At 40.8% G+C, this 72089-nt stretch overlaps 3 pseudogenes; all 3 read left to right on the forward strand.

The window, feature by feature from the left end:
• Nucleotides 1-26014: 26014 nt before the first annotated feature.
• Nucleotides 26015-27234, forward strand: LOC101616908 (annotated as a pseudogene).
• A 6005-nt stretch (nucleotides 27235-33239) lies between these two features.
• On the forward strand, nucleotides 33240-48435 carry LOC101617192 (annotated as a pseudogene).
• A 7533-nt stretch (nucleotides 48436-55968) lies between these two features.
• LOC101617488 lies at nucleotides 55969-57432 on the forward strand (annotated as a pseudogene).
• Nucleotides 57433-72089: the final 14657 nt, after the last annotated feature.

The following is a 72089-nucleotide window of genomic DNA, read 5'->3' on the forward strand; positions in this document are numbered from 1 at the left end:
CTCCCCCGAGCCTCAGGCGGGGCTCCCTTATAAGCGCACTCACTCCGCCCAATCACCCCAGGCCATGCAACCTCTCCAGGCAAGCATCAGAAGCCAATGAGCAGTGGTGAGGGAGAGCTCCTCCAAATATGGACTTGTTTGTCCCAAGCATAGAACTTCTGTCAGGCGCCATCTTTAGGGCTTGGCCCAAGGGGCTCTCCACAAAAATCCCCACCTTCATTCTCAACATTATGTAGGGAACTGCTTGTAACAATTAAGCAAGTTCCTGCTTCGACAAGACTCCCAATTCAGTGTGGTTTTTCTCTGGTGACTAGGGAAGTTCTGAGTCGTCCGGCATTTACCCGCTTTCTCAACCCCTTGGGAGGAACCAGTGGGCCTGCTCCCTCCTCAGCACTACCTACCCACCAGGGAGGAACCCGGCCTCTGGTGCCTAATGTGGGGCTCCAGGAACCCAGCAGATTGGTACCCCGTGTGAGGCATTCTCATTGAGGAGGTCAATTGGTGTACATGTGCGGGTGAGCATACCCTCATAAGTTATGAGGCAGTCTTCATATTTAATGCGCTAAACTTTGCTTCTATAACTTGTACTTGCTTGTCAGCATCTCTTTATTCTCTTTCTCTTTCCTTTCACTTTTGGTCCACTAGCAAGCTACATCTGTAATTTTTGTATTTCTGAATGGGTCCTGGCAAGCTGCATCTGTGGCTTTTGTATTTCTAAATGGGTCTTATGTCCCTAGTGGACACACTGTGTGGTTTTTGACCTTCAGGCTTGTGCTTATCTCTCTCTCTGCTTTGGCCTGTCAAGGCAGGCAAGCTTTTTCTGCCTTTATGGAACTTCCTCTGAGTATGTAAGCTTCAGTAAATATCCCTTCTTCTATAACTGTACCTGGTTTGGAAGATTATCTCAGTGAACCAGAAGCTGTCTGGTACAGAACTTGGTACCAAGAAGTGAACTGAGATAAACTTGACCATGTGAATGTAAATCTTTTGGAACCTTTGTTTTGGAGGAATAGGCATGGACTTGGTACTTGCAACTGAAGGTGTATCCTGGAGTGGTAAGCCAAATTTTATGGACTATTCTGATGAGTATCTAAGAATGCTAATTGCAGACAGCATTGAACTTTTTTTTTTTAATTTAATTTATTAGTTTTCTTTTCAGTAAATACAGGCAGTTTGGTACCATTATTTAAGCTCATCTGTGATCTACCCCCTCCCAGTAGACCCTCCTTGTTAATGAAATGGGTCGTGCATTGTGGAGTTAGCCCCCAGTTATTGGTATGATAAATGTCTCTGCAAATCATGACCCAACATGTGACTCTGACATTTTTTCCATCCCCTCTTCCGCAAAATTTCCCTGAGCCATGTTGTGTTCATTTTTGGTCTGCTTCAGTGCTGAGGTGTTGGGGGCCTCTGAGGCTCTGGCTCTCTGATTTGGTAGGAGTTGATTTTTCTCTGTGTTGATTTCCTTCCCCTTTGTGCTGGTATCCGGTTCACAGGAAAACATCACCCTTGCTTATTTCGCCAGTTGTCCGTAGTTTCAGTTGGGCCCCTTTTGAGGTATGTTGGGGCAGCTCCCTTCTTAGAATCTGCATCTATCTGGAAAAGAGAAGCAGATTCTCCAACGGAGAGTAAGTTAGCACCCGGAAAATTGAGATAACACTTACTTTTTTGATAGACAGTATGATAGGTTTAGGCCCTCTTATACCCCATGATTGATGGTAGCTTGATATTGTAGAGTGGGCTTGTGTTTGGGTATAGTTCTGACTTGTTTCCCAGCTCCAGCTATGGGTCTAGTACCACTGAGTGGATCAGTTAGCCAAATCAAGACCAATTGATTCCTCACCATGGCTGTGTACCACTATTGCACTTGTGTGGGCATCACATCCGGTTATTTGTTGCTAATTAGGTTAAACAATGTGTTGCTTGGACAGATCTTGGTCATTTCCCCCAGTCGCCTATGTAGCGCCTTCTGGCACTAGACACGCTGATGGTCTGGGGACTGACTCTCTCCTGGCTTCCAGCCATGTCATTCCATTTTACGCGTCAGCTGCGTATGGAGTCTTCAGCAATAGGGTCTTACCACTGGCCTTTGGTGGGTCATCAAGTACTCTGACAGAAGTCTGTCATTATTTTGGGAAACCTTGTAGGTTTCTCTGATCAAAAGCTCATTGTGGATGGTAGCCCCAAGCTGGAAGTGGTGGTTACAGGTCAGTGTCCACTAAGAAATTGAAGAAAAAGATAACTAATATACAAGAGTTAGAGAGGAGAGAGATAGAGGGGAGAGGGGGAGAGGGAGGGAGGGAAGATGTAGGATATTTAGGTCAGTTTTGATCCTACCCTCTCCAGTGTCTTGTGGTTCAGGTGTTTCCTGTAAGGGTCTAGTGAAGGTTCAGCCATTTGGTCTCTCTTTTAGGAAGTAGAATTTTATGGTACCATTGCCGTTTGGGTCCGGATTACTGTTTTCCACCCTTTGATTCCCTCCCCGCCCTCCCATCCATCTTATTGTCTAGTCCATGAGGTGCTTGCTGGGTATGTAAGGCATCTTGGGCAGATTCAGGTTAGGTGTTGCAGATGAGTGAGACTATGTGTCGATTTTTTTTCTGTGATTGGGTAAGTTCACTGAGAATGATCTGTTCCAGGTTCAACCATTTTTCCTCAAATTTCTTTATGTCATTTTTTCTTACTGCTGTATAGAATTCCATTGTATAGATATACCACATCTTTGTTATCCATTCTTCTAATGATGGACATCTGGGTTGATTCCAGCTTTTAGCTATTACGAATTGAGCTGCTCCAAACATGGTTGAGCAAATCTCTCTGGCTTTTGGTTTGAAGGTTTTAGGGTACATGCCCAGTAATGGTATAACTGGGTCTGTTGGTATTTCTATAGCCAGCTTTTTCAGGAGTCTCCATATTGATTTCCAAAGTGGTTGTACCATCCTGCATTCCCACCAACAGTGAATGAGTGTCCCTGCTTCTCCACATCCTCGCCAGCATTTATTTTCATTTGACCTTTTGATGTTGGCTATCCTTATTGGGGTAAGGTGGAATCTCATAGTTGTTTTAATTTGCATTTCTCTGATGATTAGGGATGATGAACATTTTCTTAGGTGTGTGTTTGCCATTTGTATCTCTTCCTCTGTGAATTGCCTGTTTAACTCTGTGCCCCATTTTGTGAGTGGGGTATTCGTCTTCTTATTGTTTAGACTTTTGAGTTTTTTGTAAATTCTAGAGATAAGGCCTCTATCAGTTGGATAACCTGCAAATATTTTCTCCCATTCTGTGGGTCTTCTATTGGCTTTGCTTATTATATGCTTGTCTGTAAAGAAACTCTTCAGCTTCATATGATCCCAATGGTTGAGTGACTGTTTAAGAACTTGAGCCACTGGGGTTTTATTCAGGAAGTCTTTTTCCATTCCTATATCATGGACAGTACTTCCTAAATTTTCTTCCAGTAGTTTTCGAGTTTCTGGTCTTATGTTGAGGTCTTTGATCCATTTGGATTTGAGTGTTGTGCATGGTGAAATGTGTGGATCAAGTTTTAGTTTCCTGCATATGGTTATCCAGTTTGTCCAGCACCATTTGTTGAAGATGCTATCTTTTTTCCAGTCTATATTGTTTGGGCCTTTGTCGAATTTCAAGTAGCTATAGTTGCTTGGCCCAAAATCCGGGTCCTCAAGTCTATTCCATTGGTCTATACTCCTGTTTTTATGCCAGTACCATGCTGTTTTTATTACTATGGCTTTGTAATATAGTTTTATATCAGGTATGGTGATGCCACCAGAGGTATTTCTTTTGCTGAGGATATGTTTGGATATGCGAGGCCTTCTGCCTTTCCATATGAAATTTGAGATCATTTTTTTCTATCTCTGTGAAGAACACTGTAGGGATTTTAATTGGAATTTCATTAAATCTATATATTGCCTTTGGTAAGATTGTCATCTTCACAATGTTAATTCTGCCTATCCAGGAGCATGGGAGGTCTTTCCATCTTTTCAAGTCCTCCTCAATTTCTTTTTTGAGAGTTTTTATATTTTCGTTGTATAGATCTTTTACTTCCTTGGTTAACGTTATTCCAAGGTATTTTTTTTTTCTTTGCTATTAAAAATGGGACTATGTCCTTTATTTCTTTTTCTGTGTCTTTGTCATTTGCATACAAAAATGCTACCGATTTTTGTGCATTGATTTTGTATCCTGCTACTTTGCTATAGGAGTTAATCACCTTTAGGAGTGTTGGGATGGAGTCTCTCGGATCTCTTACATATACAATCATGTCATCAGCGAATAGAGCTAACTTAACTTCTTCCTTTCCAAATTGTATCCCTTTTATTTCCTTCTCCTGCCTTATTGCTTGGGCTAGGACTTCCAGAACTATATTGAAAAGCAGAGGTGAGAGAGGACATCCCTGTCTTGTTCCTGATCTCAATGGGAATTCCTCTAGTCTCTCTCCATTAAGTATTATTTGGGCCTTTGGAGCTTTGTATATTGCCTTTATTATGGTAAGATGTGAACCGGCCATGCTGATTCTCTCCAATGTTTTGATCATGAAGTGATGTTGTATCTTGTCAAAGGCCTTTTCTGCATCTATCGAAATGATCATGTGATTTTTATGTTTAAGCTTGTTTATGTGGTGTATTACATTGACAGATTTTCATATGTTGAACCACCCTTGTGTTCCTGGGATAAATCCCACTTGGTCAAGGTGGATAATGCTTTTGATGTGTTGTTGGATTCAGTTTGCGAGTATTTTGTTGAGGATCTTTGCGTCTATGTTCATTAGGGAAATAGGCCAATAGTTTTCTTTTCTTGTGGCATCTCTGCCTGGTTTTGGGATTAGGGTGATACTAGCTTCATAGAAAGAGTTGGGTAGCTTTCCCTGTTCTTCAATTGTGTGGCACAGTTTTAGGAAGATTGGTTTGAGTTCTTCCATGAAGGTTTGATAAAATTCAGCTGGGAATCCATCTGGTCCTGAACTCTTCTTTTTTGGGAGGTTTTTTTTATTACTTTTTCAATCTCCATGAGTGTGATGGGTTCATTGAGGTGGTTGATCTGCTCTGAGTTTAGCTTTGGTAGATGATATGCATCCAGGAATTTATCCATCTCCTCCACATTTTCCAGTTTTGTGGAGTAGAGGTTTTTGAAATAAGTCCTGATGATTCTGCCGATTTCACTGCTGTCTGTTGTGATCTCTCCTTTTTCATTTTGAATTTTGTTAATTTGGAGTCTCTCCTTTTTTTGCTTGATCAAATTGGCCAGAGGTTTGTCAATCTTGTTTATTTTTTCAAAGAACCAGCTCTTTGTTTTGTCAATTGCCTTAATTGTTTCCTTGTTCTCCAATTCATTAATTTCTGCTCTGATTTTAATTATTTCTTTCCTTCTGGAGCTCTTTGGGTTGGATTTTTCTTGTTTTTCCCATGCCTTTAGGTGGATGGTTAGGCTATTGATTCAGGATCTTTCTGTCTTTTTTATGAAGGCATTGAATGCTATGAATTTTCCCCTGAGGACTGCCTTCATTGTGTCCCATAAGTTTTGGTATGATGTGTTCTCATTGTCATTCAATTCTAGGAATTTTGCAATTTCATTTTTTATTTCATCCACTATCCATTTGTTGTTTAAGAGTGTGCTATTCAGTTTCCAGTTGCCGTTGGGGTTCTTGTTGGTTTTTTTGTTGTTGATTTCTAGGAATATAGCATTATGATCTGATATCATGCAGGGAATTATGTCAATTTTCCTAAATATGTGGAGGCTATCTTTGTGACCCAGTATATGGTCTATTTTAGAGGATGTTCCATGGGCTGCTGAGAAGAATGTGTAGTCTATGGATTTGGGATGGAAAGTTCTGTAGATGTCTGTTAGGTCTAAGTGCTCTATGGTTTTGTTGAGCTCTCTTACTTCCCTGTTGAGCTTCTGTTTGGATGATCTGTCTATTACTGATAATGGTGTGTTAAAGTCCCCAGCTATGATGGTGTTGGTGGTTATTTCTGTTTTATTGTCAAGTAGGTTTTGTTTTATGAACTGTGGTGCCCCTGTGTTTGGTGCATACAGATTTATGATTGTCATATCCTCTTGATGGATTGTTCCCTTTATAAGTAGGAAGTAGCCTTCTTTGTCTTTTTTGATTGTTTATGGTTTGAAGTCAACTTTATCTGATATTAATATAGCTACACCTGCTTGTTTCTTATTCCCATTTGCCTGGAATATTGTTTTCCACCCTTTCACACTGAGGAGGTTTCTGTCTTTAGTCATAAGGTGGGTTTCTTGAAGGCAGCAGATTGAGGGGTCTAATTTTTTGATCCACCCTGTTAGCCTGTGTCTCTTGATGGGTGAATTAAGGCCATTAATGTTTAGGGTGATGACTGTGAGATTTGATTTGATCCCTGTCATGTTGTGATGGTAGAGGTGTGTTGGCATTTCCATGGAATTTAATTTTGTTTTTGTTTTTGTTTTTTGTTTTTCAAGGTAGGGTCTCACTCTGGTCCAGGCTGACCTGGAATTAACTCTGTCATCTCAGGGTGGCCTTGAACTCATGGCAATCCTCCTACCTCTGCCTCCTGAGTGCTGGTATTAAAGGCATGAGCCACCACGCCCGGCTTAATTTTTTTTTTTTTCTATCTACTCTGGGTTTGGTTGCTGTGATCTGCTTCTTGTAGGCATTTGTGTTTGGTTATTTATTTCTTCTCTGTGGAGAATTTCCTGGAGTACTTTCTGTAGGTTTGGTTTTGTGTTCATATAATTGTAAAGCTGAGTTTTGTCATGGAAAGTTTTCCTTTCACCATCTATTATAAGGGAGACTTTTGCTGGGTAGAGTAGTTTGGGTTGCAAGCCACAGTTTCTTAGAGTTTGGAGAGTTTCATTCCAGGCCCTTCTAGCTTTCAGGGTTTCCATTGAGAAGTCTGAAGTAATTCTGATGGGGTTTCCTTTGAAAGTGGTGTGCTGTTTTTCCCTAGCTGCTTTTAGGATTTTTTCCTTGGTGTCAATGTTTAGAGTCTTAATGATAATATGTCTTGGGGAGTTTCTCCTTTGTTCTAGTCGGTTAGGAGTTCTGTTTGCTTCTTGAATCTTGATGGGCCTTTCTTTTAAGAGACAGGGGAAGTTTTCTTCAATTATTGTGTTAAATAAATTCTTCATGCCTTTGGTCTGAAATTCTTCTCCTTCTGGTATTCCAATGATTCTGATATTAGGACGTTTAAGTGTATCCCACAATTCTCTCATGTTCTGTTCACAGGAACTTTTGAACTTACTGAAATTTTTGGACTCTCAAACTGTTTCTTCCATCCTGTCTTCCAGATCAGAATTTCTATCTTCCACTTCACTGACTCTATTCTTGAGAGCCTCTAGGGAGTTTTGGACTTGTTCAATTAAGTTTGCATTTTCTACTACTTTCCTATGTATCACTTCCATCGCTTTGTCCAGCTCCCTTTTTGTCTCATTTTCTGATTTTCTTGATGATTCTTGGAAATCATCCTTGCATTTCTTTATATTTTCATTTAGTGTGGCCAGCTGATTTTTAAGGTCCTCTTTTTTTTCACTCTCCCTCAACTCTCTTAGCTCTCTTTGAATTCCTTCCAGTGTCTTATCATATTGCTCTAGCTTAGTGATGGTAGCATCCATACGATTTTCTATCCTTTGTAGCTTTCCTGTCAGTTCTAGGTCAGGGTTGCATTGTTCATTGCTTCCACTTGATGTTCTGATCCTAAACACTCTTCCATGTTTTGGTTAGTTGTGATCCTTGTTGGACTGGGTGATCTGTCTGGATTTTCTTCCATTTTATTTTTCATGTTATTTCTTTTGCACTGTGGTCTACCCATGTCAGTGCATGGGCAGGTAGGTGGGTGGAGCAGCCTGTGATCTAGCTTAATGCGAATCCAAGGCAGCCTGGGGCAGTTGCAAGCAGCCTGGGTTTTTGCTCACTCTTGCCAAAGCCGCCTATCTATAGCCTGACAGGGGCACCAAAGTTGCCTGAATTCTCACCCAGTAATGCACCTAAGCTGCCTGCCTTTGAGCTTGAAAGGGGACTGAGGTAGCAAGCCCTGAAGGTGCCCAGACTCTGGCTGGGTACACTGGGGTCTGTAAACAGTCTGTGCTCTCCTGCCTCAAGGAAGTGGGGGATGGGTGGCCATGTACAGTTAGGGGATGGCACCTACGCTGGCGCTAGTGACTCAGTGTGGACTTGTGTGGCTCTTGCTGTGGGAGTGGACCCGCTGCATGTGCAATTGTAGTGCAGAGGCAGATGATGTGGGTATGGAATCAGGACACAGCAGAGGCTGACCGGCGGCAAGTGATGTGAGCACAGCAGCAGGGGATCTGGCAGCCACCTATTCATGGGAGGGGTGGCCCCCACAGGCCTGCGAACCGAGCACCACGTGGCTGGTCTACTTGCAGGATCAGAGAACAAGGGTGAGGTAGGAGGTCTCAGCTTCAGTGCCGCAGGCTGGCAGGCGTGACTGGTGGGTGCCCGATCAGAGCACAGCCACGCAGGACGTGCAGAGGGTGCATGGGCGGGTGGGCGGACGGGGGGCGCGGGGTGCGACGGGGTGTATAGAGTGAGTGGGGCACGTGGTGGGGGGTCGCGGGGCGCGCCGGGGCACCGGGCAATCAGGGTGGGGCGTGTGGGAAGCGGCAGGGCTCAGGGGGCGCGGGGTGGAGTGCCCTGGAGGGGCAGGGGGCGTGGGGAACTCTGGTCAGTCTGGGGCGGCGAGGGGCACGCCATGGGCGCAGGGGGGGCATGAGTGCAGGGGGGGTGTGCGGGGCGCAGGGGGGGGCGCAGGGCGCCTGGGGGGCGCGGGGGTGGTGTGGGGCACGCGGGGGGCGCACGGGGTGCCCAGGGCAGGGGAGCGTGCGGGAGGCGCGGGAGGCGCGGGATGCGTGGGACGCGGCAGTGCGTGGGGGGCTAGGGGCGCGGGGCGCGGGGGGGGGTGCGCGGGGGGCACGGGGCGCCGCGGGGCGCTCAGGGCGCGCCTGCTGCATGTGGATAGGGAGCGTGGGGCGCGTGGGGGGAGGGGTGCACGGGGCGGGATGGGCGGGGGGTGCGCGGGTGTGGGGCATGGGGGTTGTGGGGCGCGTGGGGCCAGTGGGACGCACGGGCCCGCCGGGGTGCATGGGGCTTTGTGCGTGCGGGGCAGCTGGGGCCCTGAGCGCCGGACTGCACCCGATGTGGCGAGTCGTGGTGGGTCGTGGTGGGCGGGGTGGCGGGGCGTGGGTCACAGGGGGGTGTGCTTCCCTCTTTTACCCCAATCTGTGCCCTCCCTCTTGCGAAAAGTTTCTAATTTCCCTTGAATACTTGCCTTGTTTTTCCTTGTTGTCTGTAGTGCAGCTAGGCGGTTGCCATCTTGACCGGAAGTCTTGAACTTTGAGGCTTGGTTTTTGAGCTTTCTGAGGGAAAGGAAAGACTTCAGAGGACTTTGTTGGAACTGGGCTACTGGCATAAGGGCTGGCTGCATCCTGCTGCCCAGGCCCAGAGAGTTTAATCAAGGTTAAATTTATAATGGACTGACGTGCATATGTAGGAAAGAATTTTCAGGCGAAACCTAAATGCCTTGACTAAAGTTAGAGATTTTTCAACTGTTTACAGACTCTTAAGGATACTCTAAAAGTTTTATATAGGGACATAGTCTTAATCTAAACTCATCTTACGTTAGACACAGGTGATGCTTATGCTAGGTGGGTCACAAAGTCATAAGTACAGATGTAATTGGAGGTTTAACCAGGTTAAACATAGACAAGAGCCTATCACCTTATGTTTTGCAAATGGGTAAATTTTCTATGTAAAAACAAACAACTTAAGAATAGGATATGAAATATCAGGATGTTTATCTCTCTGCTCTGTAATTTCATTTTGCTCTTGCTTTCCATCCTATGCTACTTATATTCATGGAAAGCTGGACTCTTAAAAAAAAAAAAAAAAAAAAGAAGACAAAACCCCCTTTATCTCAGACCCCATACAAATTTAAGCCATGTGTCCCCCAGACTCTGACTAGACACAAAAAAGCCAATTGTCTCTGACAAAGAAAAAGGAGTACAGCATATAACTGTGGTTCTCTTTAGTTCTTCTCCTAAAGTCACATCTGTTAGATAAAATTTCTCAGTAGGCAAAATGTTAAATAGGTCAACTGAGTCAAAGTATTTGATCAGGTTACAAACTCCTTACATAAGACAAGCATCAGACTTATCTAATGTGCATATCAGGGTAAGGGCCCCTTCACTGAAATATTTAATTGGATTAAATCTAATGTTTATCTGATGTCAAGGTTTTAATCAGTGAAGAAACTGAGTTTTATGATAAGACCTCACTCATTAACAGGTCACTGATGATAATTTGTTATAATTTAAGGGTTATAAAACTGGCTTTAAGACTCAGTAAAGTAAATTAGATTCCTCTTTTCATCAAGGTTTTAACTATTCTTAAGATAAAGGCTCACATAGAAGTGGTTATTTTCCAATGGTGAAGTACTCATACCTAAAGACATTGTAACTTTAAAAATAGCTTCTGTCTTGTTTATGCTAATTCTATTGAATGGTCATAACTAGGTTTAATCACTTAGGTTTAAGTGATTTAATTTCAGTAATGGTAACTTTCATCTTCCTGGGATATGTTAGGATAGCTTGCTTAAGCTTTATCAAATTTAAGTCATGGGTAAAACATAAAATTGTTTTATGTTAATAAAAGTTTCTGTGGTACATAAAATCAATAGCTATCAAGATTAAGCCAAAATCATGGGTTGTCAAACAATGTTTCTTCTTTCAAAAAGATTTATCAAGGGTTATATTAAAATTTAGCTAGCTGTTTTGGCTTTAAAAAATTATTAAACTCTATGGTTCTGTTTTCATTTTTCTCTGGGTAATTTGTATCAACACAGGTATCTAAACTAATCAGAGATGTTTTCAAACACAGGTGCTAAGAATTTCTAGGTTAAATAAGTTAGTCTATAAATCAATTGGTACTGTTTTCAAGACCGGTGACAGGTTCTGCCTGTGATTATAAATGTTAAATATTTAAAATGTGAAGCCGGGCGTGGTGGCGCACGCCTTTAATCCCAGCACTCGGGAGGCAGAGGTAGGAGGATCGCTGAGAGTTCAAGGCCACCCTGAGACTACATAGTGAATTCCAGGTCAGCCTGAGCCAGAGTGAGACCCTAACTCGAAAAACCAAATATATATATATATATATATATATATATATATATATATATATATTTAAAATGTGAGATATTTATAAGTATTAGGTATTTAAAATATGAGATATGTTTGCTTTCTATACCTCATATATAAGGCTTATACTACCATAGAACAACTAAAATTTTAAAGATAAGATAATCAGACTCTCAAGTCTCACAAAAACAAAAGGGGGAATCCTGACCCCCACATGAAAAACTAAAAAAGGCATTATTTACCCTAAATATTTTAAATTTTTCTAAAGAAGATAAACAGTTATCCCCTTTTCAAAAACATTGGTCCTCATCCATTACGTACAGTTCTATCTGGGTAAGATGGAGGGACCCATTGACTAGGCCCTGGCTCTGGTTTTGCCTCTGATCTGGGCCTCCCCAGCTGCTTGCAGTACAGTTGCCCATACAACCTTAAACCATTCCCTCCATTGTGGAAGATTGCTGGCCTTGCTCCCAATCTGGGCCTCCTCAGCTGCTTGCAGTAGTTGCCCATACAGCCTTAAACAATTCCCTCCATTGCAGAGGATTGCTGGCTTTTCCGCCAATCTGGGCCTCCCTGGCTACTTGCAGTACAGTTGCCCATACGACCTTAAAAATTAGCTCAGCCACCTTCCCCATCCCTGTCCAGCTTTTCCCAGTGTTTCCTCTGGAACTTGCAATTGGGCTCCACCCCTAACAATTCCAGTATAGATGTGGGATACATTTATCCTTCCTTCTGTACTTTTAACACAACTGAGCCCAATGCTCAATGATGCCCACCTTCTGGAATGGTTTATGTTTGTGGAGGCGGGATGGCCTATAACTTTCTGCCCACCAATTGGATGGGCCTTTGTGCCCCAGCCACCTTAATCCCAGATGTAGATATCATTCCTGGAAGCTAGATTCCCTGGCTGAGGTAGTCCTACAAAACAGGAGGGGACTAGACCTACCAATGGCCAAAAAGGGAGGCATATGCTTGTTTTTACAGGAAAAATGCTGCTTTTATGCCAATAAATTGGGAATCATCCAGGACAAGTTTAAGAGGCTCCAGGAAGACTTGGAGAGGAGGCAGCAGGACCTCAAGGACAACCCACTGCAGATGGGCTTACATGACTTCTTACCCTACCTTCTCCCTGTACTTGGTCCCCTTCTTCTCCTTCCCCTTCTCCTTTTCCTTCTCCTCATTGTCAGGCCTTGTGTAATGAACAAAATTACACAATTCATTCGCCAGTGGCTAGAGGCAATAAAACTCCATCAGGTTGAGATACATTGCCACAGGCTGGCAACTGAGGAATTAAGTTCCTCAGATGACCCACTACCACCTCCTCTGCCCTCCATGTGACCAATGATGGGTAAGATCAGACTGACTGAGACAACCTAAGACAGGCCATGGAGTGGGTTGTCAGCAAGCTAAACACCTGGTATCCAGTAACGGGTAAGATCCCCAGAAGGGGACAACCTAAGATGGGCTTTGGTGACTAATGTTCTTACAAAAACAAAAGGGGGAGATGTTGCACTTTGAGAGGCCTGGGAATGAGGCCTAGTGGAACTTCCTGAGCCTAGCTAAAGTTTGGTGATCTGCCTTGAGCCAGCTACACCTAATGGCTTCTGGCCTGCTACTTCCGCGTAGGAGTTGGAATTCCCACGTGCGCTTGGGACCAATCATCTCAAAGGTCATGGCTTACTCTTGGCCCTTGCCTCTCCCCCTGTTCTAAAATCCCTGCCTTTATTCTCAACATTATATAGGCAACTGCTAGTAACAATTAAGCAAGTTCCTGCTTCAAGAAGACTCCCAACTCAGTGTGGTTATTCTCTGGTGACTAGGAGAGGTTCTGAGTCATTCGATGTTTACCCCCTTTCTCAATCCCTTGGGAAGAACCAGTGGGCCTGGTCCCTCCTCAGCACTACTTACCCACTGGGGAGGAGCCCGGCACTGTCCTCCTTCCCATTTTTATTGGGGGGTATGTCTTGTAAAATACTAGTCAGAATGAGAATTTTTGTGGAAATGATTAATGTTTTAACTTTTGTGTAATTCTCTCCTCACCCATCCAAGGACCTCCCTCCCCAATATTCTGCCCTCCCCAAACTTCTCAGGTAAGTCTACCTCTTCTCTCTCCCTATTTCTTCTCTCTACTGGTCTCATTCTGGTTTCATACCCATATTCCTGGTATTACTATCATTTTCATTCATCTCTAATTGATGGAAGTTAAGAACCACACATGAGAGAGAGACTACATGCCACATTTGTCTTTCTGTGCCTGAGTGACCTTGCTTAGAATGATTGTTTCCAACTCCATCCATTTTCTGGCAAATTTCATTATTTCATTTTTCCTTACTGTTGAGCAGAATTCCATTGTGTATATGTACATATTTAGTATGCATTCATCAGTTGATGGACATTTTGTGATTCCAATTCCCAACCTTTGTGAATAGAGCAGCAACAAACATGGCTGAGCAAGCATCTCTATAGTAAAGAGTGTCTTTAGGATATATGCCCAGAAATGGTATAGTTGGATCAAATTGTAGATATATTTTATCTTTTCCAGGAGCATCCATACTGATTTCCATAGTGGTTCTATAAGCTTGGTCTCCCACCAACAGTGGATATGGGTTCTTTCTCCATAGCTTGCCAGCATATGTTCTTGTTCAATTTTTGATGAATGTGATCCTTACTCGAATGAGATGAAATCTCAGAGTTGTTTTGATTTGCATTTCTCTGATGACTAAAGATGTTGAACATCTCCTTAAGTGTGTAATGGCTATTTGTATTTCTTCCTTTGAGAATTCTCTGTTCAAATTTAGTTTTTGAGTTCTTTGTAGCTTTTAGATATTAGAGCTTTGTTGATGTTATAGCTGGTGAAGATTTTCTCCCATTCTGTGGGTTGTCTATTGACTCTATTGATGGTTTACTTATGTGTACATTACTTTTAGTTTCAAGAGGTCCCAGTGGTTGAGTGTTGATCTAATTTCTATGCTACTGGCATCTTATTCAGCAAGTCTTTTGTGTGTGTGTATGTGTACTGAAAATGAGATAGCATCATTTATGGATTTTTTTAATGTGTTTATCTTTTGCATATAGGGAGGCTTTTGATTTTGTATATTGATTTTTTTTTTATTCTGCCACCTTATTGCAAGAATTTATCACTATTTAAAGTTTTTTGGTGGAGTCTTTTGGATCACATATCATAATCATGTCATCTTCAAATAGGGCTAACTTTGAGCTCTTCCTTACCAATTTGTATCCTTTATCTTATTTATCTTGTCTTATTGATTGAGCTAAGACTACAAGTACTATGCTGAAAAGCAATAGCAAGATTAGGCACACCTGTATTATTCCAGACCTTAATAGAACTGCTTCAAGCTTTTTCCCCATTTAATGTTATCTGGGCCTTAAGTGTTGTGTAAATAGTCTTTACTATTTATTTATATGCCTACTCTGTTCAGTGTTTTAATCATTAAGGGATGTTGTATTTTGTTGAAGTCCTTCTCTGCGTCTATTGAAATAATAATGTGATTCTTGGGTTTAAGTTTATTTATGTGGTGGAGTACATTAATCATTTTCCTTATGTGGAAACCATCCCTTCATCCATGGGATGAAACCTACTTGATCAAGGTGGATGATGTGTTTGATGTGTTCTTGAATTCTGTTTATGAGGATTTTATTGAGAATTTTTGCATCTAAGTACATTAGGGATATTGGTCTATAATTTTCTATTTTTGTTGGGTCTCTGTCTGGTTTAGGTATTAGAGTAATACTGGCTTCATAGAAGTTTGGGAGTATTCCTTATTTTTCAGTTGTGTAAAATAATTTGAGAAGAAGTGGTTTTAGTTTTTCTTTATTAAGTAGAAACTTTGTATAGACATATATGATGGTACCATAATTTTCCACCTCCCTGCCCCCACTCCACTGAGGGTCCTCCTTAATGAGATTGCTGCTATTCACCATGCAGTTGTAGGTTATGCATTGGGTGAGAAGAAGTCTGTCATTGTGTGAAAGGCTATGTCTCTGGGTATTCCTTCCTACACTGTGGCTCTTACATTCTTTCCACCTCCTCTTCCACAAACATCCCTGAGCCTTTGTGGGTGTACTTTAAGTCTACTTTAGTTTTGAGTTCTCAATAGCTTCTGTATTTCTACTTTGGTGCATTTTGAGTATCCTCAATGTCAGTCTTCATCCCCCTAACCCAGGATTTCAGGCTTGCTATGGAAGCAGCATACTTGTTCATCTCACCAGTTCTTCTGTCATTTCACCTGGGCCCTAGCTGTTGTCTGAGTGGTGGTTCATCTCTTGCCAGGGAGTCAGCTATCTATTCTTGTGTTGTTGGTAGATTGTGGTTGTCTTTGGTTCTCACTGCTTTCTGAAAAACAAAAATAAATTCTCCAATGTAGAGTGAGATCAGGGGATAAGTATTGTTAATTTAGAGATATTTTGATGAATGTAGCTTCAGTTTTTCATTGGAGTCCATTATCTTGGTCTCCATGGGATTCTGACTTGCTTCCTAGTTCCAATTATGGTATCCTTTCCACTGATTGAATCTCATAGCCAAAGATTCATTGGTTACCCACCTAGGTATGTGCAAATGCACAGGTGTATGCATCTTGTCAGGTTGATTGTTTTAATACACCAGTATCCCCTGCTTGTTCATGACATTGTTGGCCATTTCCCCCCAGCAGCCCATGTTGTGTTTTTCTGCACTATACAGGCTCACCATCTGGTAACTGACTTCCTTTCAGTTTCAGCTGGATCTCTCCATATTCTGCATTGGCATTATCTTCACCAATAGGGTCTTATGTTTTACCTTAGGTGGTTAGTCAAGTGCTTTGACAGAGGGCTGTCTTGTTTTAGGGGCCTCATAGGTTTCTTTGAATAATGGCTAAATGTGGATTGTAACCATTTCCTGGTTGTAGACATTATAAGCCAGAGCCAAATGTTTTTGGGTTAGACTTCATCCCACCCTCTCCAGGGCCCTTCTTTCTAGACAATCCCTCCATGCATCTATTGAGGGTTATATCATTTAATCCACTATTCAAGAGGAAGGTTTCTATGGTGACCATTCATTTTGGATTTAGTTTTGTGTATATCTTTTCCCCACCCTGTCATTTCCCTCCCCCAAAACCCATCCATCCCTCTTATCTGGCCTTTGAGTTGCTTGTTGGGTTTGACAGCAATTCATGCTATTCCAGTTTAGGAAACACAGATGAAGGAGACCATACAGTGTTTGCTTTTCTGTGATTGGGTGAATTCTCTTAATATGATCTGTTCCAAGTCTGTCCATTTTCTTACAAATTTCATTGTATCATTTTTCCTTACTGCTAAGTAGAATTCCATTGTGTATATGAACCACATCTTTTTTTTCCCATCATCAAATGATGGACATATGGGTTGATTCCATTTCTTAGCAATTATGAATTGAGCAACTACAAACATGGTTGAGCAAATATCTCTGCAGTGAAGAGTAGAGCTTTTGGGGTAGATGCCCAGTAAAGGAATGGCTGGGTCAGTTGGTAGTTCTATGTTCATCTTTTTCTAAGGAGTCTCCGTATTGGTTTCCATAGTAGTTGTACAAGTTTGCACTCCTACCAGCAGTGAATAAAAGTTCCTCTTTCCCCACATATTTGCAAACATATACTGTCATTTGAGTTTTTAATGTTTGTCATCTTTTCTGGAGTAAAGTGAAATCCCATAATTGGTTCAATGTACAGTTCCTTGATGGGTAAGGATGTTGAACATTTTTGTATGTATTAGCCATTTGCACTTATTCATTTGAGAATTCTCTATTCAGTTGTCTGCCCCCACTTTTTAAGTAGACTATTTGATTTTTTATTGCTTACTTTTTGGAGTTCTTTGCAGATTATAAATATTAGACCTCTGTCTGTGGCATAGCTGATGAAAATTTTTTCCCATTCTGTGAGCAGTCTTTTGGTTCTGTTTATGATATGTTTGTTCAAAAGCTTTTTAGCTCCATGAGACCCCCGTGTGTGTGTGTGTGTGTGTGTGTGTGTGTGTGTGTTAATTTCCTGGGCTACTGGTGTACTGTTCAGGAATTCTTTCATATCTCATGTCGTGGACACTTTCTTCTACTTTTTACATCCAGTAGTTTGAGAATTTTGGGTCTTACATTAAGGTCTTCAATCCATTTGGTGTTGATTTTTGTGCGTGGGGAGAGGAGTGGGTCTCGTTTCATTTATCTATATGTGGTTATCCAGTTCGTCCAGCACCATTTGTTGTAGATGCTGTCTTTCCTCCAGTCTACATTTGGGTATCTTTGTCAAAAATTCTGTAGCTGTAGTTACTTGAACTAAGGGCTAGGTCTTCAGCTCTGTTCCATTGATATATATTTATGTTTTTATGCCAGTATCATGCTGTTTTTGATACTGTGGCGTTTTAACTTCACAGCAATTTGTAACTGAAACTGTTATGGGGTCCGGTGTCACACAAATAAGACAGAATGTGAGGCAAAATTTTATTGGGCAAAAACAGAAAGAAAAGGAAAAGAAGAAAGTCTGGTATATCAGGTCTGTGCCCCAAAGGTCAGGGTGGGCAGAAGCCCTGAACTGCTCAGAGTATTAGCTTTTATTGGAAATAACCATATATGTTAGAAAAAAAAAAAAAAAACAGGATGGGAGTTAAACCATAAATCAATTTACATGTGACAGTTACAGCCTTAAAAGTAAACAAAAAAAGGAACTTGTAAACAAATCTGTTGGTCAGTTACAGGAAGTGGGGGGGAGTGCCTGTTTCCAGGAGTTCCACTTATCTTAAGGAGTTTTCTCAACAATACAGGCCCCAGGAAATGCTATTCACCCCAGCAGAGCCTCTTGTTCACCTGCCATTAGCTGGAACAATGGACTCTTGGACTCTTTTGCTAGAACAGAAGAAGCCTTTCATTAGTAAAGTCAGTTATCTGTTTAAGATCCATCCAGGGCAGGATGGGGGGGGGGAGGGAGGGAGGTTCCATTAATAATTTTAAATGGAGTATTTTTTTTTTTTACATAAGGGGCACATCTGGCTCTTAACAGGGCAAAGGGAAGGAGTCCCATCCATCCTTTGCCAGTCTCTAGGGTTAATTTAGTTAAAGTCTCCTTCAAGGTCCAATTTATCCTTTTTACCTGTTCTGAACTTTGGGGATGATAAACACAATGTAATTTTCAATTAATCCCCAGAGTCTTAGTCAAATTTTTAGTGATTAAAATTTGTTTTTGTTTTTATGTTTATTTATTTATTTGAGAGTGACAAGCAGAAAGAGAGGGAGAGAATGGGTGTGCCAGGGCCTCCATCCACTGCCAACATACTCCAGATGTGTGCACCCCATTGTGCATCTGGCTAATGTGGGTTCTGGGGAATCAAGTCTCGAACCGTAGTCCTTAGGCTTCACAGGCAAGTGCTTAACCACTAAGCCATCTCTCCAGCCCAAATTTTTAGTGATTTTTGACAAAAAGGCAGGCCCATTATCTGTTCCTGTCCTGAGGTGCAAACTCTATCAGGGAATTATCTCCTCTAACAATTTCTTAGTCACTATTTGAGCTGTCTCAGACTTGGTTGGGAAAGTTTTTATCTATCCTGAACAAGTATCAACTTAAGCAAGTAAATGTCTATATCTATATTGATCTGGCTTTGCCTCTGTGAAATTAATTTCCCAATATCTACCTGGCTCTGATTTTTTTGTTTTCTCATCCCCATTGGTGGTACCTTACCGGAGGAGGCATTTATCTGTTGGCACGCCTGACAGAGGGTGGTGATGTCCTGAGTCCATACCTGGGCAGAAAAATTCTTTCCTTATTAGCTCATGTTGTTTTCTAAAATTTATTTATTTATTTGAGAGCGACAGACACAGAGAGAAAGACAGATAGAGGGAGAGAGAGAATGGGCGCGCCAGGGCTTCCAGCCTCTGCAAACGAACTCCAGACGCGTGCGCCCCCTTGTGCATCTGGCTAACGTGGGACCTGGGGAACTGAGCCTCGAACCGGGGTCCTTAGGCTTCACAGGCAAGTGCTTAACTGCTGAGCCATCTCTCCAGCCCTCATGTTGTTTTCTAAGTAAATTTCTTTATGTAGTTGTTTAGCCAGTCTCTGCATTAGGGCTTTGGGCAGCAACAGTCATACAGTCTCCAGTTTGATACCATCTTTGTAGGGTTTGTTCCTTTATCAGATAAGAGGTGAGCTGTAGGTTCTGTCTTGTGTAGACATTCATTGTCTTGTCTTTTCCCAATATCAGAGCCTTGGCCAGTGCTATCAGTTTAACTTTCTGAGCTGATGTGCACTGAGGTAGGCCCTCAGCCCACAGGGTTTCTTCCAAAGTCATCACAGCTGCCCCTTCATACCTGATTCTGTCCATGACAAAGCTGTTGCCATCAGAATACATCATCAGGTCAGGGTCCAGCCAAGCCACATTGGTCAGGTCTGGCTGGAGTCCATGGAAGGCAGAGGAGTTCTCTGGGCATACATGCAGAGGGGATGATGTCTCATCAGTTTCTGGCAGCAGTAGGCTGGTCTCAAAGCCTTGGTTTGGCAAGACTGCATCCTTGGTTGATCTAACAGCAAGGCCTGATAATGGATTATGTGAGAGTTAAGAGAACCATCGGCCTGGGAGTTCTTTAAAAGAGTCTCTATCATATGTGGAGCCTTAGTTGATAAAGTCTGGCCAAAGAATAATTTGCCAGTGTCCACTGTCAAAATAGCAGCAGCTGCAATAGCCCAGAGAAAAGGGAGCCAACCAGCAGCTACTGGGTCTAGCTTCTTAGACAAGTAGGCCACTGGGCAATACCATGGCCCCAGTCTTTGAGTTAGGATGCCCCTGGCTATCCCCTTCTTTTCATATAAGTGAAAAAGTTTGGTTAAGTCTGGAAGTGGCAGGGCAAGGGCTGATGTCCTTGGAATGATTATTTTTCATTTTCAATCCAATTAACCCCCCCCTTTTTAAAATTTTGGTCCCCTAATGGCCTCATATAGAGGTTTGGCTATTTCAGCAAACCTTGGGATCCAAATTCTGCAATACCCTACAGCTCCAAGGAATTCTCAGATCTGTCTCTTAGTGGGGATTTAAGTTATGGCCTGAATCCTAGAGGCCAACAGCATACTTGTACCTTCTTGGAGTTTGTATCCCAAGTAGGTTGCCTTACGCACACACAGGTGAGTCTTCCTGGCTGATACATGATAACCCAGATATTGTGAGTTGTCCAGGATACTCTCTGTAGCAAAGAGGCATTCTTCCTCCATTTGTACAGCTGGAAGGAGGTTGTCTACACATTGTAGGAGAGTGGCCTAAGGTGTTTCTTTGTGAAAGGCCTGCAAATCTCTGAAGAGTCTCATCAAAGAGGTTGGGGGAATTTTTAAATCCCCATGGAAGCCTAGTCCAAGCTAGTTGCCCACTGGTGCCTTGTTCTGAGTCTGTCTATTCAAAGGCAAAAATGGGTTGATTTCCCTTTGCCAATGGGACACTGAAGAAAGCATCTTTTAGACCCAGCACAGTGTATATTTGCCTTTCAGGTGGAATTATACTGAGCAAAGTATAAGGGCTGTCTTGTGGGGCCTTGTGTCTTCTAGAAGGTAGCCACTATGACCTTATCCTGTCTATCTTCTGTAGTGTCTATATTATTATATACCATGGTAGCAATCACTATTAACCCTGAAAGAAATTTACCTTCAAAGCCTTCTATTTTCTGAATCTCCCTTTTTTTAATATCTGGTGCAGACTGGGTTATAAAAGCAATGTTAATAGTTCACCTATTATCAGGGATCCCAGGAACTGTGAGGGGGGTTATGTCCTGTATGCTTTCCACAGCCTTTCTAGGAAAGCAGCAGGGGAGTCTCTCGGCCCTTGGATCACTTCATTCACCTTAGACAAATTTGTAGGGCACCAAGTGAGTGGCTGCCTGGAGAACATCCATCAGTGTCTGGCAAAAGACGGTAAGGGGTGCCATACCTTCAGCAGTGTTGGGATCCCAGTCTGGTTGCATGGAAGGGAAGACCTCATCAATAACATTAGGTTTCTCCATGAAGAGGCCATCAGCTCCCAAAACTTGCTTCTTGTCTTCCCTTCAGATTCTTTTATGTTTCTCTGTGCTGAAGAGGGTCTGCAAGAGTTGTTGACAGTCCTCCCATGTGAGCTGATGGATATAGAATACTGTCTTAAGAAGAGATATCAGAGAACCTTTAACAACAAGAATGGGAGTGCTGGAAAATCAAACCTAGGTCTTTAGGCTTCCCAGATAAGCACCTTAACCATTAAGCCATCATTTATTTGATGCCTTTTCTTTTTTTTTTTTTATCATCTGTTTATATCCTGATATACATTTTAGGTAAGACTGATGTTTCCTTTATGTAAGAACTTTGTAATTTGATCAAGTACCTTGACTCATTTTAGCCATCTATCCAGCTTGCATGACTTTTAATAGCATATAACACTAAGCAAGAGTAAAAGGAAATGACCTAGCAGCATCCTGACATTCCTTGTCTTACTCTGAATTTGTGTTTTTTTTTTTAACCTAGGAAATTTATTTTATACATTTGTAACATATAAGGTGATAGGGTCTTGTCTATGTCTAACCTGGTTAGCCCTCTAAAGAATATGAATTACATATGTACTTATGACTTTGTGACACACCTAGCACAGGACATCACCTGTGTTTAATGTAAGCTGAATTTACATTAAGTCTATGTCCCTATATTAAACATTTAGAGCACCCTTGAAAGTCTGTAAAAGTTGTGAATTCTTTAAATTCGGGCATCTTGTTTAGGTTTAGCCTGAAAATTAGCTTTCTGTTCCTTCAAAAAGGAAATGAATTGCAGGCAAAATTTGGTCTTTTTAGATCTCTTACATCCTTTCTACATACACACATCTTTATCCACATACTTTAACATTCTGATCTAAGTTCCATTCAAAAAGCATTTTTAACAAGCATTCTATGTCCAACATTGAAAAATACCTTCCCAGTTCCTTTAATCATATCATCTTAACCCATAATTAGCCATCTTTCTTATAAGGCTATTAAGAAAAATGACAGAAAACTGATTAATCTTATTACCCACTGATAAAAAAGCAATTAGTCTGGCTTCAAAAAGTTAACCATCTTATTATTGGAAATTTGTAGAGAAAAAGCCTTCCTAAGTATTTAGGTCAACAACAACAACAACAACAAACTCTACCTGACAACCAGACTTGTTTTATAATATCATTATATATACTTTCAGATTTTATATAACCCATTGATTTGAGATAGCTCCTATTAATAAACTCCATGAAATACATTTTCTATGAATGCAAGATAAACATGACAACCATTTTGGGGATAATCTTTATCAATACCTCTAACACATATGGAAATGCTTTTATTAGGAGTAACTAAAGCAAATTTTTGTTTCTACTTTGAGGCAGGATAGCCTAGAACTCAGGCCAGTTGCCTCATCCTTTTAAGTAACATGACATTGCAATGTTTTAAAATAACTGACAAATTATGAGTCTCCATCTGAGAGAGAACTTTGTTGTTTTTAATAATCCTCTATGTAAGTTGAAGTTGACCTAGAACATAAACTCGGTATATTCATGAGATCATGTAACAAAATATGTCTTTGTTTACATAAAATTTTAGCTCACCATAGGCCTTAGGTAAATCTGACTTTTAAAGATAAAAATCAGAAACTTCTGGTTAAGATGGTGGCTTACGAACCACACCAAAGCAGCCTAGGGGAGAAAAAGCCAAAGAATACCCAGCAAAATACACACTTTTACTAAAAGGTGAGGTGTATAAGAAATTAAAATGGCAGCAGAGAAGTAGGAGAGATCCAGAGCATCCAGAGCCCACACAGGCAGGCCTAAGCAGCTCAGGCAGTGGCAGCTCTGGCAGTGGCAGGGGAAGTGGTGTCTCTGGCTCCAGCTCCAGCATTGGTGGATCCAACAGTGGCAGCAGCAGCTCCAGCAGCAGCAGCAGTGGTGGCTACAGCAGTGACAGATCCAGCAGTGGCTCCAGCAGTGGCAGCTCCAGTGGAAGCAGTGCCAGGTCTGTGGGGCCACAGCTGCCAGGCACGACTTGCCCTACAGGAAAAGCCAGTGCCCAGCTCCAGAAAACAGAACAGTGGTCCAGTGATCCAGCCAGCCTACTTGAACCCACAGGGCACCAAAGAGGGCCACAAGCAGAGCGCAGCATAACTGAGATCAAAATCATCACAAAAGCCTACTTAAATACTCCCATAGCAGACAAACCAACCCCTAGGAACACCTTGTAGATACTGTGAGAGTCTTAAGAGCCACACATAACAACTTAAGCTCCTACCCTAAAGACATAACATAATATCAATTGATACAGCTAAGAATGCCCAGCTAACTAGAAAATCCAAGCATGAACTTAATCCAACATGCAAAAATATATATACATTGTAACACAAGAAACACAATCAACAATCAAGACAATATAAATCCACCCAAAAGTATTAATGCATCAGAAATGACCTCCAGTGAGAAGGAGATAGAGGAAATGCCTGAGAAAGATTTCAAAAGAATGATAGTAAATATGTTCAAAGAAGTCAAAGAAGAAATCAAAGAGGAAATCAAAGGAATAAAAACACAGGACACCAATTTAATGAAATAAAGACATAAATAAGGAAATAGAAATAATAAAGAAAACCCAGTTAGAATTACTAGCAATGAAGAACACAGTTAATGAAATTAAAAACTCTGTAGAAAATCTCAGATCTAATACAGTCCAACAAAGACAAAGACAAACTAATAGAAAAGTATGAGTGGGAATTTCAAGATATTCAGGACACTATGACAAGATCTAACATAGAATTCAGGGCATAGTAGAAGGAGAAGAATTTCACTCCAAAGGCATAGTAGGCATCTTCAACAAAATCATAGAAGAAACTTCCCCCAAATTGGGAAAGAGGTGCCAATGCAGATACAGGAAGCCTTTAGAATATCAGGCAGACAAAATCTGGAAAGAACTTCTCCTTGCCATATTATAATCAAACTACCAAGCACACAATCCAAGGAAAAAATATTGAAAGCAATTAGAGAGAAAAATCAAGTTACCTACAAAGGCAAGCCCATCAGGATTATAGCAGATTACTTAACACAAACTTTAAAAGCCAGAAGGGCTTGGGATGATGTATTCCAAGTTCTGAAAGATAACAACTGTCAACCAAGGTTATTTTATCCTGCAAAGCTATCCATTGAAATAGACGGAGAAATAAGGACATTCCACAACAAAAGCAGGCTAAAGGAATATTTGAATACAAAACCACCTTTCCAGAAAATACTTGAAAGAATCCTCTATGCAGAAGAGAAGGAAAAGCACACATATAAGGAACCTGGAAAAAACAAACAATGCTCAAGTACTACTTAACACAAGAGAACAAAGGTAGAACCGAACTACCAAAAAAAAAAAAAAAAGGCAAACATAAATACACACCTTTCAATAATATCTTTTAATATGAAGGGTGTCAATGCCCCAACGAAAAGACATAGGTTTGCAGACTGGGTTAAAAAGCAGGATCCTACAATTTGTTGTCGCCAAGAAACTCACCTTTCTACAAAGGATAGATATTATCCCAGGGTGAAAAGTTGGAAAACGGTGTTTCAAGCAAATGGGCCTACAAAACAAGCAGGGCTTACTATCCTAATATTGGACAAGGTAGACTTCAGTTCAAGGTTAGTCAAGAAAGATAAGGAAGGTCACTTTATACTGATTAAGGTCACACTCCAACAAGAGGACATTACAATCCTAAACAGATATGCACCTAACAAGGGGGCTCCAAAATTCATCAAACAAATGCTATTAGAACTAAGGTCACAGATAACACCAAACACAGTGGTAGTGGGTGACCTCAACAACCTACTCTCATCAATTGACAGGTCATCCTGGGAAAAAAATAAACAGAGAGGCATCTGGACTACATAGGGTCATAGAAGGAATGGACCTAACAGATATATATAGGACATTTCATCTGAATTCTAACAGAATATACTTTCTTTTCAGCGGCATATGGAACATTCTCTAAAATAGACCACATATTAGGACACAAAGCAAAGCTTAACAAATAAAGGAAAATTGAAATAATTACTTGCATTCAATCTGACCACAATGGAATCAAACTACAAATCAATAGCAAGAAAAGCTTTAGAGCATACACAAAATCATGGAAACTAAACAATACACTACTAAATGATGAGTGGGTCAATGAAGAAATCAAGAAGGAAAACAAAAAATTCATACGGTCAAATGATAACGAGAACACCACATACCAAAACCTTTGGGACACAATGAATGCAGTCCTAACAGGTAAGTGCCTATATTAAGAAATTAGAAAGGTCACAAGTGAATGACCTAATGCTTCACCTTAAAGCCTTGGAAAAAGAGAACAAAACAAACTGAAAATCAGTAGACAGGAAGAAATAATAAAGATTAGGGCATAAATTAATGAAACAGAAACAACGACAAAAAAAAAATAATAATCCAAAGAATCAATGAAACAAAGAGTTGGTTCTTTGAAAGGATAACAAGATTGATAAACGCTTAGCAAATCTGACCAAAAGAGAGAAGAGACACAAATTAATAAAATTAGAGATGAAAAAGGCAACATCACAATAGATACAAGAGAAATTCAAAATATCATAGGGACATACTACAAAAACATATACTCCACTAGATATGAAAATCTGAAAGAAATGGATGATTTCCTTGATTTATATGACCTACCTAAATTAAATCAAGATGAGATTAATAACTTAAATAGACAAGTATGGCGATCTGAGCAGTTGTCAAAAATCTCCCAAATAAAAAAGTCCAGAGGTCCCTCCTAGTTCCTGCTAAGGCTGCGCTGCGTTTTTAGGAGTGGGCTCCCAAAGGCTATGATGGCGCTGGGTAAGTGGTGAGATGCCGGGTGGAAGCTACCCCGACTGTGGCTCTTCCAAGCTCGTGGAAGACTCGCACTATTCTCAGAACCAGCTGGTGTGCTGGGACTGCGGCTGCGTGGTCACCGAAGGGGTCCTTACCACCACCTTCAGTGAAGAGGGCAACCTCAGAGAAGTAACATATTCCCGAAGCACTGGGGAAAATGAACAAGTTAGTGGCAGCCAGCAACGAGGCTTTGCCGAGTGAAAGACCATTGTCGAGTTCTGAAGTTGCCACCTACATTTGAAGACACAGCAATTGCCTATTACCAAAAAGCATACTGGCTGTCTGGCATCCGTGCTGCTAGGCTGCAGAAGAAGGAAGTGCTGGTAGGATACTGTGTTTTGATCACCTGCCGGCAGCATAACTGGCCCCTAACCATGGGAGCAATCTGCACCCTACTATATGCAGATCTGGATGTGTTTTCTGGCACCTACATGCAGATTGTGAAGCTGCTGGGGCTGGATGTGCCATCTCTGTGTTTGGCTGACTTGGTGAAGACCTACTGTGGCAGCTTCAGACTGTTCCACGCTTCCCCGTCAGTGCCAGCCAAGTACATAGAAGACCAAGAGAAGATGCTTTCTAGAACCTTGCAGTTGGTGGATCTGGCCAATGAGGCATGGCTGGTGACCCGGCGGCATCCCTTGCCTGTTGTCACTGCAGCCACCTTCCTGGCGTGGCAGTCTCTGCGGCCTTCTGATCGACTTGCTCGGTTCTGTAAATTGGCAAATGTGGACCTGCCCTACCGTGCTGTGTCCCGTCTCCAGGAACTACTGGGTATTCTGTTACAGATGGCTAAGCAGCTGGCCTGGTTGCAGGTTTTGAAACTCGATAAGCGGTCTGTAGTAAAGCACATTGGTGACCTGCTCAAGCACCGCCACATGCTGCTTCGCATGGCTTTTCGAGATGGAACTGCAGAACTGGAAACCCAGGAGAAGACACCGGAGCAAGGACAGGGAGAAGAGGTGGGGCTTGACTCCTTCAGTTTGCCCAAGGGGAAGCAACCAGCCAGTCCTTACCTTCTCCTCCCACCCTGCATGTTGAAGTCCCCAAAGCAGATGCAGCCTACACCCCCTGCCTCCACAGTAACAGGAGATGAGGATATTTCTGATAGTGAAATAGAACAGTATTTGCGTATCCCTCAAGAAATTAGGGACTTTGAGAAGGCCCAGGCTGCCATAAGTGTCCCCAGCCCTTCTTGATGCACACTCATTAGGGGCATTTGGCTTAACTGCAGCTTAATAGGCCAGGGACTAAGTGTATGTGGCCCTTTGGATATTGCTGTTCTTGTGTTAAGGAACCAGAAGTGGCCCTGCAGTCAGTTGGACCTAGATCCTAAGGTAGAAACTGGGAGTGCAGGGAGACTTGTTGGGAGGGTCCTGTCCCTTGGTGCACGGGAGCAAGTTACCTGTCTGTATTCTGTACTAAGGCTTTCTTCCTAAGATTGCTGAGGGAAATGCAGGCACCCTTTTGGCCTGGTTTAATTAAACATTGCTTAGGAAGCAGCTGGCATCCTAATGGTGCCAACCCAGAGAAGAGCAGAAGCTGAGGAATTCTGGGCCCTTTGTTATAGGCACTAGCGAGTTTGTATCTTGCAATCCTCGGACCTCATTAACAAAAGGAACATTTGTGTGGACTAGTTACAGCTCGAAGGGCTTTAATTTTAATATATTAAAACCAGAGGCATCTGCTAGAAAAATTCTATTGTATAAAACCCAAGCTTTAAAAAAAAAAGTCCAGGCCCAGATGGATTCACTGCTGAATTTTGCCAGACCTTTAGTGAAGAACTAATGCCATTGCTTCTTAAGCTTCTCCATAAAGTAGAAAAAGAAGGAATCCTACCAAACTCCTTCTATGAAGCCAGTATCACCCTGATACCCAAACCAGGCAAAGATAGAACAAGAAAGAAAGAAAGAAAGAAAGAAAGAAAGAAAGAAAGAAAGAAAGAGAGAGAGAGAGAGAGAGGGAGGGAGGGAGGGAGGGAGGGAGGGAGGGAGGGAGGAAGAAAAGTACAGACCAATCTTCCTCATGAACATAAATGCAAATATTACCAACAAAATATTGGCAAACAGAATAAAAGAATATATCAGAAAGATCATTCACCCGGATAAGTAGGCTTTATCCTAGAGATGCAGGGATGGTTCAACATACACAAATCTATAAATGTAATACATTACATAAACGGGTTGAAGGACAAAAATCACATGATCATCTCATTAGACGCAGAGAAAGCATTTGACAAAATCCAACATCCCTTCATGATAAACATCCTACAGTGACTGGGAATAGAGGGAACATATTTCAATATAATAAAAAGTATTTATGACAAGCCTACAGCCAACATATTACTAACTGGGTGAAAACTGGAAGCTTTTCCACTAAAATCAGGAACAAGACAAGGGTGTCTACTTTCCCCACTTTTATTTAATACAGTTCTGAAAGTCTTACCCATAGCAATAAGGCAAGAGATGCACATAACAGGGATACAAATTACAAAGGAAGAGATCACATTATCATTATTTGCAGATGACATAGTTGTATATATAAAGGACCCTAAAGACATTACTAGCTGTTAGAGCTGATAAACAACTACAGCCACATAACAGGATACAAAATAAATACACAGAAATCAGTAGCCTTTATATATGCTAACAACAAACAGAGAATGAAATCAGAGAATCACTCCCATTCACAATTGCATCAAAGAAAATAAAGTACCATGGAATAAACCTAACCAAGGAAGTAAAGAATCTCTATAATGAAAACTATAAAACACTCAAGCGAGAAATTGCAGAGGACACTAGGAAATGGAAAAACATCCCTTGTTCCTGGACTGTAAGAATCAATATTGTGAAAATGGCAACCTTACCAAAAGCAATCTACACATTTAATGCAATCCCCATCAAAATTCCAAAGGCATTCTTTACAGAAATAGGAAAACCAATCCAAAAATTCATTTGGAATCACAAAAAAAAACCTTGAATATCTAAAATAATACTGAGCAACAAAAATGAGGCTGGAGGTATCACTATACCTGATTTTAATATATACTACAGAGCCATAGTAACAAAAACAACATAGTACTGGCACAAAAGCAGACATGTAGAACAATGGAACAGAATAAAGGACCCAGATGCAAGTCCAGGTAGCTATAGCCACCTTATATTCAATAAAAATGCCAAAAATACTCATTGGAGAAAAGACTGCCTCTTCAGCAAATAGTGCTGGGAAAACTGGATATTTATCTGTAGAAAGATCAAATTAGATTCTTCTCTCTCTCCATGTACAAGAATTAAGTCCAAATGGATTAAAGACTGTAACATCAGACCTGAAACTCTAAACCTGCGAGAGGAAAAAGCAGGGGAAACATTCAACATAATTGGTCTTGGCAAAGACTTTCTGAATTTAACCCCAATTGCTCAGGCAATAAAACCACAGATTGACTGCTAGGACCTCATAAAATTACAAAGACTTTGTACAGCAAAGGACACTGTGAATAAAGCAAAGAGGCAATATACAGAATGGGAAAAAATCTTTGCCAGCTATACATCTGATAGAAGATTAATATCTAATATATACAAAGAACTCAAAAAATTAAAAAGAAATCAAGCCAATTAAAAAATGGGCTATGGAACTAAATAGAGAGTTCTCAGAAGAAGTAAATATGAGTGGTGTATAAGCATCTAAAAAATGTTCTACATGCCTAGTCACCAAGGAAATGCAGATTAAAACTACACTGAGATTCCATCTCACTCCTATGAGAATGGCTACAATCATGAAAACAAATGACCCATAAATGCTGGTGAGCATGTGGAAAAAGAGGAATCTTTCTACATTGTTGGTGGGAATGCAATCTGGTCCAGCCATTGTGCAAATCAGTGTGGAAGTTCCTAAGACAGCTAAAAATTGATCCACCATATGACCCAGCTATAGCACTCCTAGGCATATATCCTTGGGACTCATCTCATTTCCTTAGAAGTACATAGCTCTACCATGTTTATTGCTGCTCAATTCACAATAGCTGGGAAATGGAACCAGCCTAGATGACCCTCAACTGATGAATGGATAATGAAGATATGGCACATTTATACAATGGAGTTCTACTCAGCAGTAAGGAAAAATGAAGTTATGAAATTTGCAGGATAATGGATGGTTCTAGAGAGGATTATACTGAGGTAACCCAGGCCCAGAAAGTCAAGCATCTCATGTTCTGTCATATAGATGACTGGGCTTCTGTGTGAGAAGGAAAAAACTCAGTTGCAGAAGCCAATAAGCTAAAAAAGGAGATATAAAGGAAGAGAAAGGAAGGGAGGGGGTCCTTAGTAGGATGGTATTGTATATATGTAAGTAGAAGAATAGATTAATGTGGGTGAAAAGGCTCAAAATGAGGTCTGAGGAAGAGATTGAGTAAAGGAAAGGTCAGGGACAGCTAATAAAAATCTAAGAGGATATAAATAAAACATATGTAATGCTACTTTTTTGGACAATGGAACACCCAGGAGCCATAGATTGTTGCTAGAAAATTTTCAGTGCCAGGGATGGGATATCTTCCAGTGAGTTGTTGGCCAGGGAGATCCCTGATGCCCCCAAAACATTATAGGCCATTGGTGAGGCCCTTGGTTTCCCACCACGAATAGATGGTAAGACCCTATTGCTGAAGACTCCATATACTTGGGCTGCAAGGCCACTGAGAAATCTTGCTCAATCTGAGCTGATAACCTCCTCCATGTAGACCAGCTAACAGAAAAGTGGAAGAAGCCATTCTGCATGCAGTTCAGTAGGAGAAAGAGAAATCACCAGTGAAGATACTCAACAGTGGACACTGCAAGCCTTATAGTGGGCCAGCCAGGCCAAATGAGCCAACAGGTGTAATAGTGGCATGTCTGTAACGGGGGAAACCAACTGCCCTCCAATTGGACTGGAGGCTGGCTCCATGGAAAGGGAATACATTCCTGATAATGAAAACTTAAAACAGGGGTAGTCATGAGCTCTAGGGGTGTAATGTCTGCTGGTGTCTGGCCAAATGTATATACTATGCTTATCAAACTGCCCAGTAAGCATTTCTGTTAATGTTCACACCCTTATATTAATGCTGCTCTCACTTTTGGTAGAGAATCTTCTCTTTTCAGATGGCAGTGACCTTGGGATGAAAAGGCCTCTGGTAAGTACAACATCAAATCATAATTAAAATGCTGTAGAGATTAGGGATGGATGGATCATATCTCAACATAATAAGGGCTATATAAATCACCTAATGCCCAATCGAACTAAATTGGGAAAAACTCAAAGCATTCCCATTACAGTTTGGAATGACAGGGGTGACCACTCTCACCTTGCACAAAATCAGCTCAAGTGGATCAAGGACCTCAAGATATGACCTGAAACTCTAAACCAACTAGAAGAAAAAATAGGGAGAACACTTCAAGATATAAGTATGGGAAAAGACTTTCTGAATAAAACCCCAGTAGCCCAAGGAATTAGGCAAACTCTCAACCAGCAGGATCCCATGAAACTAAAAAGCCATTGTACAGACAAGTAAACCATCAACAGAGCCAGTAGAGAACCTACATAATGGGAGAAAATCTTCACCAGGTATACCTCTGATAAAGGTCTAATATCTAGAATCTACAAAGTACTCAAAAAGCTAAGCAATAAAAAAAAATCAGACAAATTAAAAAATGAGGCAGAGACCTGAAAGAATTCTCAAAGGAAGAATTACAAATGCAAATACTCACTTTAAGATGTGTTCAACATCTTTAGTCATCAGGGAAACATAAATTAAAATGACTTTGAGAGTCTATCTCATTCAAGTCAGGATGGAAATCATCAAAAGAAATCAAATAACAAGAAATGTTTGTTAGGCTGTAGTGAAAGAAGAAACTTTATCTCATGCTCGTGAGAGTGCAAAGTTGTACAGCCACTATAAGAGTCAGTATGGAGACTCCTGAAAAAGATGAAAATAGATCTACCATTTGATCTAACTATACCATTCCTGGCCATATACTCTAAAGATTCCACTCTTTACTACAGAGATTCTTGCTAAACCATGTTTGTTGCAGCTCTATTCACAATAACTAGGAACTGAAATCAGCCCAGATGCCTATCAACTGATGAATGGATAATGAATATGTTGTACATATACACAATGGAAATCTACAGAACAGTAAGGAAACATGAAGTAATGGAATTCTGGGAAAAATGGATGGAGTTGGGAAAAATCATTCTAAGATACACCTCACAGGCTAAGAAAGACAACTCTGCATGTTATCTATCTTACGTGGTACCTAACTTGGATCAGCTGGAAATGAGTGTAGAATGCAACCTCAGAAGATCTGTCAAGCCTCTGCTGCCTCCTCTGAATACACCAAACTCCACCACTAGCTGCTTCTGCATACCCCATACCAGCCACCTCCTCTATCTACCTTCAGGCCTGGTTACTAGATCCCAGAGGCCCACCCATCTCATCTTCCCCCTCCACTTTCCTGCCACCAGCATCTGCATATCATCTGCATACCAGCATCCCAGGCGGGAGCACAGGAATATCTGGCAAATACCTTCCAGAGGGTACCAGGGCCTCCTCCACAATCTGCTCATATTGGGGTTCAGTGAGGGAGTAGGGGCAAGAGCTCCTGCTCCTGAGTCCCATAGACAAGACACTGCTGGGACAGTGGACTGAAGAGATTCAGGAACACCATCTGCAACTCTTGTATTAGCCGCCAGCTCAGAGTTGCTGGCTCATTTGCAACCTCCTTAATCTTCAATCTGCATATCTGTAGATACAATGCCATCCCCCTCCAAGTCAGTTCAAACCCCAAACTTAACATTCAGTGAAGATCCTACAAGGACAACTTCTTGAAAAAATAAATAAATAAGACTTTTATCCCAGAGATGGGTAGACCACAATGAAAAAAAACCATGGGCTGGAGAGATGGCTTAGCGGTTAAGCGCTTGCCTGTGAAGCCTAAGGACCCCGGTTCGAGACTCGGTTCCCCAGGTCCCACATTAGCCAGATGCACAAGGGGGCACACGCGACTGGAGTTCGTTTGCAGTAGCTGGAAGCCCTGGCGTGCCCATTCTCTCTCTCTCCCTCTATGTGTCTTTCTCTCTTTGTCTGTAGCTCTCAAATAAATAAATAAAAAATGAACAAAAAAAATTGAAAAAAAACATGAAACAACAGAGATCTCCACCAAGATGGCCTAGTCCCATAATGGACATGTCCAATGAAAACATAGAGAAGACAACTGAAATAGAACTGCAAAAACGTAATAAGCTATATGACCCTGACCAAGTGAATGGCTGAACTTGAAGCAAACCCTAAAAAAAAAAAAATGCATAAATGAAATGTAGACAGCTTTCATCAGTTCCTAACTCCTGGTTCTTCTGCACTGGAGAATGCATGCATGCAGCTTGAGTAGGCCTGGACCCTGGTTCTTCAGGTCCTGGTTCCCTGGCTCCTAGTTCCCCTGCCACTGGTGATGTAGGGCTAGTTGAGCCCTGCACTCTTGCAGAGTGAACAGGTCTGGGCTCCTGGTTCCCCTGTGCTAAAGCATGCATGCTTATGGAGTGACTAGGTCTCAGTTCCTGGTTCCCAGCTCCCAGTACCCATGCTGCTGCTGTGGGGCTGCTTCAACCCTGTGCAGGGGGAGGTTTGGTGGGGGAAGGATAGGTCTGGTCTTCTAGCTCCTAGTTTCCTGACTCCTGGTTGCTCTACTGCTGGTGTGAGGTGGCTTGGACTTTAAATGTGTGTGCTTCCTACTCCCTGGTGAGGCAGGTAGAGAACAATCAAATCCCCACATGGGTTGTTGATGTAGGACTTGGAGGTTCAGGATGGGTCTCCCAGAACTTACAAACTACAAGTTTTGGGTTATATCCTACATTTAATAAAGAATTAATAGAGGGAGAAAGCTTGCTCATTGGAAACAGGTAGCTGCTGGGAAAGTGCCCATGGAGGCAAGTAATCGCAGGGGGAAGCTTGGTACCAGGAGGCAGGTAGAAACAGGTGAACCCACTTCTGACCTCAGCCACCACCTCTGATTGGTTCTAAGCCACACCATCAGCCACATATTCACATTCACCCATTCTTGACCCAATCACCTCCAGACTGATGCAACCAAACCAGCCACCTTTGTGGATCCTTAGTTAGGCCTGGTCCATGGAACATGGCTTCACCACTTTCCCCTTCCCCCACCACCCATATATCCCAACAGGTACATGATCTGCCTCCTTGACACCTCACTTCTGTCCTACAGAGGCACCTGACAAGCGCAGGAGAAAATTTGTGCACCTCCTCAACCTGCTCAGCTGGGGTACAGTGGGAACTAGTGGAAAGTGATACTGCTCCCGAGCCCCACAGGCTTGGATGTGCCCTAAGGCTGAAGAGATTCTGGTCCTCCAAATCAGCTCTCATATTAGCTACCAGCCCAGAGCTCACTTTCAACCTCCACAACCTGCATATCTGAAATTATAAACCCATCCCACTCCAATCTGGTTTGAACCTAAAATAGAGCACTCATTGAAGATCTTACAAGGACAAACACTTGCTTCTTCCTTAATAAAATAAGACTTTTACCCCAAGATGGGTAAACACCCAATGGAAAAAACAACAAAAGCCAACAGAGATCTCCACCAAGGATGCTGAGTCCCACAATGGAAGTTTCCAATGAAAACATAGAGAAAACAATATAAAATGAATCTCCAAATGAAAGCACAATAAACTATGTGACCCTAACCAAGCAAATTTCTGAACTGGACACAAATCATCCAAAAAAAAAAAAAAATCACATAAATGATTTCAAGACATACCCTTCACCATGAATCTCAACTTAATGGAGGAAAGAAAAGCAGAGAGATTGCAAAAGAGAGATAAATGAATTGAATGTGAGTCAACAAATAAAGGATCTCAACAACAAACTGATAAAGCTCAATGAAGACCTGATCAAATGCAAGAATGAATTCCAGGAAGTATCAAGAAAATCAAACTCTAGCTAGGCATGGTGGTGCACACCTTTAATCCCAGCACTCAGGAGGAAGAGGTAGGAGGATCACCATGAGTTTGAGGCCATCCTGAGACTACAGAGTGATTTCCAGGTCAGCCTGAGCTAAAGTAAGACCCTACCTCAAAAAAAAAAAAAAAAATCAAACCTTCACCTGAAATTGGACCTCAAAATTGAGATGGACACAATGAAGAAAAACACAACAGAAAACAAAAATCAAAGAGTTTTTAAAAGCCTTTCTAGAAGCCCTCACTAACAGAGTCAATCAAGTGAACAGAATATTTGAGCTGAAAGACAGGACAGAAGAAAATCAGTGGAAGTCCAAAACTTTGTTAAATTTAAAAAGTCATGTGAAAATGGCTGGAGAGATAGCTTAGTTGTTTAGGAGTTTGCCCATGAAGCCAAAGAACCCATGTTCAATTCCCCAGGACCCACATAAACCAGATGCACAAGGTGGCACATGCATCTGGAGTTCATTTATAGTGGCTGAAGACCCCAGCACACGTTTTCTCTCCCTCCCTCTCTCTCTCTCTCTCTCTCTCTCTCTCTCTCTCTCTAGTAAATAAAATAGATAATTTTATTTAAAAATTTTTTAATCATGTGACTAGAATATGAAGGAACTGTGGGATATGCTAAAATAACAAAACATTCAGATTATGGGTATACCAGAAGGGGAAGAAATCCAGACCAGAAGCATAGAGAACATGTTCAAGAAAATTATTGAAGCTGGATGTGGTGGCACATGCCTTTAATCCCACTCAGGAGGCAGAGGTAGGAGGATCACCATGAGCTTGAGGCCAACCTGAGACTACATAGTAAATTCCAGGTCAGCCTGAGCTAGAGTGAGATCCTACCTTGAAAAACAAAAACAAAAACAAACAAACAAAAACCATCATTGAAGAGAATTTTCCCAATCTTGCAAAAGGCAAAAGAGAGAGGCCCATCCATATATAAGAAACTCAAGGAACACCAAACAGACAGGACCAAATAAGAAATTTTTCAAGGAACATTTATAGTTAAAACTAAACAATGAAACCAACGAGAGAGTCCTAAAATCAGCAACAGAAAAACACTTCATTGCATACAAAGGCAATCCCATCAGAGTTACCTCAGATTTTTCAATAAAAACCATGAAAGCCAGAAGTCTTTAATGGAGCACATCAAGGCCTAAAAAACTATGGCTTCAAACCCAAAGTACTGTATCCAGCAAAAGCATCCCTCAAAAAAAAGATGTAGAATGGAAAACTTTCCATGATGATAGCAAGCTCTATGATTATAGGAACACAAAGCCAACCCTACAGAGAATACTTCAGAAAATATTCCACACAGAACAGTCAAACAATGACCTCAAGACCCTACAAAAGCATGAAGACAAGAACCAAAACTAGAACAAGCATAAAAAAATGTTCAAAGCACCAAATTCCATAAACCCTCCAGCATGGCAGGGCTTAAATCAAATCTCACAGTTATAAGTTTAAATACTAATGGATTTATTTACTTTTTAAAAATTTATTTATTTGAGAGTGACAGACAGAGAGAGAAAGAGGCACGCACACACACACACCACACAGAGAGAGAGAATGGGCATGCCAGGGCATCCAGCCACTGCAAACGAACTCCAGATGCATGCGCCCCCTGTGTATCTGGTTAACTTGGGTCCTGGGGAATCGAGCCTCAAACCGGGGCCCTTAAGCTTCACAGGCAAGTGCTTAACTGCTAAGCCATCTCTCCAGCCCTACTAATGGATTTTATTCACCCATTAAAAGACACAACTTAACAGGGTGGGTCAGAAAAATGAACCATTCAATCTGCTGCCTTCAAGAAACCCACTCACCATTAAAAATAGACAACTCAAAAAAAATATAGACACCTCCTCAGGGTGAAAGGATGGAAAATGATTTTCCAAGCAAGTGTAAATAAGAAACAGCAGGTATAGCTATACTAATATCTGATAAAATAGACTTCAAACCAAAAGTAATTAAAAAGGATATAGAATACCATTTTTTACTCAAAGGAATGTTCCAACAAGGGGACATCATGATAATCAATCTACATGCATCAAACACAGGTGTACCACATTTTATAAAGCAAAACCTATTTGACAACAAAGTAGAAACAATACCATCAGAGTAGGAGACCTTAATACCCAACTCTCATCATTAGACATATCATCCAAGCAGGAAACAAATAACGAAATAATAGATCTTAACAATACCATGAAACAATTAGGACTAACATACATCTACATAAAATTCCACCCTAATTCTCCAGAATACATATTCTTCTCAGCAGCCCATGGAACCTTCTCCAGAATAGATAATACATTAGGGCATAAATCATGCCTCCATAAATTCAGGATAATTGATGTTACTTCCTGCATCATATCAGACCAAAATGTTTTACAGCTAGAAACTAACAAGAGAAAACACAGAAATTGTACCAGATCCTGGCGACTGAACAACACACTATTAAACAAGGTCATGGAAGAAATCAAAGGGAAATTGTAAAATGTCTTAAACTGAATGACAATTGATATATAACATACCAAAGCTTATGGGGCACAATGAAGGCAATCCTAAGGAGAAATTGTATATCACTAAATGACTCCATAACACAGAGAGATCTCAAATTAATAACCAAACGATCCACCTAAAGACATTGGAAAAACAAGAACAATCCAACTGTAAGAGTTACAGATTGGAAAAAAAATAGTAATTAAGATCAGAGCAGAAATATATGAATTGGAAACTAAGAAAACAAGAAAATTGATGAAATCAAGAGCAGGTTCTCTGGAAAAATAAATAAGATTGATAACTCCCTGACCAACTTAAGCAAATGAAAAAAAGGAGGGGAGTCTTAAATTAACAAAATTAGAAATGAAAGGGGCAAGGTAAAAACAGATATCCATGAAATTGGAAAAATCATCAGGACATATTTACAAAACCTCTACTCCACAAAATTACCCAAACAAAGTCCAGAGCAGGTAAATCTCCTAAACAAACCCATGATATCCATAGAAATTGAAAATGTAATCAAAAACCTCCCCAAAAGGAAAAGTCCAGGACCTGATGGGTTCTCAGCTGAATTCTACCAAAACTTCAGGGAAAATTGAAACCGCTTTTTCTCAAGCCATTCCACATAATTTGAGAATGGGGAATCCTCCCCATCTCCTTTTATGAAGCTAGCATCACCCTAATAAACCAGACAGAGATACAAGAAAGAAAATTATAGATATATGCTGAACAAAATCCTCACAAACTGAATTCAACAGCACTTCAAAAGCATTATCTACCTCAGTCAAGCAGACTTCATCCCAGGGATGCAGGGATGGTTCAACATATGGAAATCAATACACCACATAAATAACTTAAACACATGATCAGTTCAATAGATGCAGAGAAGGCCTTTGACAAAATGTAACATTGCTTCATGATCAAAACACTGGAGAGACTAGGCATGGAAGATATGTGTAATAGACAGCATCAGGTCACTGAGATGAATCTCCAGACTAGACACAATTTATGGAAGGAACATGGGATTTATTTAAAGCTTACAGATCTAGGGGAAGTTCCATAATGGTAGAACGTGCTAACCTGCTTTCACAAGTCCAAACAGAGAAAGAAGAGCCACCAACAAAAAAAGCAAGTAAGTACACGTAGGAACTCCAGGCAAAGCTGTACTTTGCATATCTTTAGACTGGAATTCAAAATCCACCCCCACACCTTAGGACTGGATCCTAAGATCCACCCACAGGGACACCTCCTTCAGCCAGATGGCTATGGATCTAAATTACATACTTTAATAAAATCCTAATATATGCTGGAGAAATGGCTTGGCAGTTAAGGCACTTGCCTTTGAAGCCTAAGAACCCAGGTTTGATTCCACAGATCCCATGCACAAAAAGGCACATGTCTCTAGAGTTTGTTTGCAGAGGCAAGAAGCCCTGGTATGTGTGTGCACATGTGCACACACTCTCTCTTTCTAAATAAATGAATAAAAATAAAGTATTTTTGCTGGGCATAGTGGCACACATCTTTAATTTCACCACTTGGGAAGCAGAGGTAGGAAGATCACCATGAGTTCAAGGCTACCCTGAGACTACAGAATGAACGCCAGGGCAGACTGGGCTACAGTGAGATCCTATCTTGAAAAACAACAACAAAATAATAATAATAAATTTAATTTAAAAATTAAAAAGGTTCAGAACAAAATATATTTGGAGCCATCCATTCAAAACTGCCAGAGAGTTTATATCTCAACACAATAAAGGCCATGAACATAGCACCCAAAGCCCAAATCATACTTAATTGCTATATGAAAAAGACAAATATACAGAGAAAGAAATAAGCAAGTCTGTCCCATTTTCAATAGCCACACATACAAAAAAGTCGAATATCTTAAAATAATACTAACCAAGGGAGTGAAAGACCTACATAATGAAAACAAAATTACTCAATGAAGAAATTGAGGACATCATGAAAAAATGGAAAGACCTTCCATATTCCTGGATTTGTAGAATTAATATTGCAAAATTGGCAATTGTGCCAAAAGCAACATACAGATTCTTAACAATGCTAATAAAAATTCCAGCATCCAACTTCCAGTCAAGATGGCATCCACCCAACCATGCCACAACTCCGGGGGAAGGAGAAGCAAGGCATTAAGGGGTCACTGGGTCTTTTAGGGGAAAGAAATCTCTAATAGATCACCAGTGAGAGGGTGCAGAGGGACAAAAAAGGGAATCGGCTGATTCCCATACTCTCAGGTAACCCACCAGTCCCTCAACCCCCCAAGTCATTGTCCTAGCCATAGTTCCAGGCTCACACTACTCCTGCATTCAAGGGGACCCAGACCAGCATAGTTCCACTCATACCACTGGGCATGGGTGATCACCCAGATCCTCCTGCATGCCTGTACATGAGTCATCAGACCCCTTCCATCTCACTCCAACCCCCGCCGAATTCGGACCCACTCCTTTCCACCCCACCCCCTGTGACTGCAGAACCTCTCCTTTCCACTCTGCCCCCCATGAGTTTGGACCCTCTCCTTTCTGCCCCAAACCCTCCATGACTGCAGACATTCTCCTTCCTATCCCACACCTGCAACTGGGGAACCTCTACTTTCCACCCCACTCCCCGCAACTTCAGACCCTCTCTTTCCCAACCCTCCCCCCATGACTATGGACCCACATCTTTCTGCCCTGCCCCCCATGACTTCAGACCCTCTCCACTTGGTGCTGCCCCTGCATCTTCCCTCTCTGCCCCACCCTGCCCCTGAGCCAGTCCCTATCCCCACAAAGCATCACCACTTCCCCACCCATCGTGACCACAGTCCCATTCTCCCTGCCCCCACATTGTGATGGGAAGAACACAACATAAAAGGAATAACATAAAAATTCAACTTCAAGTAAATACAGTAAGATCACCTACTCCTACAATGGATGTCTCTAATCAAAACATAGAAGAGACACTAGGATCAGAACCCCAAAATGAAGTTATGAGCAATGCAACCCTGACCAAGCTACTGGTAGAATGTGCAGAAAAGCAACAAAGGACTGATAATCATGTGATGCTGCCATCACTAGCGTAGATCTAATAGAAAAGAAAATGGAAGAGGGCCAAAGACAGTTAAAGGATAAGCAGAAAAGTGAAGAAAAAAGAAGAGGACCTCAAAAACCAGCAGGATATGCTAAATGAAGACATAAAGAAATGCAAGGATGAATGCCAAGAAGCATCAAGAAAATCAGAAATGATGTGAAAAGGGAACTTGACAGAGGGATGGAAACCGTACATAGAAAAGTAGTAGAAAATGCAAACCTAGGGACTTCTGGTTAAGATGGCGACTGCTAACTGTGCCACACCACCCCAGGAAAGAAAGGCAAGGCATTAAGGGTTCACTGGGTCTTTCAGGGGAGAGAAATCTCTAATAGATAGCCAGTGGGAGGGCACAGAGGGAATAAAAGGGGGGAATCACTGATTCTCTCACTCATGAGCACCCACCAGTCCCCCAATTCCCCCAAGCAGCCACTGTACCCATAGTCCCAGCCTCAGGATACTCCCACAGTTACTGCAGGAAAGGAGACACAGGCCAGCATAGTTCCACTTGCCTAACTGCACAGGGGAGATTGCCCTGCTACCCCCAACCATGCGTGACCTCGGGCAGGCTCCACACACTAGCCCACTTGATCTCAGGCTTGATCCATCCATCTGCCTGCCACATGCGCACTGCCCATCCACTTGTGCAAGCTTAGCCCACTCTGCCCATTTGCCCACTTACTACTCCAGCCTCTCTCCCTCCCACACATGAGCTAAGGCCCATTCCACCTGCCCATGAGCACAGGCTCACTCTGCCTGTGCGCCCATGCCACCTCAGGCCCAATACCCCATCTGCCAAGCTGGTCACCTGCCCATCTGCCCACTGCAGGTGTCCCACTGAACAAGAGCTCAGGCTGCTTTGGTCTCCTGTCATGCACGAGCTCAGGCTGCTTCAGTGTCCCACCATGCAAGAGCTAAGGCTGATCTATCCACCCACATGTTAGCTGAGGACCACTCTGCCCATCTGCTTGCCCGCCTGCTAGTTTATGCCAGCTCCCCCAAGAGGCACCACTTCCTCCACCAATCAAGACCAAAGTCCTACTCTCCCTGCCCATACACTGTGATGGTCAGACCACAGTGCAAAAGAAATAACATGAAAAATCAAATATAAGTAAATCCAGTAAGATCACCCAGTCCTACAATGAATGTCTCTAATCAAAACATAGGAGAGACATTATGATCAGAACACAAAAATGAAGCTTTAAGCAATGCAACCCTGACCAACCTACTGGTAGAACTTGCACAAAAGCAACAAAGGACTTATAATCATGTAGATTATGCTATCACTAGACTAGACCTAATAGATAAGAAAATGGAAGGAGTACAAAGACAGTTAAGAGATATGAATGAAAGTGAAAAAAAAGAGGACCTCAATACTCAGCTGGCAATGCTAAATGAAGACATAAAGACATAAAGAAATGCAAGAATGAATTCCAAGAAACATCAAGAAAATCAGAAAATGATGTGAAAAGGGAGCTTGACAGAGGGATGGAAGCTATACATAGAAAGGCAGTAGAAGATGCAAACCTAATTGAACAAGCACAAAACTCTTTGGGAGCTCTCAGGAATAGAGTCAGCCATGTAGAGGATAGAAACTCCAATCTGGAAGACAAGACAGAAGAAACAGTTTGAGTGTTCAAAAGCTTCAATAAGTTCAAATTTTTTCTGTGAAGAGAACATGAGGGAATTGGGATACCCTTAAATGTCCTAACATCCGGATCATGGGAATACCAGAAGGGGAAGAAATTCAGACTAAAGGCATGGAGAACTTATTTAACAAAATAATCAAAGAAAATTTTCCCACCGTCACAAAAGAATGGTCCATCACCATACAAGAAGCTAACAGAACTCCAAACAGATTGGACCAAAGGAGAAACTCTCTGAGACATATCATCATTAACACTCTAAACATTGACACCAAAGAGAAAAACTTAAAAGCAGCTAGGGAAAAACAGCACATCATGTTTAAAGTTAACCCCATCAGAATTACTTCAGACTTATCAGTGTAAACCCTGAAATCCAGAAGGCCCTGGAATGGAACACTGCAAAGTCTAAGAACCTATGGCTTCCAACCCAAACTACTTTACCCAGCAAGAGTATCCCTCATAATAGATGGTAAAGGAAAAACTTTCCATGACAGAATTCAGCTTTACAATTATATGAACACAAAACCAAACCTACAGAGAATATTTCAGGAAATTCTCCACACAGAAGAATCAAATCATCAACTTCAAATGCCTACAAGAAGCAGATCACAATAACCAAACTCAGGTAAGGCACAAAAACTTCAAAGTCCATGAAAACACCAAACCACATATACCTACACAATATGGCAGGGATCAAATCAAACCTCAGTCATTACCCTAAATATTAACAGCCTTAATTCACCCATCAAGAGACACAAGCTAACAAGATGGATCAGAAAATTAGACCCCTCAATCTGTTGTCTTTAAGAAACCCACCTCGGGCTGGAGAGATGGCTTAGCGGTTAAGCACTTGCCTGTGAAGCCTAAGGACCCTGGTTCGAGGCTCGGTTCCCCAGGTCCCAGTTAGCCAGATGCACAAGGGGGCGCACGTGTCTGGAGTTCGTTTGCAGAGGCTGGAAGCCCTGGCGCGCCCATTCTCTCTCCCTCTATCTGTCTTTCTCTCTGTGTCTGTCGCTCTCAAATAAATAAATTAATTAATTAATTAATTAATTAAATAAAAAAGAAAAAAAAGAAACCCACCTCATCACTAAAGACAGACACCTACTCAGGGTGAAAGGGTGGAAAACAATATTCCAAGCAAATGGGAATAAGAAACAAGCAGATGTGGCTAATTAATATCAGACAAAATAGACTTCAAAACAAAAATAATCAAAGAAGACAAAGAAGGCCACTTCCTACTTATCAAGGGAACGATCTGTCAAGAGGATATCATAATCATAAATCTTTATGCAAACACAGGGGCACCACAGTTCATAAAACAAAACCTACTTGACAATAAAACATAAACAATCACCAACACCATCATAGTTGGGGAGTTCAATACACCATTATCAGTAATAGACAGATCAAAAAGAAACTCAACAGAGAAGTAAGAGAGCTCAACAAAACCATAGATCACTTAGACTTAACAGATATCTACAGAACATTCCATCCCAAATCCACAGACTACACATACTTCTCAGCAACCCATGGAACATTCTCTAAAATAGATCATGTACTGGTTCACAAAGCCTGCCTCAGTATATTTAGGAAGATTGACATCATTCCCTGCATGATAACATATCACAATGCTATATTGCTAGAAATTTATAACAAAAGTCCCACCAAGAATCCCATCAACTCCTGGAAACTGACCAGCACACTTTTAAACAATAAATGGGTATTGGATGAAATAAAAAAAATGAAATTGTGAAATTTCTAGAAATGAATGATAATGAGAATACAACATACCAAAACTTATGGGACACAATGAAGGTGGTCTTCAGGAGAAAATTCATAGCACTAAATGCCTTCATAACAAAGACAGAGAGATGCCAAATCAAAAACCTAACCATCCACCTAAAGGCACTGGAAAAGCAAGAAGAATAGAACCCAAAATATTCCATATGGAAAGAAATAATTAAGATCAGAGCAGAAATTAATTAATTGGAAACTAAGAAAATTGACAAAACAAAGAGCTGGTTCTTTGAAAAAATAAACAAGATTGACAAACCCCTGGCCAATTTGATCAACCAAAAAGAGAGAGCAAGCGAGAGAGATATGCTTCAAAGTTCAAAATGAAAAAGGAGAGATCACAACAGACATAAGTAAAATTAGGAGAATTATTAAGACGTATTTCAAAAAACTCTACTCTACAAAACTGGATAATATGGAGGAAATGGGTAAAATTCCTGGACATATACCATCTACCAAACCTAAACTCAGAGCAGATTAATCTCCTAAACTAACCTATCACACTCAGAGAGACTGAAAAGGTAATTAAAAAAAATCCATAAAAAGAAGACTCCAGGAACAGATGGCTTCTTGGCTGAATTCTATCAAACCTTCATGGAAGAACTGAACCAATCTTTCTCAAACTGTGCCACAGAATTAGAGAACAGGGAAAGCTCCCCAACTCCTTCTATGAAGCTAGTATCACCCTAATTCCAAAACCAGGCAGAGATGCCACAAGAAAAGAAAGCTACCAGCCTATTTCCCTGATGAACTTAGATGCAAAGATCCTGAACAAAATCCTCCCAAACCAAATCCAACAACACATCAAAATCATTATCCAACTTGATCAAGTGGGATTCATCCCAGGAATTCAGGGATGGTTCAGCATATGGAAATATGTCAGTGAAATACACCATATAAACAAGGTTAAACACAAAAACCACATGATCATTTTGATAGATGCAGGAAAGGCCTTTGACAAAATACAACATCACTTCATGATAAAAACATTGGAGAGAACTGGCATGGTCAGTTCATATTGTAACATAAGAAAGGTTATATACAAAGCTGCTAAAGCCCAAATAATATGTAATGGAGAGAGACTGGAGGAATTCCCATTGAGATCAAGAACAAGACAAGGGTGTCCACTCTCACCTCTGCTCTTTACTGGAAGTTCTAGCTTAAGCAATAAGACAGGATAAAGAAATAAAAGGGATACAATTTGGAAAGGAAGAAGTTAAGTTAGCTCTATTCTCTGATGACATACTTCTATACAGAAGAGACCCGAAAGACTCCATCCCAAAACTCTTGAAGGTGATAAACTCCTTTAGCAAAGTAGCAGGATACAAAAATCAATATAACCAAATAAAATAAAATAAAATACCTTGGAATAACGTTAACCAAGGAAGTGAAAGATATATACAACAAAAACATAAAAACACTCAAAAACAAAATTCAGGAGGACTTGAGAAAATGGAAAGACCTCCCATGCTCCTGGATAGGCAGAATGAATGAACATTGTGAAAATGTTAATCCTACCAAAAGCAATATACAGATTTAATGCACTTCCAATTAAAATCCCAATGTTGTTCTTCACAGAGATAGAAAAAATGATCTCAAAATTCATATGGAAAGGCAGTCTTGGATATCCAAGCATATCCTCAGCAAAAGAAATACCTCTGGAGGCATCACCACACCTGATCTAAAGCTACATTACAAAGCTATAGTAATAAAAACATCATGGTACTGGCATGATAACAGGAGTATAGACCAATGGAATAGAATTGAGGGCCTGTATTTTGAGTCAAGCAACTACAGCTACTTGATATTTGACAAAGGCCCTAACAATATAGGCTGGAAAAAAGACAGCATCTTCAACAAATGGTGCTGGACAAACTGGATAACCATATGTAGGAAATTAAAATTTGATCCACACATCTCACCATGCACAACAATCAAGTCCAAATGGATCAAAGATGTCAATATAACACTGAAAACTTAGCTACTACTGGAAGAAAATACAAGAGGAACATTCCATGATATAGAAATGGGAAAAGACTTCCTTAACAATACCCCAGTAGCACAGGACCTTAAACAATTACTCAGTCAATGGGATTTTATGAAGCTGAAAAGTTTCTTCCCAGATGAACATACACTAAGCAGAACCAATAAATTACACACAGAATGGGAGAAAATATTTGCTGAATATACAACTGACAGGTGCCTAATCTCTAGAATCTACAAAGAACTCAAAAACCTAAACTAGGGCTGGAGGTATGGTCTAGCAGTTAAGGCATTTGCTTGCAAAGCCAAAGGAACCAGGTTCAATTCCCCAGGACCCACATTAGCCAGCTACACAAGGGGGCGCATGAGTCTGGAGTTTGTCTGCAGTGGCTGGAAGCCCTGGTGTGTGCTTGCTCGCTCGCTAGCGCGCTCTCTCTCTCTGTCTCTCTCTCTCTCTCTCTGTCTCTCTCTCTCTCTCTCTGTCAAATAAATAAATACATGAAATACTTTTTTAATAATTATTATTTTTTAAATTTTTATTTATTTATTTGCGAGTGACAGAGACAGAGAGAGAAGAGGCAGTTAGAGAGAGAGAGAGAGACACAGAGGGAGAAAATGGGTGCGCCAGGGCCTCCAGCCACTGCAAATGAACTACAGACACGAGCGCCCCCTTGTGCATCTGGCTAACATGTGTCCTGGGGAATTGAGCCTCCAACCAGGGTCCTTAGGCTTCACAGGCAAGCACTTAACCGCTAAGCCATCTCCCCAGCCCCATAAAATATTAAAAAAAACAAAAAAAACCCTAAAGTACAAAAAGTCAAACAACCCACTCACAAATAGGGCAAAGTACTGGACAAGCAGTTCACAGAGGAAGAAATACAAATGGCAAACACACACTTAAGGAAATGTTCATCATCCCTAATCATCAGGGAAATGCAAATTAGGACAAGTGTAAGATTCCACTTTACCACAGTAAGGATAGCAAACATCAAAAAATCAAATGCAGTGTGCTCCCATCAAAGCCAGGCTCAGGCAGAGCTGGGAGGGGGTGCTGGGAGCTACAAGGCCTGATGGACTTGGAGACTTGAAGAAAGAAGGCAAAAGGTGGTGCACAGGGCTTACGAAGGAACCACCGCAGCCCTAGAGTGCAGCAGTGAGGCGGCCACTGCGGGAAGCCCTGGGCCTCCGCTGGCCAGCGCGCAGCCGCAGCTGCCTCCGGGGAGCAGAAGGCTGGCTGAAGACAAAGGAGGGCTTGAGCGTGGCCACGACAAGCATCCGAGAGAGCAGCGCGAGGGTCGGCAGCGGACGACGCGGAGAGGGAGCCACCAGGCCCAAGCCCGTCTGGTCAGCAGAGTGCAGCGCAGGCTTCTCTCACTGCGGTCCTGCCTTCCCATTTGGAAAGTCTCACAAATCTCCTGTAGATATCCTGAAGAACCGGAAGGAGAACATGGCTGTTTTGTAAAAGCAAGACACTGACAAAAAAGCAGAAAAGGCTACAGAAGAAGTTTCTAAAAACTTGGTTGAGATGAAAGAAATCCTGTACCGCACAAACGACAAGGAACCACAGACAGAAGCAGTGGAGCAGCTCACTCAGCAGGCTCCTGCGCACCCTGGTGGCCCATCTGCAGCTCGTTGACTTTGAGGGCAAAAAAGACGTGGCTCAAATTTTCAACAATATTCTCGAAAGACGAATTGGTACCAGAAGCCTACTGTTGACTACATCTGCACCCAACAGAATATTTTGTTCATGATATTGAAAAGGTATGAGTCTCCAGAAATAGCTCTAAACTGTGAGATCATGTTAAGAGAATGCGTCAGAAATGAACCACTCGCAAAATAATTTTGAATAGTTGCATGATTTCTTCAGATATGTTGAAATGTCGACATTTGACATAGCATCAGATGCATTTGCTACATTTAAGGATTTACTCAGACAAGACATAAATTTCTCAGTGCAGAACTTTTGGAACAGCATTATGATAGATTTTTCAGTGAATATGAGAAGCTACTTCATTCAGAAAACTGTGACAAAGAGACAGTCACTGAAGATTCTTGGTGAAATACTGTTAGACACAACTTCACAATTATGCCAAAATATATCAGTAAACCTGAGAACCTCAAATTAATGATGAAGCTTCTATGAGACAAAAGTTGTAACATCCAGTTTGAGGCCTTTCACGTTTTCAAGGTGTTTGTGGCCAACCCCAACAAGACACAGCCCTCCTCAAGAACCAGACCAAACTCATCGAGTTCCTCAGCAAGTTTCAGAATGATAGGACCAAGGATGAGCAGTTCAATGATGAGAAGACCTATTTAGTTAAGCAAATCGGGGATTTGAAGAGACCAACTCAGCAAGAAGCCTAATGTCCAATAAACACAATATTCAATCCAAATTCAGCATTTGCTGTTAGCTATTCAGCATCAGGCTCTCCTATCGATTCATGAGGAATATTACTGCTAATCTGCTATTAAGTGAATGGTTTTTCATTTTACCTTTTTGTTTTTCAGTCCAGGTTGCTGCACAATTCATAATAGCTAAGAGCTGGAATCAACCCAGACGTCCATCATTAGACAAATGGATAACTAAGATGTGGTATAGCTACACGATGGAATTCTACATAGTAGTAAGGAAAAATGACATAATTAAATTTGAAGAAAAATGATAGAACCTGGAACAGATCATTCTCAGTGAACTCACCCAATCACAGAAAGATAATCGCCACATAATCTCACTCATCTACAGCTCCTAACCTGAATCTACCCAATTTGCCAACATTCCTAGCAAGCATCTCAAGGTTCAGACATTAGGGAGGGTGGAGAGGGAGGGAAGGGCAAGGGAGGGAGTGGGGGACACAAAACTGGACCCAAACAGCAATGGTACCATAAAACTCTACATCCTAAAAGACAGATCAAACGGTTGAACCTTCACCAGGCCCTTAGAGGGAACACCAGATTCAAAAACCCTGGAGAGGGTATGACAAAAATTGACCTTTATCTTCTCCTGTTTCTGCTTCTCTCTCTTTTTCTCTCCCTCTCCTCTCTCATATCTCTATCCATTTTATATCATTTATCTTTTTCTTCCTTCTTTTTTTGGGTGCTGACCTGTAACTCCAAGTACCATCAGGTGAATATCATCCACAATGAGCTTTTGATCAGAGAAACCTACAACCTCTCCCAAAAGAAGACCTATTTCTGTCAGAGTACTTGATGACCCACCAAAGGTTAGTGGTAAGACCCTACTGCTAAAGACACCAAATGCTGTTGGCATGTAACATGGAGTGACATGGCTGGAAGCTGGAAGAGAGTCAGTCCCCAGACAGCATGTCTAATGCCAGAAGATGCTACATGAGTGACTGGGGGAAAATGACCAGTATCTGTCCATGCAACTCATGCATGGTCTAACCTACTTAGCAGCAAACAACCTGACATGATGCTCACACAAGTGCAATAGAGGTGCACAGCCTTGGTGGGAAATCAACTGCTCTTGATTTGGCTAACTGATCCCCTCAGTGGAATGGAAGCCATAGCTGGAGCTGGGAAACAAGTCAGAACCATATCCAAAATTGAGCCCACTCTCCATTATCAAGCTCCCACCAATTGTGGGCTACAAGTGGGTCTACACCTATTAAACTCTCTCTAAAAAATAATGATTATACCATTTATCTGGTGCTAACATTACTCTCTGTCAGACAATCTGCTTCTCTTTTTCAGATAGACACAGATCCTAAGGAAAGAACCACCCCATCATACCTCAAAAGGGCCTCAGATGAAACTAAGAATAATTGGGGAAACATGCAAGAGTGCTGTTTTCTTGGCAAACCGGGTGCCAGCACAATGTTGAAGGACATAGACACAGAAGAATCAACCCCTACCAAACCAGATATCCAGAGACAGAGAGGCTCCCAAAATTACAACACTGAAGCAGACCTAAAATAAACCCAAAGTGCCTTGGGGAATTTTGCGGAAGAGGGGGCAGAAAAAAGTGTCAGAGCCACACTTTGGGTCATGATATGCAGAGACATTTCCTCCTACCCAAGACTGATGGCTAGCTCCACAATGTATGACCCACATACCCCAAAAAGAAGGGTCCCTGTGGAGGGGGGAGGACAGGGAGGAGGCTAACTATGGTACCAACTTGACTGTATTCACCAAGTACAAAAAAAATCCAGCATCCTTATTCACAGAGATATAAAAAATAATCTCAAAATTCATATGGAATGGCAGAAGGCCTCAGCTGTCCAAAAAATATCTTCTGCAAAAGAAACACCTCTGGAGGTATCACTGTGCCCAATCTAAGCTATACTACAAAGCTATAGTAACAAAAACAACATGGTACTGGCATGAAAAGAGACATATAGACCAATGGAATAGAATTGAAGAGCTAGTCCTTAGTTCAAGTAACTACAGCTACTTGATTTTTGACAAAGGAGCCAACAATATACACTGGAGCCAACAGCATCTTCAACAAATGGTGCTGGGCAAATCAAAGAACCACATGTAGAGAAATGAAACTAGACCCATTTATCTGATTATGCATAAAAATCCAAAATGGATTAAAGACCTCAATATAAGACCTGAAACTCTTAACTGACTGGAAGAAAAAAAATAGAAGAAATTCTCTATGATATAGGAATGGGGAAAGAGTTTCTGAACAATAAACCAGTAGCCCAGGAAATTAAAATATCATTCATCCAGTGGGATCTCATGAAGCTAAAAAGATTTTGTACAGACAAACATACCATAAACAGAACCAACAGACTACCCACAGAATGGGAGAAAATCTTTGCCAGATACACCACTGACAGGCCTAATATCAAGAATATACAAAGAACTCAAAAAAAAAAAAAAAAGCAATAAAGAAATCAAACAACACTCAAAAAATAGGGTAGAGAACTGAATAGGGAATTCTCAAAGGAAGAAATACAAATGGCTAATACTCTCTTAAGAAAATGTTCAACATCCTTAACCATCAGGCAAATGCAAATTAAAAGAACTATGAGGGCTGGAGAGATGGCTTAATGGTTAAGGCACTTGCCTGTGAAGCCTAAGGACCGATGTTCAACACTTCAGGTTCTGGTTTACAGAGGTGACGCAAGTGTGAAAGGTCACACAGGCACACAAAGTGACACAAGTATCTGGAGTTCAAGTATAGTGGCTGGAGGCCCTAGCACACCAATTCTCTCTTGTGCATGCACTCTTGCTCTCACTCTGTCACATATAAAAGGCCAGTCTCAGTCTGTTGGACTCCCCCTTACTCCAGTCAGGATGGAAATCATTAAAAAGAAATCAAACAACAGGCTGGAGAGATGGCTTAGCTGTTAAGGCACTTGTCTGTGAAGCCTACGGACCCAGGCTAGGCTCTCCAGAGCCCACATAAGCCAGATGCACAAGGTGATGCATGTGCTCAAGGTCACACATTTGCACAAGGTGTTGCATGCATCTGAAGTTCAATTGCAGCAGCTAGAGTAGCCCTGGCACACCAATTGTTTCTCTCTCTCTCTCCCCTTATAAAATAAATAAGTCAAATGACAATATATGATGAGCAGGATGTGGGGAAAGAGGAACCCTCCTTCACTGCTGGTAGGAGTGCAAACTTGTGTAACTATTATGGAAATCTTTTTGTTGGCTCCTAAAAAAGATGAAAATAAACCAACTGACCCAAGTATTCCTCTAGTGGTTGTCTCCCATAAAGGCTCCACTCTTCATTGCAGAAATATTTGCTCAACCATGTTTATAGCTGCTCAATTCACAATAGCAAATGGAATCAAACCAGATGCCCATCATTTGACAAATGGATAATTAACATGTGGTACATATACACATTGGAATTCTAACTTCAAAGTAAGAAAAAAATGACATAATGAAATTTTTAGGAAAATGGATGGACTTGGAGCAGAGCTTTCTAAGCACACTCACACACAAGCACAGAAAGACAAATGCTCCATGTTCTCCCTCATCTGTGGTTCCTAACCTGGAACAGCTTGAATTGCAGGCATATGTGACAGGCAACTCAAGGGACAGATAATGGAGATGGAAGGGTTTGGCAGGAAGAGAATGCATGGGTAGGGGAGATCCACACAAAAGTAAATCCAAAATGCTACCATAGAACACTTCCTCCTGCATTTTAAGATAAAAGGTATAACCCTTCGTAGAACTATGGGTGGATTATCTGGTAAGAAAGGCCCTGGATAAGGCAAGAGACACACATAAAAGGGATACAAATTGGAAAGGAAGAGATCAAGTTATCATTATTTGCAGATGACATGATTCTATACATAAAGGACCCTAAAGACTCTACTAGCAAACTGTTAGAGCTGATCAAAACCTACAGCCATGTAGCAGGATACAAAATAAATACACAGAAATCAGTAGCCTTCATATATGCTAACAACAAACACACAGAGGATGAAATCAGAGAATCACTTCCATTCACAATTGTATCCAAAAAAATAAAGTACCTTGGAATAAACTTAACGAAGGAAGTAAAGAAGCTCTACAATGAGAACTTTAAAACACTCATGCCAGAAATTGCAGAAGACACTAGAAAGTGGAGAAACATCCCCTGTTCCTGGATTGGAAGAATCAATATTGTGAAAATGGCAATCTTACCTAAAGCAATCTACACATTTAATGCAATCCCTATCAAAATTCCAAAGGCTTTCTTCATGGAAAAGAAAAAACAATCCAAAAATTCATTTGGAATCACAAAAAACCTCGAATATCTAAAATAATACTGAACAACAAAAATAAGGCTGGTGGTATCACCATACCTGATTTTAACCTATACTACAGAGCCATAGTAACAAAAACAGCATGGTACTGGCATAAAAACAGACATGTAGATCAGTGGAACAGAATAGAGGACCCATATATAAGTCCAGGTAGCTATCACCACCTGATATTCGATAAAAGTGCCAAAAATACTCATTGGAGAAGAGACAGCCTCTTTAGCAAATGGTGTTTTGAAAACTGGATATATATCTGCAGAAGGATGAAAATAGATTCTTCTCTCTCGCCATGCACAAGAATTAAGTCCAAATGGATTAAAGACCTTAACATCAGACCTGAAACTCTGAAACTGCTAGAGGAAAAAGTAGGGGAAACCCTTCAACATATTGGTCTTGGAAAAGACTTCCTGAATACAACCCCAATTGCTCAGGCAATAAAACCACAGATTAATCACTGGGACCTCATGAAATTACAAAGATTTTGCACTGCAAAGGATACAGTGAAAAAGCAAAGAGGCAACCTACAGAATGGGAAAAAATCTTTGCCAGCTATATATCTGATAGAGGATTAATATCTAGGATATACAAAGAACTCAAAAAGTTAAATAATAAGGAATCAAACAAGCCAATCAAAAAATGGGCTATGGAGCTAAATAGAGCATTCTCAAAGGAAGAAATATGAATGGCATATAAGCATCTAAAAAAATGTTCTACATCACTAGTCATCAGGGAAATGCAGATTAAAACTACATTGAGATTCCATCTTACTCCTGTCAGATTGGCCACCATCATGAAAACAAATGATCATAAATGTTGGCGGGGATGTGGCAAAAGAGGAACCCTTCTACACTGCTGGTGGGAATGTTATCTGGTCCAGCCATTGTGGAAATCAGTGTGGAGGTTCCTAAAACAGCTAAAGATTGGTCTACCATATGACCCAGCTATAGCCTCCTAGGCATATATTAAAAGGAATCATCTCATTTCCTTAGAAGTACATGCTCAACCAAGTCAAATTGCTGCTCAATTTATAATAGCTGGGAAATGGAACCAGCCTAGATGTCCCTCAACTGATGAGTGGATAATGAAGATGTGGCACATTTATACAATGGAGTTCTACTCAGTGGTAAAGAAAAATGAAGTTATGAAATTTGCAGAAAAATGGATGGACCTGGAAAGGATTATACTAAGTGAGGTAACCCAGGCCCGGAAAGCCAAGTGCCACATGTTCTCTCTCATATGTGGATCCTAGCTACAGATGACTGGGCTTCTGTGTGAGAAGGAAAATACTTGGTAGCAGAGGCCAGTAAATTAAAAGGAGACATAAAGGGAAGAGAAAGGAAGGGAGGAGGGTAGTTAATAGGTTGATATTGTATATATGTAAGTACAATGATTGATATGGGGAGGTAATATGATGGAGAATGGAATTTCAAAGGGGAAAGTGTCAGGGAGAAGGGAGGGAATTACCATGGGATATTTTTTTTGTAATCAAGGAAAATGTTAATAAAAATTAAAAAAAAAATTTTTAAAAAAAGCTGTATAAAAAAATAAAAAATAAAAGAGACTGATTGAGAGCGGGAAGGGATATGATGGAGAATGGAGTTTCAAAGGGGAAATGTAGAGGGAGGTAATGCATTACCACGCATATTGTTTACAATCATGGATGTTGTTAATAAAAAAGAAAAAGAAACAGAAAAAAATAAATAAATAAATTCAAAAGCCAGTAAAAAAAAAAAAGATATTAATAATTCATTGGCCTGTACATATGTTGATAACTGGATGTTTTAAATTTGATTCTCAGTCATTAAACAAAATAAATAAAACCTTCAAATTGTAAAAAAAAAGAAAAAGAAAAAGAAAAAAGAAGGGCCCTGGAAAGAATGGGCTGAAGCCTAATCCTGAAACATTTGGTGGTGGCTGATAACTTCCTGTACTCTCAGAAGTTGGTTACAACCCACATTGAGGTATTGACTGGAGAGACCTATGAGGTTCCCAAAACAAGGCCAGCCTCTGCCAAAGTACTTGGTTACCCACCTGAGGTAAAAGGTAAGACTTTACAGTTGAAGACATCACATGCTGCCAACACAGAACATTGAAAGGTCCAGCTGAAATATGAAAGGAAGCCAGTTCACAGATGGTTAGCCTATACAGTGCTGGGAAGCACTACATGAGCTGATGAGGAAAAATGACCAACTACCCTGTGTGCTTGCAGGGGAAACTGTGATACAAAAGCAACCAGCCTGGGCTGGAGATATAGCTTAGTGGTTAAGCACTTGCCTATGAAGCCTAAGGACCCCAGTCCAAGGCTCCATTCCCCAAGACCCACTTTAGCCAGATGCACAAGGGGGCGTTTGCAGTGGCTGGAGGCTGTGGCCTGCCCATTCTTTCTCCCTCCCTCCCTCTCTCTCTCTCTCTATGCCTCTTTCTCTCTGTGTCGCTCTCAAATAAATAAATAAAAATAATAAACAAAAAATTTAAAAAACAACCAGCCTGACAAGATGTACACACCTGTGCAATGGTGGCACTCAGCCTATGTGGGTAATCAATTGCTTTCTGATTGGCTAAGAGATCCACTCACTGGAAAGGAACCCATATCTGGAACTGAGAACCTAGTCCAAATCCTGTGGAGGCCCAAATTATGGACTACAACAAGAAGCTCCCCTAGTTTTTGGCCTTGATAACCTGTGCCAGGGTGATGGCGGCAGACACTGAAGATACTCAAAATGTACCAGAGCAAAAATCCAGAAGCTCCTGAGAGCTCAACACTAAAGCAGACTTAAAACACATCCACCATAGCTCAGGGAATTTTGTGAAAGAGGGGAGAGAAAGATTATAAGAGCCACAGAGTGGGAGGGAATACCCAGAGGTATCTACCCCCTGCCCCCCACAATGACAGACTACTGCTTTCACAACTCATAACTCACAACCCCATGGTGAACACTAGTAATCCCATTGAAGAGGGACCTCAGTGGAATGAGGGCAAGGAGAAGAAAAATGATGGTACTAGCACATGACTTGTCCATACAGTTTCTACTTAAGATGGCCCATGAAGCCCCAGCCTCACCACTGTGGTGCTGCCCAGGCCCTGGGAGTGCCCCTGCTGAGGAGGCAGCTGACACAGAGTGGGTTGTGAAGAGGCACTTGGTCGGAGTGGTGGGAGCAGGGCTGCAGGGCCTTTCTTGAAGAGAGCTTGGAGGGTACTTCCCTCTCTGAATAATTGATAGTTTTGGCAGTGAAGAGATGGCTGACAGTGTTAAAACCTTTCTTCAGGGCTGGAGAGATGGCTTAGTGGCTAAGTGCTTGCCTGTGAAGCCTAAGGACCCCGGGTTGAGGCTCAATTCCCCAGGACCCACGTTAGCCAGATGCACAAGGAGGCACACGTGTCTGGGGTTTGTTTGCAGTGGCTGGAGGCCCTGACGTGCCCATTCTCTCTCTCTGCCTCTTTCTCTCTCTGTCTGTCACTCTCAAATAAGTAAATAAAAATGAACAAAAAAAATTTTAAAAAAATACCTTTCTTCAGGACCTTGGCAGGGGAATCAAAGACTCCATCTGGAGCATTTTCCCCATCTTAAATTTAGATGCTCAAATCCAACAAAAGAGAGAAGAGCAGCTTCAAAGAAGGGCAAGAAGCATTCTGGCACAGAGGAGAGTCTACAGCACAGAGTGAAAACAGGAGAGTGAGCCACTCATTGTTAGTCAATTTTTCCAGTGTTGTGCTTAGGATGTGGAGCATTCTGATTCAGTTTCCTTTTATTTTACCAAGTGCTTATTCTTGTGCTTCAGTCAGTAACAGCCTGGATCATCGGTGACCCATCGCTCCATGGGGATGTCTGGTCATGGCTGGACTTCTTCCTCACTCCATTTTAGTGCTCTTTGGGTGCTCTCACTGTTTGTGCTTAGAAAAGTTGTGAAAGCCGTTTGTTTTCAACACATAGCTGAGCTGGCATTTGAGGTATCAGGGGGGAAGCCTCATCCATTCCCTAGTGTCAGCAAAATAATTGCTGACATGCTGTGCAACCTTCTGCTGCAGCCTCTTTTCCAATCCATCTAGTTGGTCATCTGGTTCAGCTGCTGCATATGTCACTTCTTTACTCACTGTACTGCTTCGAGTATTGTTGTTTCACTAAAGGAATTCAAATGGACTAGTGATCATCAAACATAGAAAGGAATTGACCTGACTACTTTGGATTTGGCTTGCCCTTGGTGTTCCTCACAGCAATGCAGTACTCCTACATTATCGGTGGTTGCCTCTTCTCTGTCCTGTTTCCTTCATTTATCATCAGCACCAATGAAGCAAAGACTCCTGGGAAAGCATGCCTTGTCCAGCTGTGGGCCTCTTCTCCTTGGTGGTCTTTTTGTTTTGTTTTGTTTTATAAGGTTGGGTCTTGCTGTAGTCCAGGCTGACCTTGAATTCACTATGGAGTCTCAGGTTGGCCTCGAACTCACAACTATCCTCCTACCTCTGCCTCCCAAGTGCTGGGGTTAAAGGTGTGAGCACCATAAAGGTGTGAGCACCATGCCCAGCTCTTGGTGGTCTTCTTAAGCAACAAACTATTCCACAAGACAGTCTACCTGTGGCCAGCCCTGAGCAGCTCAACCTCCTCAGAGAAGTTCCCCTCACAGCATCCATCTCCTGAAAAAATGAAGGCTGCTGGAGGCCACTGAGTCCCCTGCTTTCCAAAGGAGATGGGTGGGATTGGATGGAGGCTGTGGCAGCTCTTTTCTCTGTTCTCCTTTCCCTGCCAGGAAAGGTGGAACCTGCTGCCAAGGATCCTGTACATAATCCCTTCTCTTTGAGGAATTGGAATCTTTGTTTCTGGTGCACACGAGGAAAAATCTTCCTGACACCAGTATGTGGAGTTTTACCACCACCGTGAGTCTAAAAGGATCACAGGTTTTCCAGCTGTTCTTTAGCATTTGCCAGTCCCCATGCTTGGACTAATTTGAATACTTGGATTTGCTCCCTGTGCCATTACTTTCCCACCTCTCTTTGCTGCCTTCCAGCACCCTTGGATAAATGGGTTTTGTAATTCTAACTGTTGTATTTTGTGAATTTGTTGTTGTTGTTTTCCTGTGAAGGACATACATTGGATTTGGGAGGTGAAGGAGTATCTCAATTACTCCTGCTGACTCCTTTTCTTGTTTCTTGTAACTCAGATTAGGTTTTGGTCTCTCTCTACTGAAAAAAAAAAAAAAAAACTTTCTTCACTGGTACAGTCCACACTAACTTCCAGAAACAAGTGACTAAGATCCACATGGTCACATTTTTTTCCAGCAATTGCCCCATTTCTCAGTACTCACTTTTCTACTGCAGTTCCTTTATCATTGTTGAGACAAAATACCTCAACAGAAGTATCTTAAGGAATGAAAAAGACTATTCTCAGCCTCCATTTGTGTGTGTGTGCATGTGCACACACACATGCACAGAAATATGTGGGTGGTGTGGTGTATGTGACATGTGTGAAGTGTGTGGGGTGTATGTGTATATATGTGTACAGATGCACATGCTCCCTTTGCATGCATGAGGAAGCCACAGCTTCTGTCCACGAACCCCAGTGATTCTACAGTCTCTACCCCTCCACCCCCATATAGTGGGATTATAGATATGCTGGCCACATCCAGCTTTTTACATGGGTTCCAGCAAGTTGTACTTGGCAGTCTGTGGCCTGATAAGCCTTTATTCTTAAACAGCAAGCAACTTAACCACTGAGTTATGTTCGTTCCTCATCCTTCAGCTTATAGTTTTGAGGGGAAAGTAGGGAAATCATAGAAGGAGTATGAAGCTACATCACATTGTCCTAGCATCAAGGAGGAAATAGAGAGTAATGAATGTTTCTACTCAGCTGCTTTCTTATTTTTATTCAATCAATTATCCTAGCCAATAGAATGATGCTGCCTACAGTTACAATGGTGATAAGTCCTTTAAACCTAGTCTAAAAAATTCTTACATAGATAAGCATTTTTTCCCATGGTTATGCAAAATCTTGTCAAGTTGAAAACCACAGATTAACCATTGCAGAAAATAAGTTTGGCTTTTGTTCTCTTGCTTCTGAAGCTTCATCAACATGTGTACCTCAGTGTGACTGAGGGCAGGTGTTTTTAGAGAGCAAAGCACTCGAGGATAGTGATGGAGGCATGCAGTGCCTTCCTCATTTATGTAGAACACATATCCATGACAAGTGATCATTTGAACCAAGTATTTGATGTAAAATAAGTGCTTTTTCACTTTTTTAAAAAAAATATTTATTTATTTGCAGGCAGAGAGAGAAGAGACAGAATGGGTGTGCCAGGGCTGCAGATGAACTCCAGATTCAAGCACCACTTTGTGCATCTTACTGTGCATGTGTGTTGAGGAATCAAACCCAAGTCATTAGGTTTTGCAGGCAGATGCCTTACCGGGTGAGCCATCCCTCCAGCCCTGCTTCTTCTCTTTTAATTTTCTGTTGCAAGCACACAAAGGACTGAAGGATGCCACCAACACTCTGGGTCTTCTTTCTAATTTTTCCAAACATACCAAATAGGAACTACCCAATTTGTCTTTTCCTAAAGCTATTTTCCCACTTTAAAATTGATCATAGCTTACTCCATTTTTCTTCTATTTAGGTAGAAGTTCAGAACAGCAGCACTCCATGTTCCTGACAGCAGCTACTGTGTGGGTTCCAGTGCTTTCCCTTATCAAAATCGTCTGAAAAGAGGAGCTTCTATAACCAAAAGTAATAGTAGCATTAATATATTGATATGAACATTAAGTAAAGTGCTTTCAGAGCTGTTTGGTGAGAATAGTATATGCATTTAGCCAGACAAGACCAGGCTTTATACCCATAAGGCTCATTACCTCCCCTGCCATAGACTTTTGATTAGGTTTGCAGTACCAGGCATGTATTCCCTCCCATAGAGCATGCCTTCAGTCCAATTAGAGAGAAGTTGGTTTCTCCCAGAACAAACATGCCACTGAGGCACCCATTTAATCACTATTAAGGCCTGTCTGGCCAACAAGAGGCTTCCAGTGTCCACTGTTTTCACCACTGATGACTTATATCTCCTATAGGGCTGCATACAGTGCAGCCTTTTCCAGCTTACAGGTGGTTGGTCTACAGGGAGAAGGTTTCCAACTCAGCCCCAGCTTGATTTCTCAGTGACCTTACTGCCAACGCATGTGAAATCTTCAGCAATAGGATCTTACCATCTGTTTCTCATGGGAAACCAAAGGCCTTGGCAAAAGCCTGTAATGGAAGCAACAGGGACCTCCCTGGCCAACAACTCACTGAAAGGTATCACATTCCTGGCACTGAAAATTTTCTAGTCTCAACATATGGCTTCTGGATGTGCCATTATCTAAAAGAGTAGGCTTTCATATGTCTTATCCAGAATATCTTGAATTTTGAATCTCCCCTCACTCTTCTTTTACTCAATCTCTTCCCTTGATCTTCCTTAGGCTGTTCCACTCCCTATAATCTGTTCTTCTACTTCCATATATACAATACTATACATTCTTCTACTTACATATATACAATACTATCCCCTTAAGTCCTTTTCTCTCGTCCTTCCCTTATAGCCTTTTTCTAGCTCACTGGCTTCTGCTACTGATTTGTGGTTCCAGCTGTAACTGCCTGGATTAACATCTGGGTCCTTTATTCTGTTCCACTGATCTGTTCCATGTCTGTCTTTGTGCCAGTACCATGCTGATTTTGTTACTATGGCTCTGTAATATAGCTTGAAACCAGGTATGGTGATACCACCAGCCTTATTTTTGTTGCTCAAAATTATTTTGGCTATTCAAGGTTTTCTGTGCTTCCATATGAATTTTAGGATTGTTTTTCAATTTCTGTGAAGAATGTCATTGGAATTTTAATGACAATTGTGTTAACTGTGCATATTACCTTTGGTAAGATTGACATTTCGACAATATTGATTCTTCCAATCCAAGAACATGAGATGTCTTTCCATGTCCTATTGTCTTCTGAAATTTCTCACTTGAGAGAGTTTTAAAGTTCCCATTGTAGAGATCCTTCACTTCCTTAGTTAGGTTTATTCCAAGGTAATTTTGTTTTGTTTTGGTTTTTTTGGTTTTTTGAGGTAGGGTCTCACTCTGGTCCAGGCTGACCTGGAATTAACTCTGTCATCTCAGGGTGGCCTTGAACTCATGGCAATCCTCCTACCTCTGCCTCCCAAGTGCTGGGATTAAAGGTGTGCACCACCACGCCCGGCTCAAGGTAATTTTTTTTAATGACTTGTGCATGGGAAAGATTCCCTGATTTCATACTCCACAGGTTTGTTGTATATAGGAAAGCTACTGATTTCTGTGTGTTTGTTTTGTATCTTGATATGTTGCTAAAAGTATTTATCAGTTCTAACAGTTTGCTGGAGAGTAGAGTCTTTGGGGACCTTTATGTATAACATCATATCATCTGAAAATAATGATAATTTGATCTCTTTCTTTCCAATTTGTACCCCTTTTATGAGTGTCTCTTGCCTTATTGCTATATCTAAGACTTCCAGTACTATATTAAATAAAAGAGCAGACCATGGTCACCCTTGTCTTGTTCCTGAATTTAGTGGAAAAGCTTTAAGTTTTTCCCCATTTAATATTATGTTGGCTTTAGGTTTGTCATAAATAGCCTTTATTGTGTTGAGATATGTTCCTTCTATTCCCAGTTTCTATAGGATTTTTACCATGTAGGGATGTTGGATTTTGTCAAATGCTTTTTCTGCATCTATTGAGAGGACCATGTGATTTTTGTCCTTCAGTCCATTTATATAGTGTATTACATTTGTCAATTTGTGTATGTTAAACCATGCCTGATTCTCTGGGATAATATCTGCTTGGTGTGAATAATCTTTCCAATATATTCTTGTATTTTGTTTGCCAATATTTTGTTCAGAATTATTTTGCATTTATGTTCATGAAGGAGATTGCTCTGTAATTTGCTTTTACTGTTCTGTCTTTGTCTGGTTTTGGTATCAGGGTGATGCTGGCTTTGTAGGAGAAGTTCAGTAGAATTTATTCCTTTTCTATTTTATGGAAAAGTTTCAGAAGTAGTGGTGTTAGTTCTTCCCTGAAGGTATGGTAAAATTCACCAGTGAATCCAACTGGGCCTGGACTTTTCTTAGTTGGGAGACTTTTTATAACTATTTGGATCTCTGTACTTGTTATAGGTCTACTTTAATGGTTTATCTCATCTTGATTTAATTTTGGTTGGTTATATGAATCAAGGAAACCATCCATTTCTTTCAGATTTTCAAACTTAGAGGCATATATATTCTTAAAGTATGTCCTTATGATTTTATGAACTTCTTTGTTATCCGTTATAATGGTTCCTTTTTTATCTCCAATTTTATTAATTTTTGTCTCTTCTCTAGTTCTTCTAGTCAGATTTGCTAAGGGTTTATCAATCTTGGTTATTTTTTCTAAGAACCAACTCTGTTTTATTGATATTTTGAAATATTTTTGGTATCTATTTCATTAATTTCTGCTCTAAACTTTATTGTTTCTTCCCATCTACTGATTTTTGGTTTGCCTTGTTCTTCTTTTGCCATAACCTTAATGTGAAGCATTAAATTGCTTATTTGTTAACTCTTTAATTTCTTAATATAGGCACTTACAGCTATAAATTTCCCTCTTAGGACTGCCTTCATTGTGTCCCAAAGATTCTAGTATGTTATATTCTCATCATTTGAGTCTATGAATTTATTGAGTTCCTTTTTTGATTTCTTCAATGACCCACTCATCCTTCAATAGTGTACTGTTTAGTCTCCATGGATTTTTGTATGCTCTGTAGTTTAGTTTTTCTATCTGTTGATTTGTAGTTTAATGCCATTGTGGTCAGATAGAGTACAAGGGATTATTTCAATTTTCCTGTATTTGTTAAGATTTGCCTTGTGTCCTAATTTATGGCCTATTTTGGAGAATTCCCATGTATTTTCAGCAGCATTTGGATGGAGTGTTCTGTAGATATGTGTTAACTCCATCTGTTCCATGAAATCATTTAATCCAGATTTTTCTCTTTTTATTTTTGCCAGGAAGACCTATCAATTGATAAAAGTGGGGTATTAAAAGTCACCCACTACAAATATATTGGAATTATCTGTGACCTTAAGTCTAATAGTGCATTTTGCTGTGGTTCTGCTAAAATCCCTCTCTAGGATGGTTTGTCATGACTCCTCTGCCACCATCTTACTCCAAAGTCCAACCTCATACTTCTTTTTATTTTTTTATTAGTAATGTATATAGTGTATATACAGCCATGATGATACCACCATTGTCCCCCCACCCTTCAGATTCTGGGTGTTGCATTGTGGGGTAGCCATCAGTTATGGGGGACAAGGCAATGTCCCTGTACATAATGACCCAATTTATGGCTCTAACAATCTTTCCATCCCCTCTTCCATGAATTTCCCTGAGCCATGTTGGATTCATTTTAGGTCTATTTTAGTGACAGAAATTCTTGGGAATCTCTGTGTCTCTGGATATCTGATTTGGAAGGAGATGAGTACTCTCTGTATCTATCTCCTTCACCCTTGTGCTGATACCAGGCTCACCCAGAAAGCATTTCTTGCTCATTACCCCACTAACTCTAATTCTATGGCTTCAGCTGGTGCCCTGGTGGTGTGCGATGAGCTGATTCTCTTAAGTTCTGTGTCCATCTGAAAAAGAGAAAGAAATTTTCCAATGGAGAGTGAGGTCAGTGCAATATACATGGATACCCATTATTATTATAGAGAGAATTTAATAGGTGTAGGCCCTCTTGTAACTCACTGTTGGTGGGAGCTTGATATTGGAGAGCGGACTCATTTTTGGATATGGTTCTGACTTGTTTCCCCATTCCAAATATGGATTCCATTCCACTGAGTTGGATCCATTAGCCAAATCAAGAGAAGTTGGTAACCCACCATGGCTTTGTGGCACTATTGCACTTGTGTGAGCATCACATCAGGTTGATTGCTATTGAGTAGCTTAGATCATGAGTTGTTTAGACAGATGTTGATCATCTTCCCTGAGTCACTCTTGTAACACCTTCTGGCACTAGACATGTTAACTGTCTGGGATTGACTCTCTTCCAGATTCTATTTAGGTAACTCCATGTTCAGTCCCAACAGCATATGCTGTCTTCAGCAGTAGTGTCTTACCACTAACCTTTGGTGGGTCATCAAGTACTCTGAAAAAATTCTGTCTTCTTTTGGGAAAGCTTGTAGGTCTGTCTGATCAACAGCTCATTGTGGATGTTACCCATATGCTGGTACTGGGAGTTACAGGTCAGAGCCAAGGGAGAAGAAGGAAGAAAAATGCAGGTAATATAAAAGACAAAGAGAGAAAAGAGAGAGAGAGAAAAAAAACAGGAGAAGATTGAGAATAGTCTTTATCATACCCTCTCCAGGCCCCTGTGAATCAGGTATTCTCTCTAAGAACCTGATGAAGGTCTGACTTTTTAGTATGTCTTTCAGGGTGTAGGATTTTATGGTACCATTTTCATTTGGGTCCACTTCCCTCTCCCCACCATTACACTCCCCTCTCACCCCCATTCCTATTTTCCAGTCATCAAGATGCTTATTAGGTATGTCAGCATCATGGGCAGATTCCAGTTAGAAGCCACAAATGAGTGAGACCATGCAATGATTATCTTTCTGTGATTGAGTGAGCTTGCTGAGAATGATCTGTTCCAAGTTTGACTATTTTTCTTCAAATTTCATTGTGTCATTTTTCCTTAATGCTGCATAGAATTCCATCATGTAGATATACCACATCTTAGTTATCCATTTGTCTAATGATGGACATCTGGGTTGATTCCAGCTCTTAGCTAATATGAATTGAGCAGCTATAAACATGGTTGAGCAAGTATCTCTGAGCTGAGGTCTGGAGCTTTTAGGGTAAATGCCCAGTACAGGAATAACTGGGTAATGCTACCTCTATATTTATCCTTTTTAGAAGTCTCCATATTTCTTTCCATAGTGGTTGTACCAGCTTGCATTCCCACCAACAATGAATAAGGGTTCTCCACAACCTCACCAGCATTTGTTGTCATTAGGTTTTTTAATATTTGCTGCCTTTACTGGGGTAAGGTGGAATCTTATAGTTGTTTTCATTTGCATTTCCCTGATGATTATGGATGTTGAACATTTTCTTAAATGTCTGATTGCCATTTGTATTTCTTCTGAGAATTCCCTGTGCAGTCCTCTGCCCCATTTTGTAAGGAGGTTGTTTGACTTTTTATTGTTTAGGTTTATGAATTCGTGGTAGATTCTAGAAATTAGGCCTTTGTCTGATGTGTATCTGGCAAAGATTTTCTCCCATTCTGTTGGAAATCTATTGGCTCTGCTTATTGTTTGTTTGTCTGTGAAAAAACTTTTCAGCTTCCTGAGATCCCAATAGTTTCCTGAGCTACTGGGGTTTTATTTAAGAAGTCTTTTCCCATCCCTATAACATGGAAAGTTCCTCCTATTTTTTCTTCCAGGAGTAGCGGAGTTTCCAGTCTTATATTGAGGTCTTTGGTCCATTTGATCTTTATTTTTATGCATGGTGAAATGTGTGGATCAAGTTTCATGTTTCTGTATATGGTTATCCAGTTTTTCCAGTTCCATTTGTTGAAGATGATATCTTTTTTCCAGTCTACATTGTTAGGGCCTTTGTCAGATATCAAGTAGCTGCAGTTACTTGACCCAAAGTCCGGGTCCTCAATTCTGTTCCATTGATTTTATGCCAGCACCATGTTGTTTTTATTACTATGCCTTTGTAGTATAGCTCTTCCACCCCCTCTTCCACAAATTTCCCTGAGCCATGTTGGGTTCATATTATGTCTGCTTAAACATTGAGATCTTGGGAGCCTCTGGTTCTCTGGATATCTAGTTTACTAGGGGTTGAGTGTTCTCTGTGTCTATCTCCATCACCATTGTACTGGTTCCCGGTTCTCCAAGAAAACAGCATTCTTGCATGTTCTCCCAATTATTATTACTGTCAGCTGGGGCCCTTTTGAGGTATGGTGGTATGGTTTACTCCTTAGGATCTGTGTCTATCTAAAAAACAGAAGCAGATTCTCCAACAGAGAGTAAAGTTAGCACCAGGTAAATGTGATAGAGAGAGTTTAATAGGTGTAGGCCCACTTGTAGCCCATGATTGGTCTTTTACCTCCTTGGTTAATGTTGTTCTTTGGGATTTAATTTCATTTTTTATGCTATTGAAAGTGGGGCAATGTCACTTATGTCTTTCTCTGTATCTTTGTCTTGCATATAGAAAGACTGCTGATTTTTGTGCATTTATTTTATATCCTGTTACTTTACTAAAGTAGTTAATCACTTTTATGCATTTTGAGATGGATGTTTTTTGGGTCACTTTTGTACAGAATCATGTCATCTGCAAATAGGGCTAATTTAACTTCATCCTTTCCAAATTATATCCCTTTTATTTCCTTCTCCTATCTTATTGCTTGAGCTAGAAGTTCCACTACTATGTTGAAGAGCAGAGGTGAGAGTGGACATCCCTGTCTTGTTCCTGATCTCAAAGGTAATTCCTTCAGTCTCTCCCCATTAATTATTATTTGGGCTTTAGGATCTTTATATATAGCCTTTATTATGTTCAGCTATAGACCATCCATTCCTATTCTGTCCAAGGTTTTGATCATGAATTAAAGTTGTACTTTGTTAAAGGTCTTTTCTTCATCTATTGAGATGATCATGTGGTTTTCATGTTTAAGCTTATTTATGTGGTGTATTACATTGACAGATTTCCATATGTTGAATCATCCCTGTGTCCCTGGGATGAAGCCTACTTGATCCAGGTGGATAATACTTTTGATGTGCTGTTGAATTTGGTTTGTGAGGATTTTGTTCAGGATCTTTGCATTTAAGTTCATTAGGAAAATAGGTTTATAGTTTTCTTTTCTTGTGGCATCTCTGCCTGGTTTTGTTATTAGGGTGATACTAGCTTCATAAAAGGATTTAGGGAGTTTTCACTGTTCTCTGATTGTGTGCCACAACTTGAGAAAAATTGGTTTCAGTTCTTCCATGAAGGTTTGATAGAATTCAGCTGAGAAGCCTTCTGGTCCTGGACTTTTTCTTTTCAGGGAAGATTTTGATTACCCTTTCAATCTTGGTGTTTGTGACAGGCTTGTTTAGGGGATTAATCTGCTCTGAGTTTAGCTTTGGTAAGTGGTATCTGTCCAGGAATTTATCCACTTCATCCATATTATCCAGTTTAGTGGTGTAGAGGTTTTTGAAGTAAGTCCTGCTTATTCTCCCAATTTCACTTATTTCTGTTGTGATCTTTCCTTTTTCATTTCTAACTATTTAATTTGAAGAATTTCTTTCTTTTTTTGCTGGATCAAATTGGCCAGGGGTTTATTAATCTTTATTTTTTTCAAAGAACCAGCTCTGTTTCATCAATTTTCTTAATTGTCTCCTTAGTTTCCAATTCATTAATTTCTACTCCAATCTTAATTATTTCTTTCTGTCTGAAGCTTTTTGGGTTAGTTCCTTCTTGTTTTCCCAATGCCTTTAGGTGGATGGTTAGGTTATTGGTTTGGGATCTGTCTTTGTTATGAAGGCATTTAATGCAATGAATTTTCCCCTGAGGACTGCCTTCATTGTGTCCCATAAGATTTGGTATGTTGTTTTCTCATTGTCATTCATTTCTATAAATTTTGCAATCTCATTTTTTTTTTGTCCACTACCCACTTACTTTTTAAAAGTGTTTTGTTCAGTTTCCAGGCATTGGTTGGGTTCCTGGCACATTTTTTGTTGTTGATTTCTAACAATAGAGCATTGTGATCTGATTTCAAGCAGGAAATTATATCAATTATATCAATACTCCTAAATATCCATATATTTAGGAGTATTGATATAATTTCCTGCTTGAAATCAGGCAGGCTTTATGACCCAGTATATGATCTATTTTAGAAAGTTCCAATGGGCTGCTGAAAAGAATATGTAATCTGTGTATTTGGGGTAGAATGTTCTGTAGATGTCCATCAGGTCTAACTGATCTATGGTTTTTTGAGCTCTCTTACTTTCCTGTTAATTTTCTATTTGAATGATCTATCTATTGTTGATAGTGGAGTATTGAAGTCCCCAACTATGATGGTGTTGGTGGTTATTTCTGTTTTATTGTCAAGTAGCTTTTGGTTTTTGAATTGTGGTCACCTGTTTGGTGCATAAAGATTAATGATTGGGATATCCTCTTGTTGGATCATTCCCTTGATAAGTAAGAAATGGCCTTCTTTGTCTTTTTTATTACTTTCGGTTTGAGGTATATTTTATCCAAAATAAGTTAGCTATACCTGCTTTCTTCTTATTTCCATTTTCTTGGAATACCATTTTCCATCCTTTCACCCTGAGGAGGTGTCTGTCTTGAGTGGTGAGGTGGGTTTCTTGAAGACAGCAGATTGAGGGGTCTAATTTTCTAATCCACCCTGTTAGCTTATGTCTCTTGATGGGTTAGTTAAGGCCATTAGTATTTAAGGTAATAACTATGAGGTTTGATTTAATACCTGACATATTGTGGTGGTTTATGTAGTTTGGTGTGTTGTTGGCCTTTGTAGTTTTTGTGCCTTCTTGAAGTTTGGTTATTGTGATGTGCTTCTTGTAGGCACTTGAGGTTGGTTATTTGAATCTTCTGTGTGGAACATTCCCTGAAGTACTCTCTGTAGTTTTGGCTTTGTGTTCATATAGTTGTAAAGCTAAGTTTTACTGTGGAAAGTTTTTATTTCATCTTCTATTATGAGAGGTACTTTTGATGTGTAGAGTGATTTGGGTTGGAATATATAAGGTCTTAGAGTTTGCAGTGTTCCATTCCAGGCCCTTCTGGTTTTTAGGGTTTCCATTGAGAAGTCTGAAGTAATTCTGATGGGGTTTCCTTTATATCTAACATGTTATCTTTCCCTAGCTTCAGGGATCAGCAAGGCTGGGCGGGACCGGCAGTCACGTGGTCACAAGATTGGGTAAGAATGTGACTGAAACAGCGTTTGCACCCGTGGTGCCTGGTGACCAGAAAGCTAAGGGCGTAAGAGCTAACCTGTTAACTTGAGTCTACTTGGTCTGCAGTTTGTGCAGGAGTAGCCTCCTACTGAGACTACAGCTAGGACAGCTGCTTGAGGTGATTGGGGGACTGGTGGGCTACCTGAGAGTGTAGATTTATCAGATTCCCTATTTTGCCCCTCTGCACCATTCATTGAATGCCTACTAGAATCAGCAACCACTAAACAAAAATATCCCCCTGAACCTTAAGGGTCTTGCCTTTTCTTCCTGGTGAGATGAGGTTAGGTGGATGCCATCTTGACTGGAAGTCAAGTGTGTACTTCTTCACTGGCTGGTTGATTTCATACTTTGTAGGATCTCCTGCTTACTCATGCTGTTGGTGACCATCTTCCTCCACTGACTCCCATAGGGCTTTCCAGCATTATAAGAGCTATCCTGGTGGGAACTAATTTCCCTTTCATTTCCAGCATAGTATTTTAATGTCCTGCAACTGCAGCCAGTGGTGTCTTCAGCAATAGGGTCTTACCTTTTAGCTCTGGCAGGTAATCAATTGTTTTGGCAATGATCTGCATTCTTTTGGGGACCTCATGAGAATCCCTAACCTACAGCTAACTGTGAGGAGCAACCCAATTTTGGGGTTGGGGATTAACCATCTAGAGCCTATGATTTTAAAGTAAAGCTTTTTCCTTCTTCTGTCAGGACTACCTTCCTTCCCTTTTATTGGTCATTATAATATCTTGTAGAATGCTAGCTACAATGAGGATTTCTATGGAGCAGATTTATGTTGTCTTAACTTTTGTGCAGTTCCCTTCCCATCCTCCCTACTCCCACTACTCTAAGCCATCCCCCACTTCTGATGTTTTGTCCCTCCCCTACAGACTTAGATTTTGAATGCTATTTCTTAATGTCAGGAGCACAATTGTTCTTCCACTTCTAAGATTCCTGGCCTCAGTCTCGTGGTGATTGTGATGAACTTTCTCATTAATGTCATACCTTGTAGCTGGTTTTAAAAGGATAGTTAATATAAGCATCTTTGATGTAGTCTTTCTTTTCAAAAGAAAGAATGTTAAACATCAGTGACATGAGGTGCAACTACACATTCAGGGTAAAAGAACATGTTTGGGGTTTCTGGTCAGAGGACAGAAAATTACTAAGAGAAATCAGAGCTGTAATGAGAGACTCTTGTGAGATTGTATTAATGGGTTTCATAGGGAAAGCTGCTTTGGGTGATTAAAGTCTCACCTCAAGAAGGAGGATAATGAGAAAGTTTGAAGAATGGAAAGTAATCAGGTGATATGTCAGGTGAAAGTGATATGTCAATGTTGGACATATTTCATTTCCTACATATTTATTTGTGGCTTGAATAGAAGGATCCATTCACATTCTTATCTTTTTACTTACTAATCAAGATATTCAGTGTACAGGTATTTTCTTTCAGGTCTGATAATTCTTTTTAGTCTCCTTCTGTCACTCTAGCTCTTGCATTCTCTACTATACTTTTTAACCTATGCTGTGATATGATTCATCTTAATCAGAACAATTACTGGTTTGTACATTGTCTTACTTGGGTAAGGTTTCCACATTAAATGAGACTTGTTTACTGCATGTTTTGATGCACTGAATTTGTGTCTGATGAGCTGTTGAATCAGAATTTCTGTGACTCAGAAAAGTAGCTATGCTGCTGACTTCAGTAATGCACTATAATGTATAAAACAGTTTATGTGTGAAGAGACATTGAAATTTATATAGATATAATTTGTCTCCCTTGAGATCAGTTATACTTTGAATGTAGAATGTCCAACAATGGCTAATACATAAAAAGACATAGACTTGTGCTTGGCACTATTGTAATTTGCTATAGATCTTTAAGTGCTACCTTAAGTGGGAAGCTTAAGACATTACCAGTGTACTCTACAGGGAAATTTGGGGGTTCTGATTTTCCTTATTATCAAACCTCCCCTGTTTTTAGGTTGACTTTATCAAGTATTGAGTGGCAGTGTTGGAAGCTGAATAAACATAAAATCTGAGTTCTTTTAGTTAACACATGCCATGTGCAAGTGTTTTTAGTCTTGTATTTCATAAATCACAGAATATTAATTATACACATGATTCATTTTTTTTTAAAGCAACAGGTTTCTTTTAATGTCAAGCTTAAGCAGGGACTCAATCCACACAGACCAATGCAGCGGGAGTGGGAGAGAGCCCCGACCTTCTAAAAGTAGGGGTTTATAAAGGAAAAGAGTGGGATGGGAAAAAGGGGTTACATCACATTGCATCTTTTAAAATGATTCCACATGATTCTTTTTTGTATACATGATTCTTATAGTAAAGCTTGATCAAACTTTATGATGTATTTCACTTTCCATTTCTGAATGGTTTTTGAAACGACACTATGTCATTGAAAATATTCCTTAATGCTTATTTTTTGACAGTTAAGGAGAGAAAGAAGACAGAGAATGGGCATACCAGGGCCTCTTGCCTCTGCAAATGAATTCCAGATGCATGTGCCATTTTGTGCAGCTGGCCTTACATGGGTACTGGGGAGTTGAACCCGGGCCATCAGTCTTTGCAAGCAAGTTCTTTTAATCACTGAACCATTTATCTAGCCTCTCAAATATATATATATATTTGGTTTTTTAAAAATACATCTTTAATCCTGTGAGAATACAGTGGTGAACCTGTAAACTTGTGATGCTTCGTACATTTCTCAAAAAAAAAAAAAAAGCACAAGGAATGTCATGAAAAAAATTATACATATATTTGTCTTGGCACATTCTGCAAATTCTGGTTAACAGGCATACTATGAGGCTCCAAACATGAAACCAGTTTATCCTACTCCAAGAAAGAATAAGGTTATGTGGCAGCAATATAACATAACGGTTTCACTTTCACCAAAATAGGGGTTAGATGTCAAGATGTATGAGGTGCTGAACTCTTGCATTCAGCTTACTTACTTAACTTTCTCATACGTCTAATTAAGCACAGAGCAATGAGCTTAGGTGGAACGTAATCAGGACACGGAAGCAACATTGATTTGCTTTAATTTTCATGCAGGACACAACTAGAGCTTCCAGAACCAGAAAGAAAACTAGTTTACCTTGATTTAGGTTTTACTACACAGGGGGGAATCTATTTCAGTCTTTATAAGACAACCAATGAATGGTCTCAATTCAGGCATACACTCTGGCCAAGTTTAGCATTACCGCATCAAAAAAAGGCTTGTGTATAACAAGTATCTTTTCAAATATATATTTCTTTTCAAGGGCCTGCAGGAAATACAAAAATAAGTTTGATGGAAAGGAAATGTTAAAACTGCCTAAAATTGAGATAGCACTGTTAGTTAGTGTACATTACATCAG

The sequence above is a fragment of the Jaculus jaculus genome, chromosome 5, assembly GCF_020740685.1.
Source record: "Jaculus jaculus isolate mJacJac1 chromosome 5, mJacJac1.mat.Y.cur, whole genome shotgun sequence".
NCBI lineage: Eukaryota > Metazoa > Chordata > Mammalia > Rodentia > Dipodidae > Jaculus > Jaculus jaculus.